General features: G+C 36.8%; 2 long non-coding RNA genes across 2 annotated transcripts; both read left to right on the top strand.

Annotated features, from left to right (window-relative positions):
• Positions 1–29,695: 29,695 nt before the first annotated feature.
• Positions 29,696–34,017, top strand: LOC134804935 (uncharacterized). The gene is made up of 3 exons (XR_010146193.1): positions 29,696–29,809; positions 30,633–30,895; positions 33,594–34,017. It is a non-coding gene; the product is annotated as an uncharacterized LOC134804935 (long non-coding RNA).
• A 1,266-nt stretch (positions 34,018–35,283) lies between these two features.
• Positions 35,284–54,721, top strand: LOC134805071 (uncharacterized). Its single transcript, XR_010146243.1, has 3 exons — positions 35,284–35,341; positions 53,389–53,639; positions 54,261–54,721. It is a non-coding gene; the product is annotated as an uncharacterized LOC134805071 (long non-coding RNA).
• The last annotated feature ends 16,598 nt before the right edge of the window (positions 54,722–71,319 follow it).

Here is a 71,319-nt window from a genome sequence, read left to right as displayed (position 1 = left end):
ATGTGGCGAGCCTGGGGGCCCAAGATTACCATGTCAAAAAAATTTTTTGGAAAAATCCAAAATGGCGGCGGACACGGGCAAAGTCAAATTTCCAAGTAGGTTAAGCGAGCCCGAAGGGCGAACTTCAGGCCGGGAGGCCGAAGGCCGACCCCGACGGAGGGCCGAAGGCCCGGAGCCTCCACCCCGACTCCCAAAACGCGAGGCCGAAGCCGAGTAAACGAAGGCCGAGCTCCGCGTAGGGCCGAAGGCCCGAAGCGTCACACGAAAGGGGGAAGTTGGAGCTTAAACACGACCCAACACTTTTCCTATTGGGAGTCGCGTTTTGGGATTCGGGGTGGAGGCTCCGGGCCTTCGGCCCTCCGCCGGGGTCAGTCTTCGGCCTCCCGGCCTGAAACTCGCCCTTCGGGCTCGCTTAACCTACTTGGAAATTTGACTTTGCCCGTGTCCGCCGCCATTTTGGATTTTTCCAAAAATTTTTTTGACATGGTAATCTTGGGCCCCAGGCTCACCGCATGCCAAATCTCAACGCGCTCGGAACAACTTGAAAAAATTAAAAAAAAGTCGGCCATTTTGAATTTATTTTAATGTAGTTTGTTTTGTCTCGGGGCCCTCTATGATATTTGGTCGAGCACCCCCCACCTATCACGCATCGTTTAAAAGTTGCCATACAAACAAACAACAAGAATATTGACCAGGTTCGAATCCCGGTTATGTATGATAGATTTAAAAAAAAATTGAATGCCATTATTATTAAATCTAAAATCGAAGCCATGGTTCCTAAGAACAGATTTCGCATTCTCTTATAGTTTCTGACTTCTCCATACTGACCCATTTGGATTGATCACCCTGTGTATAAACAGTTTACTCAATTTCCCAAGAGATGTCGCTTTTTAGTTTGGAAACTAGCTAACGCTTGTATATCATGGAATTCATAAGGGATTTATTTTAATTTGTATTATGTGTGATTTGTGTGAGCCAGGCAAATATACGTCAGTTTATCATTAAACTCGGTATTTGTTCTTACTTCCCCTTCGAGACCTTGGTGCAGAGTGTACATGGTCCCTCGATCGGATAAGCGAGCGGCTTTTTGGAAGTTCAGTCCAGTGCGGACTCACTTCGTCCCGTGGTTAGACGGGTAGAGTTTCCAGCTACCTGGGATTACTAGCGCCATCTAGCGACGAGTAGCCGAAGCTAAACACGGAAGCGGATACGAGTGGCAGCAGTTTAGAGGTCAAGTGGCGCCATCTAGTACCAGCAACTGGAAAAGAAGTTCAGCGAAGTGTGACGTCATATCAGTTCAGTGAGTTGTGTCAAGTGCGAACCGTGAGTACTTTAAAAGTTATTTCTCAAGAGATTTTCAACCTTGTGAACAATAGTTTATTTTGTGTTATCACTGTTATCAGTTTATTTTGCTATGGAATTTTGAACTTTATTTACAAGAAGAAATTTACTTTGAAGAATTCGATTGTTTATATTTTTATATTAATATTAATATTAATTAATTAATTAATTAATATTAATAAACATGTTTACATGGACATAGAAAATATTTGGCTGTAGTTTATATGGAATATTAACTTAGAATAATTTAGTAGAGTAGACACTTAGAATAATTCAGAAAATCCTGTTGGAACGGGGAATCCACGCCCGATTTTGCTCAGTGTATCAAAATTCAAAGCCTTGTAAAATTTTAAAAATATGATTATTTATAAATTTTATATTTTTTAGTATTTTTATTATATAAACTTTAGATTGTCATTCAATTCAAACTGTTTGGTCGGAAAGTCGTAACATTATGGAGACATTACTAAATTATCAAAATGACTTATCCAGTCGTATTTTCAAGGCGCGCGTTAATTTTAAAAAATCTCCTAAGTCTCGTATAAGTGAGCATTATATAGAGAGTAGGCTGGAAACACTAGAACAGTTTTGGTCGGAATTGAGACTAGGTCACAAGGAGTTAATGCGTACCTACGATTCAGAACTTTTGAAAACAAAAGGTTATATTGTCAATGACATTTACGACCAAACAGAAGATGAATATACTGATTATCGATGTGAACTTAAAGATGGTTTAGCTGAATTTGTAAGCTTTCATTCATGCCAATCAAAGGCCACCAACGAAGATAGTGTGTCGGCTAAGATAAATTCAATAAAGCTTCCTAAATTAAGCATTCCCAAGTTTTCGGGCAAGTATGAAGAGTGGATGACATTTAAAGATTTATTTATGTCTATGATTCACAACAATACTGCATTAGATAGCGTACAAAAATTGCAGTATCTTAAGAGTTATCTCACGGGAGAGGCAGAACAGTTGCTTCGCAATATTCCGGTTTCAGATTCCAATTATGCTCGGTGTTGGAGTCAATTGGAACAGCGGTATGATAATAAAAAATACCTTTCGCACTGCATTTTAAAACGTTTACTAAGCCAAAGGAATGCAACTTCTGAATCTCCCGCCTTTTTAAAGGATTTGTTAGACACGTCAACAGATTGTTTAAGTGCACTGTCTAACTTAGGCATTGACGTCTCCACATGGGACATAATAGTGATACATTTATTGACGCTAAAATTAGATCCAGAATCGCGCAAGCAATGGGAGCTTAATGTAGCGACCAACTCAGCTTCAGATGCTCTGCCAACTTTTGAGCAATTCAAAGATTTTTTGACGAGTCGATACAGAGCATTAGAATTCATCGAGCCGAGAAACGTCAATAGGAATCCCAATGCTTATGCAAAACCTGGCAATAATAGTTCAAACAAGCCGAATACACTTCATGTTGCCAACGCATCGGCTTTAGCTTGTGAATTTTGTAGCGAAGCTCACAAACTTTGTTTTTGTAAAAAATTTGCAAATGAAGATTTTGACAAAAGGCATGAATTTGTAACCAACAATCGCCTGTGCTACAATTGTTTAGGCGGTAACCACGGTGTGAAGTTTTGTCAAAAGGCCACTAGTTGTAGAGTTTGTGGAAGGAAGCATCATTCCTTGCTTCACCAAAAGGATTTCTCATCTTCAACTGTCAATCCAAAGAAAGTAGTTTAGGCAGCTGAAGATGTCTCGAAGGAAGCCACACATATCGCGACAGAGAACACACAAAATGAGTCCACACCGATAGTCAACTGTTTTGCGACAGAGATAGTGAAAGAAGAAGTATTATTAGCCACAGCCCTCATAAAGGCTGAGTCCAAAACAGGCGAATATCAGGTGCTTCGTGCATTCATAGACCCAGGTTCACAGTCTTCATTTGTTTCTGAAGCTGTGGTACAAGCCTTAGGGCTAAAGAAAGTGCCCATCAGAAGTTCAATTACGGGATTAGGCGGCGAGCCAACTTCTGCTGTGCCGAAATACATAGTAGAATTAAAAATTCAATCGCTCGTTGACCCAACATTTAATACGGTAGTAAAGACATATGTTTTAAACAAGGTCACCAATCACCTTCCTGGTAAACAAGTAACATTTCCAGGATGGTTAAAACAGAAACAGCTTACGTTAGCCGACCCGACTTATAACATCTCCAGAAAAATCGATGTGCTGTTAGGAGGCGAAGTTTACTGCAAGATAATTACAGATGGAACACTCAAAGGTCCAAATGGATTTCCTCTGCTACAGTGCACCACCCTCGGATGGATTATATCTGGCCCAGACGGTTCAACCAGTGCAAATAACAACTTGACAGTTTTACATACGCAGGTGAATGAAGATGATATGTTGAAAAGATTTTGGGAGATGGAAATAGAACCGAAGGTACACTCCAGAATGTTTACAACAGAAGAACAAAGGTGCGAAGATTTTTTTGCATCTACGACAGTGAGAGACCAAGAGGGCAGATACGTCGTGAAATTGCCGTTTCGCGATGATCCTACCTGTAAGGGAAATTCAAGAGAGATCGCAGTTAAAAGATTACACAGTTTGGAGAGGAAGTTTGAAACAGATAAAACACTTAAAGCTAGATATACAGAAGTAATAAAGGAGTACGAGCAACTAGGCCATATGATACCTGTGACAGAACCTGACCACAAACTTAAAGATGCTATATACTTACCTCATCATGCTGTCATTCGTGAAAATCGAACCACAACAAAAGTAAGAGTCGTGTTTGACGCATCCTGCAAAGACGACAAAGAGATATCGCTGAACGACTTACTTATGAATTATGATAGGGCCGGGCCCACTTTGCAGCCAGATTTGCGTCATCTAGTTATGTGTTGGAGACAGTACCCAGTCTGTTTAGTTGCGGACATTGTCAAAATGTACCGCATAGTGCGGGTGGCAGAAGAAGATACCGACTTCCAACGCATAGTGTGGAGAGAGGACTCTGAAAAGAAAATCACAGATTACAAGTTACTGACAGTAACATTTGGAACGGCTTCAGCTCCATATTTAGCGGTGAAAGCGTTGAATCAAATAGCTTGTGATCATATAGACAAATATCCAATGGCTGCACCTAGAGTTCACCAAGAGTTTTACATGGACGATTTGATGACTGGTAGTGAAACAATAGAAGAAGGATTACAGCTATACAAAGAAATGAAAGCCTTAATGAACGAAGGAGGGTTTTTGTTACAGAAATGGGCTAGTAATAGGCAAGAGCTGTTAGATCAGATAAATAAAAAAGAAAACGAACATATAGCAAATGAAGAAGAAAAGAACAACCTGGAATTAAAAACAGACAGTGTAACAAAAATCTTAGGACTTACCTGGAATAGAGATGAAGATGTATTTCAGTACTCAGTAAATCTGCCGCCGCTTTCACCACCTGCAACAAAAATAAAAATCATTTCGGATGTTTCGCGTCTATTTGATCCGTTAGGATGGTTAGCTCCGTGTGTCATAGTAGCCAAGATTTTTATACAGCGATTGTGGCTAGCAGGAATCGGATGGGACGAGGCGCCACCAACTGATATATTAAAAGATTGGATAACTTACCGTGAACAGTTAACTTACCTTGAAGATTTCCGGATCACAAGATGGCTGAACATGAATGTTAATGACACATTAGTGGAGTTACATGGCTTTAGTGATGCCGCTACTGCTGCATATGCAGCTGTTGTATATCTGCAGGTAGTAAAAGCTTCAGGTGAAGTTCAAGTTGCTTTGGTAGCGGCTAAAACAAGAGTATCTCCTGTCAAACAGGTCAGTATACCAAGACTGGAACTCTGCGGCGCTGTACTCGTAGCTAAACTGCTGAAAGAAGTTGCTACAGTTATGAACATACCCAAACCCAATGTAAGAGCATGGACAGATTCTACAGTAGTTCTTGCTTGGTTAAACAAACATCCAAGTAATTGGAAAACCTTCGTGGCCAATAGAGTCTCGGAAATACTTACCACTATGGATTCATCTCAATGGTCACATGTCTCAACAAAAGAAAATCCCGCAGATTGTGCGTCTCGTGGGATCCGACCAGCAGAGCTAATTGAACATGACTTGTGGAAATCTGGCCCTAAGTTTTTATACGACGAGGTCATTAGTTATTCCAAACCCAAAGACAACGAAACGAATCTGGAAAAAACAGCGAAGGTTCATTTAGGAGTTGTAGAAGAACTTATTTGGGATAAATATTCATCGTTAAACAAGCTTATTCGTATAGTCGCGTATTGTAGACGTTTTCTTATTCATCACGACTTATGCGGAAATCGAGAACACACCAAACATCTACGGGAATTAGACGAAGCTTTCATAAACTGTGTGAAAATGTGTCAAAACGCAGAATTTAAAAATGAGATAGCAGAGATCGATAAAAATGGTTATGTATCCTCAAAGACCTCTAAAATTCGTTCTTTGTCACCCTTTCTCGAAAACGGTGTTACGAGTTGGCGGTCGATTAGAGAAAACGTTAGATTCCGAAGGAATAAAGCATCCGATGATCTTACCATATGAGTCACATTTGACAAAATTGATCGTGGCGGACGCACATTTACGCACCCTTCATGGAGATCAAAGAATTATGTTAAACTATTTGAGGTCAGCTTATTGGATAATAAGAGCAAAAGATTTGGTAAAACAACACATTCGTAAATGTATTCGCTGCATTCGTTATAAAGCCAAAATGCAAACACAGATGATGGGAAACTTACCTACAGCAAGAGTCACTCCAGACAGAGCATTTATTCGCAGCGGTGTAGACTACGCAGGACCCATCAATCTGAGGACTTCGAAGGGCCGAGGTCATCGTTCATATAAAGGATACATTTGCTTATTTATATGTATGGTCACGAAAGCGATACATCTAGAAGTCGTAAGTGAGTTGACATCGCGTGGGTTTCTGGAAGCTTTCAAGCGTTTTATATCCAGACGCGGTCGCTGTTTAGAACTTCATAGTGACAACGGGACAAACTTTGTCGGAGCCGCGAAAGAATTAAAAGAATTATTCAATGTTGAGAAATCGACTATGATTCAGGAAATAGCAGAAAATTTAGCTTCAGACGGTACTACATGGCACTTTATACCACCTAAAAGTCCAAACTTTGGCGGATTATGGGAAGCTGGAATTAAGTCAACTAAGTACCATATCACTTCTGCGGAAATGGCGCTGGATAGGACATGTTTTACGAAGGCCAAACAATCACCTATCCAAGCAAGGGCTGACCTGGAAAATTCCCGGAAAAAGAGGACAAGGTCGCCCACGTACCACCTGGAGGCGCACAGTGGAAAAAGAGGCGGCATCAGTTGGCCTCGGCTGGGCGGAGCTGGAAGAGGCCGCGCTGGGCGCGCTGGACCGCGAAGAATGGAAATCCCTTCTGAGAGCCCTATGTCCCTGATGAGGGATAACAGGTAGCGATTGCAAATCCGTGAACATTTTTCAAATCCGGATTTTCGGATTTTGGTTTGACCGAAATCCGAAGTTCGGATTCAATCCGGATTTTAAGAAAGGAATATGTGGCATAAAGGCAAAGTGAAACAAACAATCAAATTAAGTTGTTTTTATTAAAAATAAAAAAAACAGAATGCGTACACTGCTACGCCAATAACAAAATCTTTAAAAAATAATAAAAACAAAATACATACGTACACTCCCAAGTAACAAAAGGTTCTATAACTAAGGCATTTTATCACCAAACAGTGATATAGTAGGCCTATAATGGTAACCATTGTGACTGCTTGTACTATAAAGGTGTTTAACAAAGCGTTTTGTTTCTATAAGATTAAAGACCTTTTAAGTAAATTTTCTCTTAGAACGCTTATAGGATCATACAAAAGAATCTTTAAAGTGCTGCACTGTAATCGATATGCAAAAAGCGATTATGGTACTATTTAATACTATAGACGACTTTACTGATGCTTTTATGTACCTATTTTGCACTAATAATGCGTCAAAGTAACTTTTATAGTACTAGTATTGTAGCAGTATCGTAAACACTATTAGAGGATCAATCTGCACTATAAAAGGACTTTGCACGACCATTACGTAACGTTTTAGCTTTTTAAAAGCTCTCTTAACATCGCTATAAGGCTAGAAGAGTTCTCTAAAAGTCATGAAAGTTTTTCTATAGTGCTATATAGTACCATAAAAGTTACCTGGTACGTTGCTAAATAACTTAAATCGTAACTTAAAAAATGGCTGCTGTTTTCTGCCATAATAGCACATTAGCGGCACGGCTGGAGCTTATGTGTACTATAGCAGCCACAGTTGGAACAAGTCCTTATTTTATTAATTTTAATTTAATTAAAACATGAAAATTATGAGAGCGCATTGTCAAATTTGAAATCAGCATAATGATTCTATCGATACAATTATTTTCGCATGTACAATGTACCGGCATAGTAACGGTCCACAAATGCTTTTTAGTACATCCTTTATACAAATACAAATGTCACTTCAAGAAACAATGGCGAATGAACTTATTTAATATTTTAGGCACCCACGACGCAAGTATGATAAAAAAGATCACTCGAATCGTTTACGGTGCAAAATAGCACTATAAACATGTTTCATTGGTTACTTTTATAATCCCAAATTGCGACATAAACGTTGCAGACAGCACTATTTTAGTACTAAAGAGCGTTTCTCGTCACTTTTACATTTCAACCATAGAGCTGATTTATCACCGTGAGTGCCTTTATGTAATGTTTATAGAATAAATCAGTGATAAAACTAGGGCCTATCTGGGGTTTTGTAAACGTTTACAACACCATTAGAGTGCTAATCATGAACACTAATTAGCACGCTCCAAAACGTTCTCAGAACTTTTATAGTACCAAATTTTGTTACTTGGGCTGCTATGCCAATAAAAAAAGCGGACGCGGGGCAAGCATACAGGTGCGAGCGAGTGCGCGACGCGTAATGCCCGGCTGGCAATAACTCTCCAGCGTTACCGCTTCATGTGCACCGCTTTTTATTTCACATTAGCATTAATTTTGAGCAAATTAGTACTGGTGGGAAAAAATCCGAAAAACCGGTTTTTTCTTTTCAAAATCCGAATTTTAAAACGGATTTTCAAACGCTCCGAAATCCGGATTTTTGAACTTCGAATAATCCGGATTGCAATCACTAATAACAGGATATCATCATCATCATCATCAAGTACCATATCAAACGAGTGATTGGTGATTCGACACTCACATACGAAGAAATTTCAACGCTGCTTAGCCAAATTGAAGCCTGCTTAAATTCGCGTCCTATTTCAGTTATGAATACTGATCCAAATGAACCAAACCCTTTGACTCCTGGTCACTTTTTAATAGGAGAGCCTTTAGTAATAGTACCGGAAAGGAACTTTGAAGGTTCAAACACTGTCAATTTAAAGCGATGGCAATTGACGCAGCATATGTTGCAAAACTTTTGGCGTCGGTGGTCCAACGAATATTTGACCCATTATTTACATCGCTATAAGTGGTCACATCAGGTGCCCGAACCTGCCATTGGGGATGTCGTTTTGGTGAAGGAAGACGATCTTCCTCCTTCTAAGTGGCTTTTTGGTAGAATTATACAAAAACATCCCGGCACAGATTCATTAACCAGAGTTGTAACTATAAAATGTAAAAATACATTGATAAAACGGCCGACTTCAAAAGTCATTATACTACCTGTAACTGAATAGACAAGTGTTTCATTTTGTCAATATGTGTTTGTTTATATTTAAAGAGTTATAATTATGTTTTGTTGAGAAGTTTAATTGTTTTATGTTATGTTTCAAATTAATTGTACTTGGTAAAACCGCATCCACGAAATTTGTTTGTATTCAGTTCAATTTTGTTATCTTAGTTACTTCAAGGTGGGCGGTCATGAGGAAGGACATGTCGTCCTTGGTGGGCGGTATGTATAAACAGTTTACTCAATTTCCCAAGAGATGTCGCTTTTTAGTTTGGAAACTAGCTAACGCTTGTATATCATGGAATTCATAAGGGATTTATTTTAATTTGTATTATGTGTGATTTGTGTGAGCCAGGCAAATATACGTCAGTTTATCATTAAACTCGGTATTTGTTCTTACTTCCCCTTCGAGACCTTGGTGCAGAGTGTACACCCTGTATAATGTCTACCTTATAAATGTAGAATAAATGTAAAAGAAGATATAACTATTTCTTTCACACTAGAGGATGGTTAGTTTTTAAATAACATTTTGACTGAAGTAGGCAAAATTTAGGTCACTTAGAACTTAGAACATACAAATGTTTTTTTTTATGATCCAATAATGTAAATCGTGCAACTTAGTGTCTGTAATTGCATGTTAGTCGTGTTAAAACAAAGTATTTAAACAAGCAACATATATTAAGTTTTAAGCGACCATAGGCTACGGTACTAGCTCACTATCGTGATGGCCTTATGTTTTTTGATGATATTATATTAATTGATGTATATAATTACAGCAATTAATAATTATACCATTGGGTAGTCACCGGACCCAATACCTAACATTTTGTAACTTATGACATGCATTACAAGTAGGGGTCTTGCAACTTATAAAACACTGATTATATATTTATGTTTAGCTATTAAACAACATATATATGGATTTAAATCATTATAGCTATTTTTAAAGTTAATTTATAAAACAACAAAAATACAAACTTATGCCATAAATCAAATTATCAAAAAAAAAGTAATATATCATAAAAATTAAGCTCATTGGTAAGCCAGGAATTTTATAATATGATATAAATACCAAGTTATGCAGTAGATAAAAGAAGTTTAAAAGAAGAGTTAGAAGTTAAAAGAAGATTAAAGAAGGGTTTAAACTGATAATAAGAGTACAATATTGTTTATATGATTTAACATTGAAAAACCCCAAAAAAATAAATGAATACATAAATTGCCTATTTCGGAATATAAATTATTTAAAATTATACAATAAAAATACTTGTTATATATTTATTTATATGAATAAAATGTATTTTTTATAATTTTCTAAAAATAATTTATGTAGCTAGTCTTATGTTCAAAAACATGTTATTTGTAATGTTTATTAACCCTTATCTTGGCATTGTAACACCCGTGATACATGGAACTTTAAAAAATCCAGCTGGTTCACTTTATTACCTAACAAAATAATTCTGCCATCAATATGTCGAGCTACCCTCCTTTCTTATAGAAAAAAATAATGAACACAAGTGTCATAGTAAATTAATTAGTAATAATCAACATGGCGCCACGGAAACAACAAATTTCGGTTCGCATTGGAAGTTTTGCATTTATTTCTTAGATTAGTATATATTTTTCCATAATCTACAATTTGATGCATTTACTATCTGTTAATGCATAAATATTTACAATGCGTTCGAATTTAAAAACATTTAATACACAGAACCTTACATGAAACTGTTATGTATTATATTTGATACATTGCCAAGAACTCAGAAATGTACATATCGAAAGGATTGTATTACATTTAATACATTGCCAAGTTGTCGTCAAAATAGTTTTACATGTTTTTTTTATATTTGTGGGGTTACCAAACATGTTTCAAGTATTTAATATTAGTTGTCGTATTATTTAGTTATTGAACTTTGATGTTTTTAAAGTACTAGATGTTATTTAACTGTATATTCGTACGCTGTAGCATTATTGCTACGCCGTAGCCCGTAGCACGGCAAAATATGAGTATGGCAAAAAATGACCCCAATGTAAAAAAAAAAAATATTTTTTACTTTTAATTATTTGTTTATATTTCATATGTTACTCAACTTTTTGCTGACGACTTTTTTGAAACTTTACGGGATCAAATTTTCCGCCCATGTGATCAGGTTTTCATAGATATCATTTATTTTTACAGGTGTAATAGTCATCTCATGCTTTAGATTGCGTTTAATTAGCAATAAATGATAATTTCTGTTGCATTACATGTTTTATTTTAATTAAAATCCACATTGTTCTTCTAAAAAGTAGGTAACTATTTTGTCGAGGGATTGGAATTGTATCAAATATGATACATATGATTTTTCGAAACTGGAAAATCCTGGATTTTTTCCCTTATTTTTTAATAGTCTAGTATGCTCAATAGTTGCCGAAAAATTATAAAAATGTTTATATTTAGGATATTTTGAGCCTTGCCAAGATAAGGGTTAAAGTTCTAAAGCCTTACAATTAAAAAAAGTTTTTGTTTTTTTAATGCGTTTTTAATACATATATAAATTAGTTCCCAAATCGTCATTACCGTACATGCAGTGTCATTACCGTCTCTAGCTCCGGTACTCACAAAACTATTTAATAGAATTATGAATAGCCAATGTATACCCACACACTGGGAAACATCACACATCATCTTATTGCATAAGAAAGGCCCAAAAGAAGACATAGGTAACTACAGGCCCATAAGTCTGATGTCTAACTTATATAAAATCTTCTCGAAGGTTATACTGGATCGAATAAGTAAAAGACTTGATGAAAACCAACCAATGGAACAAGCTGGCTTCAGGAAACATTTTTCAACATTAGACCACATCCACACAGTAAAACAGGTAGTGGAGAAATATAATGAGCACTTACAACAAAAATCTATACATGGCATTCATAGACTACAATAAGGCATTCGATAGCATAAGCCACGAAGCCATGTGGGAAAGTTTGTCAAGTCAAGGTATTCCGGAGATATATATTAACGTCATCAAAACCATATACAAAAACAGCAAAGCAAGAGTTCAACTAGAAAAAATTGGCCCAAAATTCAGAGTAAAAAGAGGTGTGAGACAGGGAGACCCAATGTCCCCCAAGTTATTTTCTGCAGTCTCCGGTAGACCTCACTAGCAAAGAAATAAATACAAGAATATCCAATGGATGGAAAAAATATTGGTCCATGAAAGAAGTTATGAAGTCCACTAATCTCAGCATTACCATAAAAAGAAAAGTCTTCAACACATGTATCTTACCCTGCATTAGGTACATACGGATGTGAGACATGGGCACTCAACAAAGAACACCGAGACAGGCTTAAGTACTGCCAGAGGTCTATAGAACGTAGTATGACGGGAACACGAAGACTGGACAAAGTGAGAAACGAAGACCTAAGACAAAAAACAAAAGTGACCGACATACTCACCAAAATAGACCAGCAGAAGTGGAGATGGGCTGGCCACATGCTGAGAGACAGGCGGGATAAATGGAGTAAGATTGTAACGGATTGGTACCCAAGAGGCTGTACACGGAGCCAGAGGAGACCTCGAACAAGATGGGAGGTTGAACTCAAACTCACAGCGGGCCCGAACTGGAGAAGAGTGGCCCACGACAGACCTCAATGGAAAGAGCTAGAGGAGGCCTTTGCCAAGCGGCACACTGAGCTTAGAGATATACTCTAACTCAGAACAAAGGGGCTAGATAGATAGATAGATTTAACATTGAAAAAACCCAAAAAAATAAATGAATACATAAATTGCCTATTTCGGAATATAAATTATTTAAAATTATACAATAAAAATACTCGTTATATATTTATTTATATGAATAAAATGTTTTTTATAATTTTCTAAAAATGATTTATGTAGCTAGTCTTATATTCAAAACATGTTATTTGTAATGTTTATTAAAGTTCTAAAGCCTTACAATTAAAAAAAGTTTTTGTTTTTTTAATACGTTTTTAATACATATATAAATTAGTTCCCTAATCGTCATTACCGTACATGCAGTGTCATTACCGTCTATAAAAGAGTCATTACCATACCATGGTTGTCATCACCATCTCGCGTTTTTATTTTCCGAAAGCGATAACTTCAAATATAAGCCACAAATGATTGTATAAATACCATAAATATCCTCAATATACAGCCCCCTATTACTTTACCCAGCTAGAATCGTGTTAAATTAAACATTTAAAAAAAAATTTTTTTGTATGGTGAAATTTTTTGTGATTAAATCCACCCCCCAACGTTGTCTGTTCTCTTTGACCGCGCAGCAACTAGTATCATTTCTCTCTCCTCGCTCTTTTAAAAATGCCGTTTGTCAAAAAAGGACAACCATACTGTTGACAAGATGGACTTCAAATCAAGGTGTAACCGTTTTAGGTGGAAGCAAGTTGTGTATGTGTGCGTAAAAATGTATATGTGTGCTCTTTTAGGGATGTGAAAATTTTAATCATGTTTGTATATCCATAAACGCTACACAGGGGAACGAAATAGCGATTAATTGAAGCTTCAATATCTTCGTTAAACACTAGCAAAAAGCAGAGCTTTATAAGGGCTCGCGGAGTTTTTCTACCTAAACGTACCGGACCGCGACTTTGATCCAATCCGAGGCTTATTTCATGTTCGATCGAATGCGTAATAAGTCCGTTAAGAACGCAGCTATAAGTGAGAGCAAGAAAGAAATATACTAACCGGACCCCAGTTGCTGTCCGGTACGCCTGTCTGTTATAGTTTTTACTTTGTCCTTTAAAAACGTGTCCAGACGACAAAATTAAACTTTCCTACATAATGTTGGGTCAGCGAGCCAATATCCTTGAATTTATTTTTGCGTCCACACCACAAAATTGAGCGAATAACTATCCCGTCTGGACACCTACTGGCGGTAATCACGCTGCTCCGCACATAAACACACACACCCAGTTCCACTAGGTACAGCCCGGGTTCAGCATCAGCTCTATCTTGGGTACTGCTATTATAAGTGCTCATTAAGACGTGTCAGATGACCAAAACAGCGTGTGCCTATGTTGCACCAAACCTGAGTTCCAATAAGTACAGCCAGGGTTCAGCATCAGCTTTATCTTGGGTACTACTCTCCTAAGTGCTCATGAAGAAGAGTTGGATGATTAAAACAGCATGTGCCTATGTTGTATAAAACGCGAGCTCCACTAGGTACTGTCAGGGTTCAGCATCAGCTATCTTGGGTACTGGTCTACTCAGTGATCACATGACGAGTCGGATATCCAAAACAGCGCGTGTTTATATGTTGCTCCAAATCCGAGCTCCACTAGGCACTGCCAGGTTTCAGCATCAGCTCTATCTTGGGTACTACTCTCTTAAGTGCACATCAAGATGAGTCGGACGACCAAAACATAATGTGCCTTTGTTGTACCAAACCTGAGTTCCACTAGGTACTGTCAGGGTTCTGGGTCATTTTTTTGAACTGCACGCCGACGTTGCAATTGGCGTGCAGTCGGCGTGTAGTTCCCATACAAGTTGCAGTCATGTATCGGCCCTAAGTCACTGAAGTTATCTTTATTTATAATTTTAGCAGTTCCAAGCAATAGTAACACTAAAGGCGCCATTCATTAATTACGTAAGACAATTTATGCCAGTTTTTGACCCCCTCCAACCCCTATGTAAGAAATAATAAGAATAGGCTGACCCCCTCCCCCTATATTACCATATACTCGTATTACATAAAAATCTAAAGGAAAAAATGAGTACACGTTTGATTTGTTTTAGTGTTTTATTTTCAAAAAAATATTTTTATGAATGTTTATTTTATTTATACCTGTACAAAGGTACTTGAGCTCATTTAAGATAACTCTGCACCGTGTTTGATAGCCTAGAGTGTGGAAGTATTATTATTATTTTAAACGTCATAATTTCATAGAAATGAAAATTAAATTGCATGTTTGTGATCTTACGTAAGAACTATGAAAACCCCCTCCCACCCCTTGTAAGAAAAAATAAGATAATGTTCGACCCCCCTCCACCCCAAATCGTCTTACTTAATAAATTAATGGCGCCAAAACTGTTTCTCGAGCTGAAAATACTATTTCTATTCTATTTCTAACACAACATGACTGATCAGTTCATCAGCGTCACGAAACATACGAGTAAATTGACCTCCGCAGTGAATATACAGCAAGATTGATTTTCTGATTCAAGTTCTAGTAGGTATTCACAGAAACTTAATTGCTAAATTGGGAATCAAACCAAGCGAAACGAGGTGGGTCTGAATCCAAAATTTAACCCACTTTTGTATTCATCGTTGTTAATGGCGTAAGTGCCATTATGGACATTATTGAAACTGAAAACACCACATAGACCAGGTATCGTTGTCTGAGTACCCACAAACACAAGCCTTCTTGAGCTTACTGTGGGGCTTAGTCAGTTTATATAAGAAAGTCCAATATTTATTTATTTATTTACTACTACAGCCATCTGTTGAGAAATAAATAATTAACATTAGCACGAATGTTAATTCATTATTTTGCCAACAGATGGCGCTAGTAGTAATACAAAGTGTTATTACTTTATTTTATTGTTTTAGGTTTATAAAATGATATTTTTATGTTTGATAACACATCTAGACATGAATTTAAATTACTATGTTAAATCTCAAACCTAACAGTGCAGTAGTTTTTCCGTAAAGTGTACCACAAGAATGCATAGTTTGTCGAATAGTGATAGGGCTCGCTTCGCTCGCCCAAACATTATTGAAATGCTAATGGATAATAAATATATTATAATATAATAAAATAATTCAATGATTGCGGAACACATATTTTAGTAGGTATTTATGTATCTTAATTAAATATCTGAACTTTCCCTTGGTTCCCTGCTGGGGCGTGACGATAACATTGTGATCTGATAACCACAATAAAGAATAAAAGCGTTTTTGTTCATTTTAGGTATCGTTAAACCTTTAAAGTAAAATTAAAATTGCTAGAAATGTCGATAGTTTATCGATATGACTTTATCGACATGGCTACAGCAAGGTGGTTCCCCATTTATGACCATAACACACTATCGCACCGCACCAAGGTCATTGTGCGACGCACCGATAAGTAAGAGCAAGAAAGAGATATCGCTTTCTCGCTCTTACTTATGGGTGCGTCGCACAATGACCTTGGTGCGGTGCGATAGTGTGTTACCACTATTACACTAAACATAAGTGGTTACAGTGACAGCTCGCTTAGACGTAATCTTTAAGTATATTATATCTATGGGGAGAAGTGACCGAACAGGATAGTCTTAAAGTGGTAACACACTATCGCACCGCACCAAGGTCATTGTGCGACGCACCGATAAGTAAGAGCGAGAAAGAGATATCGCTTTCTCGCTCTTACTTATGGGTGCGTCGCACAATGACCTTGGTGCGGTGCGATAGTGTGTTAGCACTATTATGTATGTATCTTTCAGTAGGAGTAGAGTCTGGCTACTGAAATATTACCCAAAGTTTTGGCGGGAAATTCAAAAAATCTTGGGCTGGTCTCACTGTGTGTAGTAGGAATTATAGTTTTGATACTAGAAAATATTTTTTATATTCTGTGCACACGTAAGGTACCTAATAAGGAAATAAGTTAAATATACGTTGACTGCACTCAAAGTCAGCTCACATTAATTTCTACCACTATGTAAAGTATAGTCAACGACAAACACATATTATTACGTTCCAATGTTTTGATTTTATTGATAAAGATCAAATAAAGATCTGAATCTGAATCTGAATATTTTCCAGAACTTCTAGTTTATCCGTTTCTTTTACACACTTGTCCTGTTTATGAGATTCAGGTATTAATAAATTCACATACTTAATCAAAGTTATAGGGAAATGTTAGAAATTTAGAACTAGTACTTAAAGTATCAAAATATTAATAGAGCACCAACCTACGCGAATTGTTTCCGACTTGTAAACATTGCAGTTTTTCGTTATAAAACGCTTCACGTCGACTTCGCACATTGTCGTAATTATTTACGAGCTTAAATAATAGGTTGCGGACGTCACTCGGTATAGTCATTATTAATATTATTTAAGTATTATTTAAAATAAACGCCTTATAAACCGCGAACAATTTGAATGAATGACATAAATTGACAACAGACTTTTAACTTTTTTTAAAAGCATAGACAATTGGTGATGCAACAAGGAAATATCTGTCAACAAAATTTGGCTAGCCAGACTCTAACAGCGAAAGAGCTATTATTGTTTGTACTTTTCACAGTCTCACATTTTATCTGTTCCTCACCGTTTTTTAGTATGGATTATGGTGGGCAACAAATGAATTCGACCAAAGAATATAATACTCACTAGGAGAAGAACGGTAATTCCATACAAAAAAATGTCCCCAACCGTTTATACGTTTATACTAGTGGCGCCGTCGTTGTGTACCAATGAAACTAAATTTGACAGCCGGTTTAGCCTGGCGGGTATTGGTAGGTAGTAATTCTGTTGATAAACATATTTGTTATCTTCATATCAAAAGATGCAAATATTACCCCTTGTTTGTGGTATTATCAATTGATTTAAATAAAAGGCATATTTATGTTTAATAACATTGTATTATTTATTAAAATATGTTTTACATATAGAAATATACCTACACTGAAAATTAAACCCTGCCAACTTAATAAAAAAATAGACATTAATAAAGCGCATTCACAAAGTTTTCAGTATAATACAAATAACTTTAGGCATGCCTACCTAATAAGCCCCCTCCAGACTATGCGCGTGAATCGCGGGCGAAGCCGCAACCGCAAGTGTGGCGTCGATTTCGCAGATTGTTCACGCCTTCGCGCCTTGTTCTCCGTTTTTTGTCGGTATTTCGGCCCGCGTCAAAGGAGACGCGAAGCGCGAACCTGCAAGACTCCACATTACACACTATTTTGGCTCTTCTGTGGCAAGATAAATATTAATGATATTATGATTATATTATATTAAGCAGCTATATTTTACGGTTTCACAAGAAAACTAAATGAAAAAACAGCTAAATCACGTATGATGCCATAGATAACTAACAGTTAAACTCGATCAGCTGATGCTTTTCTGCCATCTTGCCGCAAACCAAACTGCGAAATCACCGTAAAGTGTGCGAGTGTGGAGTCATACGTCAACTTCGCGGAATGTTCGCTTCGCGACGTCGCGCCGCGATTCACGCACATAGTCTGGAGGGGGCTTTACACTTTACACACACAGATACACTAAACTTTACACACGGCATTTTACACAGATTTCCAACTTGTATTCATACATTTCTTCACGGTTAATTATTACGCTTTCCAGATGCGTTATGACGCGGTTCCTTCTGAACCCACTAAAGCTGTGAATTTCACTCAAATATGTATCTTCAAAAGCCGTTGCTCCGCATTTAGCACATTTTCTATGTGCATTGCTGTAATCCATGTAGGTACAGACTTACAGAGTCTTAAGTGGTAGTACCGCTACGTTGTATTGTATTTATTATTTAAAGATTTAATAAATACAATTTTCGTTATGAACTTTAACCACAGCAGTTCGAAAGAGTCATTGACAAACATATTGTTTTATTATGATGGGTAGACGTACTTCCACCCTCCATATATTTTATGAACATTGATAAAGACAGTTGGAAGGAAATATTCATTATAAAACTTAATCGCGTGTAATTACGTTTTAAGTGTTTTAAGTCTCGTTTTATGATTAATAATGTATAAAATTCGTGAAAATTTAAATCAGAGTTGGGAGCAATGTTGCTGTAGAAAAATGTTTTTATTTTTATTACTGGCAACTTTTTCTAGGAGGCCAAAGCACACATAGAAGCTTCAGGTGCACACATGCGCAATTATAAGGGGACATAACTTTCTTAGGAAGCAAACAGGCCTTGAATTCGACCAATCACAGTGTCGCATTTGAGTATGTTTTGTCCCTCACGGAGGCACGCGTATACCACTTCTATACGATCCTACCTTCTATGACTATATAGGATGTCGTATGCAAAAGAGAGTAGAAATTTAAATAAAATGGAACGAAAAAAATCCATACTAAATAGTTGCCATGTTTAAGCATTTTACGTCAAAAATTAGACAGTTTCCTAGGAAGTGGCGCCATGATTAATTTTCTACAAAAATTTCTTGTTGCACTATACAGGTGACTTTAAATTTCTAGCCTATTCATTTATATACATTATTATCATTCTATCATTATCATATTCATCATAATTATATTCATACTCATAGGTGTGTCATGTCGTGTCATGGCACAGAAACTTTCCGTCCATTATAACGCCATCTGGTTTAAAATGGAGGCGTTATAAAATTCTGGCCTAATGATTCCGACAAGCGGAATGTTAATGGTGCCGTTAATAGATGTCACTTGGATCGACTTGGTTTCTGTGGGCCGGAAGGTATGTACACTCAACTCCAAAAATGCATGGCCACTTACGACCCGTAGGTTCGTGTTCTTCTCTCACTCTTACCACAGTATAATAAATAGTACTAACGTACTCTTGCTGAGCGTAAGCGTGAGCAAGATGGATGTGCGTGCTTTATTAACAAAAAAAAAAAGGAATCGATAAGTTCCCTAAAAATAAATATGCGCATTTTAGAATCTAATTTAATATTTTTAGTTTTGTGCATAAATTGTAACAATTTTATTAAGTGCGTTTTATCTAGGCTCATTTTATAACGAGCGAAATTAAAAAAAATGGATTTAATCGATGAAGCCACTAGCGAAACTCCTTAATGCTAATAGGGGGTATTAAGGTGGGATCAGACGGTTCACTCGAATGAATGTTCACTTGAGTGAATGGTTCATTTTTCTTTCATTGCATGTTCACACGGTGCTGGTGCTAAGATTATTCACTTTTTATTTTCTTTCACTATGGCGTCGAATGAAGTTGTACGTCTTGGATTAATTTTTATTTGTGATCATTTAATAAAGATGTTAACAAGCAAAAAGCAAAAAAACCGTCGACGGTGGTGGGTACGAGCTCCGAATACATTGGGGAAACTAGCCATTGAATATCCTGAATTGTATTGCAATCATTTGCGGATTTGTTTTAAATATATTTGGGGATGAATTTTAAGTAATTTTGAAGAACTTCTACTATTAGTTGCATCAGCGGTGGCAGCATGGATCCATTTCTATTGCCTGTCAGCCTGTAACCATGCCCGTCACTTTCGCACTTAGCACCCACTTGTTAGAACGTGACAGGCATGGTAACAGGCGACAATAATGCGACCGTACTACCACCGCAGTATACGTACCTAAGTATATAGCTGAATAAATCATTAAATTTTACTGCGATACCATTTAAGAACTTAGTTAAACAATGGCTCATACAGAAATGTTATTCCAGTATAAACGAATTTCTAAATGACAACTATACGAGCCCCGATGCACATGTTTTCGTCTAGTCAGACCATTTTTTGAGGTTCTCGCGTTTGTTCAAAAATAATGCTTTAGTTTAGCAATTACTAATATTTAATGCTTATACTAATGTAATTTAATTTTATATGATAATACTCTGCAATAAATAAATCCAATTACAAGAAATACCGTTTGTACTGAAAGAAAAAAAATAACGGTTTTTATTTTTTTATTGACGGGTAGGATTATAACAGATGTGAAAAGGGCTATTACTAGGGAAAGCAACAGGGCTCTGCCAATGTACTGACAATTTGGTTTCGAGCCCATGCATGCAGCAGTGCTGTAGAAGAGGACAATACGACTTGGACAACGTTTTTGAAAAGTACGTTTTTGCGGCAATTAAAGTCTCATGCAATTCATCATGTTCTATTATACGTTTTATTATACGATTAAAACAAACTACATTAAACATTACTATTATGGTTCCCATTACTGGGTCATTTTATGTTCATGTGTAAAATTTATTAACAAAATTGTTGCGTGTAACTAGACGAAATAATTTGCATCGGGGCTCGTAAGACATGTTAATTTAATTTTGATTTAATTTTATTTATTTAAGTTAGTTATAATTATTTTATATTGATATTATATAATGTGATTGCATGTGTCGTCCTGAAATGTATTGTACGCCTGGAAAGGTAGAGTCTGATGAGACTACTACAGTAGCAATTAATTTAAGCTTATGTAACCCATTCTCAACATACATTGATACATTTCATTTCATTTCATACCTTGCTAGTGCCGATTATTTTGTAACTCTGGAATATTTTTACAGAGTACTTACAAATACCATATCCTGCTTTTTCCAAGAAGTCTAGGTACTCCTACCCACAGGATTCGAGAAAAATACGCAAAATCGGAATGAACATTCACTCTGTGTTCACACTGTTAATTTTTTGTTCATTCGGAGTGCGAGTGAAAGATGCCGAATGAAAATATCCAACACTGTTGGATTATTTCACTAATGAATTAATTTTTCACTCTTGGTTCATTTTGTGTTCACACGTGTCACTTTGAGTGAAAGATGAATAATGAAACACGAAAATGAACACAAAACGAACCGTCTGATCCCACCTTTACTGCAATGTTCTGCCGCCAGAGTGTAGCACTAGCACATATTGTAAACCATAGAGTAGGTTATTATATACATACTGATAACGAAATTTCGATTTTTGTGTTTCGCGGTAGAATCTGTAGCCCCCTCCAGACTATGCGCGTGAATCGCGGGCGAGGCCGCGAACGCGAGTGTGGAGTCGATTTCGCTGTCTGCGAAAATCGACTCCACACTTGCGTTCGCGGCTTCGCCCGCGATTCACGCGCATAGTCTGGAGGGGGCTTGTGAATGCCTACCGCGAACTGCAGGCATCTTTCTCTTTTACTCCAATTAAGGCGTAATTAGAGTAATAGAGAAAGATGCCCGAAATTTGCTAACTTCGAGGTTCGCGGTAGGCCCTCTGTTTATGCTAGTGGCTAGTGACGAGTGCGTTATTCCCTATTAAATTTTTGGCAACATCATCAATCAATTATAAAATGGCATTTCAATCAATGATCAAAATCTGTGATATGGCCACGACACTAGTGCGTTTCGCTCGCAACGCACCAGTCATCGTGAGCTATCGTCAAGGTCGTATGTGTTTAATCTGAGAGATTGAAAGACAAGCTAAACTATACAGATTTTTACAGAGGGGAGCGTATTGACAATGCCATAAACATTAAATTTGTTGCCTAACATTAGCAATTTCATTTTCGTATTAGTGATCGCTAGCAGTTTGGACTCCCCCATAGCGAGACACTGGAATAGCCTTCATATAGTGATTTGACTGAATTTTAGCCTTTATACTATGTTATATTATAATTAATATCTTAATTTAATTTAATCTGACTAATATTGTTATTTTATTTTTATTTGATTGTTTGATTTTTTTTTTAAATGTAAGTACCTATCTATTTATTATTATCTTAACTGTGTTCGTGATTTTAATGTAATATGGATCATTTGTTATCTGTAATAAAGATGAGTTGATTGATTGATTGATTGATTTTTAGGGTTCCGTACCCGAAGGGTAAAAACGGGACCCTATTACTAAGACTCCTCTGTCCGTATCTCTGTCCGTATGTCACTAGGCTGTATCTCATGAACCGTGATAGATATATATATATATAGACCTAGATACTTGAAATTTTTACAGATGATGTATTTCTGTTGCCGCTATAACAACAAATACTAAAAACAGAATAAAATAAATATTGAAGTGGAGCTCCAACAACAAACGTGATTTTATTCGCCGTTTTTAGGGTTCCGTACCCAAAGGGTAAAAACGGGACCCTATTACTAAGACTCCGCTGTCCGTCCGTCCGTCCGTCCGTCTGTCACCAGGCTGTATCTCACGAACCGTGATAGCTAGACAGTTGAAATTTTCACAGATGATGTATTTCTGTTGCCGCTATAACAACAAATACTAAAAACAGAATAAAATAAAGATTTAAGTGGGGCTCCCATACAACAAACGAGATTTTCGACCGAAGTTATTAGCAACGTCGGGCGGGGTCAGTACTTGGATGGGTGACCGTTTTTTTTTTGCCGTTTTTTGCATTATAGTACGGAACCCTTCGTGCGCGAGTCCGACTCGCACTTGCCAGGTTTTTACGTAATGGTACGGAACCCTTCGTGCGCGAGTCCGACTTGCCCTTGGCCGGTTTTTTACGATAGCAAGAGAACTATAGGTAGAGTACCGACCTACTCCTTTAAATGTACCCGATTCTAGAACAAAAAAAATTACAACAGGACTACACTGGCCCATCGGACTTTCATTTGGGAAGTCTCCCAAAAATCCCGTTGAAGGGCCAAATTAATGATGTGTGACATTCGAAGCGCTACCGTCTGCCCCGCTCCGGCGGCAGCGTGTCTTATCGCCATAAATTAAGTCTCTGCCAAATTATTCCTTGCGTCGGAGGCGCTCTTATATAATTAAAAATAAAGTTCAATTTCTACATTCTACCTAGTATTAAATGATGTTTGTTTAAAGATGACAATATTACTAGCTCGCTTTGGAAGTTGAAAAAGCTTAATGTTTATGACTTTTTTCATGGATGCCAGCAGACAGCCTGTCGCCTGTCGCCTATACCGGATGTGAAATCTAAAATCGACTATCTATTGTAAATTATTACGCAGGAGGCAGGAAAATTGAAATTGGAACTTTAACGAACTGTCGTGTCGTACTTAGTGAGTAATCATCTCGCAGGTAGAGTCAGACCAAGAAAAGTCTGCAGCGGATTTGATAGCCCACGCAGTGCACGTGTTATTTTAAACGTCAAACTTCTATGCAATTATGACGTATAAATAACACTTACACTGCGTCAAATCATCAAATCCGCTGCAGACTTTTCTTGGTCCGACTCTATTAACTTTCAATAGTTATACGTATCGATATATTTATTATACCTATTAAGTATTTCAAAATATATTATTAGTAGCGTGTCGTGTCATGAAATGAATCCTCAAAACTTTAACCCTTTATAAGGCCCCATTTATACAGATATGCTACGTGAAAGTTAAATACACTACCATGTTTCTAATGCACTGGGGAACACATCTACGCCAAAAAAAAAACGAAATCATTAAGAAAAACATGTGGTCAATATATGCACTCAGCCTGTTAGTGCACTTGAGTTTTCAGATGATCTGTTTCCAATACCCCTATTCATTGACATTGTCATAATAAACATAAGGTGCTCTGTACAGACTGGCGTTTAATTGACTACATACGGTAAATCGAACATTATTGTGTATCTTGTAGTGGGTAGGATTAATATACGAATATCACTGAAAAAATTATAAGCTCTTGCAATTCACGATGGAGAGTGGATTTATCAAAATTAGACCTTGTCATCATACCAATAAGAGTCTCGCCACTCGCTATCGTGAATTGCAAGAGCTATAATTCAAATTATTAGATACAGCGACGTGTATATTTTTAATAGTATAATGGAAACAATGACGATAGCTTGCTTCCCTTGACAGGCATAGTGCATAAATTGACCACATACTATAGATTAATTAATTACACAAAAATTAAATACTGACCGAAAAAGTATGAACGAGGAAAGAAAGCCTGATATATTCGCTATATAATACCATTATAGTTAAATAATAAAGAGGATGTTCTTCTCCGTAAATGTTTATTAACTAAGTGGTTTCCAAATCGTCTCTGCCTTATAAAGGGTTAATTTGCTTCTTAACGTGAAAAAAAGATACGGCCATTTATGCCGCAAAAAACGTAGGGTATTTCCCCTTGACCTAGAAATATGAAATTTGGCAAGTAATATCGTCTTACACTACAAGTACAGGGAAAAATCGGAAAACTATAAATTTATAAAAATACGTTAAATTTGTAGGGAACCCTCGGTGGGCGAGTCCGACTCGCACTTGTCCAGTTTTTCCGGTTCGGTCCGACACTTGGATTTTTTTATACAGAACGGAAATCCCGCCCACCTCACCCCGAATGAAATTACCTACTTTATTAGAGCTTAATTTCGTCAGCTGCATTTAGTTCCTTGACAGCCTTTGAACTTTGGGTACTTTTTAGTAATACGCTTAGATTTGACTGCCATATATGCAACAAGTAGATTTATTTTGGTAACACATGTAGGTACAGTAGCAATCTACAGTCCAATTCACACAATCTATATATCAAAATTAAAATAAAATAACCTCAAAACATGAATTTCATTATCCACCCCCTTGGTCATCTTAAGATACCTACATTTTAATAACGTTTATTTATTCGTAACAATATAATTATCTAGGTATGGCATGGACCTATCTTCATATTAAATGTTATGGAAAAACGTAAATTGTTCTAAAACCATAATTATTAGGACAAAATAATCAAGTCTCAGGATAAAACAAATGATTAGTTAGACTATCGATTTTAATTGTAACTTTTTAAAGTTATATTAAGTTTTTGGATTATCACTCTTTTTCGAAAATAAGGCATCCATCAGGGTTTTACCCTTTGTCTGAAATCCTTGTAAGAATTCTTATGGTAAAACAATATGTAAGTATGTAGTGAAAGACAAACGCGTCTAAAGTAATTTTGATATGATTGATGGATCCTTTATAAACATTATGAAAATCGGCTACTATAAATAAACGGATCCAACATAACATCGACTGTATTAGTAGGTACGTATAGCCGACCTACCCATTTCAATTTTCTTTTGAAAACACTTTTATCTGTAGGTTGGTGGGAAAGCACGTCCGGAACACGGTTAATCCATTTGGAAATTATCCGGTGCAGCCCCTGCGGGTTCAATTTAAATGTAAATGGCGGACCGAGGCGGGCGGCCTTATCAAGGGAGCACAGAGCCCCAACCTAATACCCACCCGTACTCCGGTCAAGTATCTTGCCTAGCTTTCTCTATAGTCCATCTATCGATGGGTATAATGTTTTCAAACTCGAAGGGAAGGATGACACTTGTCATTTCAATACAATTTTGCTAGATTTGGTGTTTTTTAGGGTTTCGTAGTCAACTAGAAACCCCTTACAGTTTCGCCATGTCCTGTCTGTCTGTCTGTCTGAGGTCTGTTTATCCGAGGCTTTGCTACATAAATGATGCATTGCGACAGAACGGTAAAATAAAAACTATAAAAAACATTTTTTTGGCGTACCACCCATACAAAATGTTTTTATTTTGCTTTGGTCCAATAGTGTGGGGTATCGTTGGATAGGTCTTTCAAAACGAATATGGGTATTCAAAAACCATTTTTGAAATAATAGTTAATATTTTCGGAAATAATCGGTCTGAAAGAAAAAATATGTGTCCCGCCCCCCTCTAACTTCTGAGCCATGGGTCCATAAATAAAAAATCATGAATTAAAAGCTCAATTGATAAATACTTTCAATGAAAACTATAGCGAAAATGATCGGTCCACTTGTCTTGGTCTAACTCTATCCATTTTATATGAACTGCCATGTTTCATTGCTGAGAACGCCCTCTTCAAGACAAGAAAGAATTAGCATCTATAGGTATTCCTAAAGCTGATGAAACGGGTCAAACCAGCACAAGACACGTATTTTATTTAGTAATAAGAACTTCCATAAATGTTTACGGAAACATTGTAAGATTAGCACTATTTTTAATCCATCACCAGTGCCAGCATGCTCTAAGCCAGTGCCTATAAAATAAAATTACATGTGGCTGATGAGGCTCCAGATACGCTAAGAGAGTCTAAGTAATTAATTCACATTTCAAACGGCTTTATTTTTATATTAGAAATGTTCCGAATATAGAGGTTGCCGAATACATCTACGAATATTCGGCCGAATGTTCGGTTCACATCTTACCGAACCCAATATTCGGTTGAACTAATCGGTCCATCTGTATCATTCTAACAATCCAAAACCCTTCAACTACATGAGCAGCTAAATATGAGTGGCTTTCTAGGTAATTCCCTTGAAACAAACAGATCCAAAGGGAACTAATAATCAACACTCCTAGTTAATACATAATAGGGTATTATACTGTATTTGAAATAAATTATTTTACACCATGCATGAAATTAAGCACCAGATAATTATTAGAAAAACACAGATAGGAGTTATTTTAAAACACAAGTTCTATTTAATAAATCGGATAGAAATGTAATAAGTAGGTGAGTTGACCGTGACGTCACGATGTAATGTTTCATATAAATTCCATATTAGGAAATCGTTTTGACAGTTCTAAAAAAGTAACTGATTTGACTAGTAGGAAAATACCCTATTATGTGTTTTAGTGACAACGGGAAAAGTTAACCTGATGAAATAGAGTAGGTACTTGTAAATACTACATTTTATACAGTGTTGCAATAAGCCTATATTCGGCACTTTAACAGAATAATTTGACCGAATACGAAAATTGGATAACTTGTTGAATATACCGAATATCGAATAATTACCGAATATTCGGCCCATCTAGAAATCGCTAGACGATGAAAACTAAGTAATATACGAGTAGTACGTTGGAAAACTAGTGTAAGTTACATTGTTAGAGTTAGACCAAGAAAAGTGCAATGATTTTGATAGCCCAAATGTTATTTTAAACGCTAAACTTCTTTGAAATTATGACATATAAATAACACTAGCACTGCGTGGGCAGACTTTTCTTGGTCTAACTCTATAACGTGTTCCATTTAATTCAGATAAGGTTTTTTTTTAGCATTTGTGTGAGTCCATCGGTTGCTCTTTGTCGGATAGAAGCTATATGTGATGGACGTCTAGTATAGGTGCATATTACAGATTTGTTGGGGCAGACTTAAAATGTGATTTACTCTCTGTCTGTTTGTCCGTTTTGCTAAGATCAAGTACGCTTCTCTATGGCCATAATAAATTTATGGCGAAGTTGATCTTAGAAATCGGACACCCTAAACCTACCTGACAAGTTAAAAAATACCCACAGAAATGATACAAATCATTCGATTGACAATAATAATAGGTTTTGTATGATGCAATTTGTGTAGGTATTTTTTGGGAATTTGTCAGGTAAATCACATTTTAAGTTTTGCCCCTATTCACACCAGTTGACAGTAAGTATATGTTTTTACTTAAATGTAGTAGGCCCTAGGCACTCTATTAGGCAAGTGGGTACTCTATGTACAATATTAATAGACCTACAAGTCAAACCGTTTACCATGTTGTCTAAATCTTTATTTACTTACTTACTACTGCCAGCGGAGGCATCTCTGAGGTCCAATCAATATCTAAATGGCTAAACGTGTAACAGAGACAGCAAGATGCAAGGGGTGCGGTAGCTCCGCCCTATGCCTACCTCGCCCCAAGCCTGCCCTTATGCCGGCCAAAAGGGAGACGCAGTAAAATGGTTGAAGCTCATACATAGGTACTTATAACGTTTACTGCTTTCATACTGTTACTTACCGTGAATGAAAGAGCATAGCCGACACCTACGAGTAGGTACTAGGGAATGCGGTACCGGTACTGTTCCCAGAACCGGGACTGACATTTCCGGTACTGGGAAAGAACCGGGATTTCCCGGTACTACGGTACTTTTCGGTACTTACGTACAATAGCTACAATACTTATAGCAAGTATTTATCTGACTACTTTAGCCTGACTGTCAGGACTTTGGGTAGGTATCACAACCGATGTCGGGTCGCCAACGCCCCAATCGTAGCAAAATACCGAGCGGGACAAACCGCCGGGCAGCCGAGACTGCCGAGAGTACCATCGCCCACACTGTTAACTGACAGTTCGTATACCTTATTACAAAAGGCATAAGGTCCACTGATGGACAGTGAAGAGTGTTGCTGTTACACGGGTGATACGCGGAGATTACGCGCTAAATTTTAAACTGATTTAATGGGGTTTTCTATACTAACTTTCCAGTACCGAAAAGTACCGAAGAACCGGGATTTTCATTACCAGAACCGGTACCCGAAAAGTTGAAATTTCCCGGGATTCCCCGGTACTTTCGGTACCGGGAATTCCCGGGAGCATTCCCTAGTAGGTACCTGCATTTATGTAGGTACTAGGTATACCTAAACCATAATAAACAACTTTTGGACCCTTATTATTCTTCCGGTCACGCAGTAGGCAATATTATCTAGACTCGCTTGCGTTTAATTTATCTACCATTTTTACCTAATCCCACTATGGAACTTTCGAACAGTTGTCAACATTGTACTTATGGACGTTATAGAACTCATCTCAAACAGCGTGCATGGAGTAACAATTGTTGATATAAGCAGCAGTGCTGCTGGTTCTATGCCGCCATGACTTCTCCCTCAAACTGTACATTATGTATTCTGTCGTTTTTGAGAAATTAGTAGGTACTTAGTTTTCTAGTGAATTTCTAAATAACCGCGACTGCCCTGTTTATGAAATGTGAGGGGTAGGTACACCCCGTACACCGAGGGGATGCACGTGCAGCCCATGTTCGTGTCACGGGACCACACGGGACGCACGCAGAGGCAGGCTATTGGGTGAAAGCGATGGACTAAACACTTGGCTATGGGATATTGGATTGTCTATTCGGATAGTTCTGGAAACGACGGTTGTTTTGATGAGTTTTGACCACACTTCTCTCTTCATTAAAAATTTATTCAACATGCGTAAATCGACCATCAAATAACAAATCTCATTTTCATATAATTAACAATAAAATAACCACTAACACAAAAACTCGTTAAACTTTATTATGGACCTAAGGTTTAAATTATAAATGGTAGTAGGTATATCTACAAGCACATAGGCACTTACTAAATAAAAAATGTAATGCCTGGTGTAAAACATTTCTAATTATTCCAATCATGTTGTTCCCATCAGCTATTTTGTTATTGTGTAAGTACCTTCTTATGTTAGGAAATAGGCATGTATAGCCGGTCAAACAACTTTGTCAGTAGAAAAAGGCGCAAAATTCATATTATGGGACGGTTACCCTTCGCGCCTACATTTTTAAAACTTGTTGCTTATTTCTACTAACGGAAATAGCTTGACAGACTATAACTAATAGGGAAGGCGCTACTACCACAATCCATCACAATCCGAGGGAGACCGCGAAACAAGAAAATCGAAATTTCGTTATCTAACCTCTCTATCACTCTTGCATATTCGAGCGATAAAGACGCAGATAACCAAATCTCTGATTTCGCATTTCCCGGTAGGCCATTTGTAAACAAACCTTGATGCATCAATATCATATTTAGTGTCAAAAACAGGGCACAGTATGTATAAGTTAATCTATGGCCTGAGTTACACTTGTAAGTTTTACTTACGTAAGTAGGGACACGGCTATACTACAGAATGAGAGATGAATATCGTTATCTCATTCTAACAAATAGCTTTGTCCCTACTTACGTAAGTAAAACTTACAAGTGTAACTCAGGCCTATGGTTTACGATAGGTGCTAGTGCTGCACTCTGGCGGCAGTAGGTACATTGCAGTAAAGTAAAGTTAATTTAAAAATAAACGTTATAAAGTTAACATGTACCTTATACCTATAGTTCGACCACTGTACGCTTTCAAGCCAATTGCTACGTAAAGGGGTTGCTCCTGTGATTTGTTTAGCCAAGTTGGTGAAATGAAAACTTACCGTGCTCGGAATCTATGCATTTTAACCATGTACTTAAACCTTATTAAATACACTTTCTTACCGAACTTACAGTTTTGCTACATGGATGCCATTCGTGGTATGAAATAGAGATTGAAATAGAACGAATTAAACTGTTAATATCAAACATGACCACAGACCTAATCTCTGATCAAGTTAGAAAAGCAGAGCGCGTATGGATTTATAGGAACGTATTTAATGGATACGCAAGCTTCGCTGTAGCGGAGCGGGTCTACATCATACGGGCGAGGTTGGCATCCATGATGCGAGCATATTACCGTAATATGATGAAAAGTAATATATATAGGTTGGAGACGGTAAGCACTATATTTTTTTACTTTTTACATACATGAAGCAGTGGTGGCCGAGTGGATATGACGTCCAACTTTCATTCCGGAGGTCGCAGGTTCAAACCCTAGTTCTTACTAATTAGTTTTTCGGAAGTTATGTACGGAATATCATGTGATATTTATTTTATTTACCATTTGCTTTTCGGTGAAGGAAAAAATCGTGAGTAGAGATGGGTCGCGGGTATTTACCCAATTTACCCACCCAGGTAAATACCCATCTACCCGGTATTTACTCGTATCTACCCAAATGGACGGGTAGATTCATTTCTTGTTGCACATGTCGATTTGTGTTAAAGTGGAGATATAAACCGAGTTAATGGTTGTAATTATTGTGTGTCATTTAAAATGAAATGGTTTAGTGAAACCTGCAGTTGTAACTAAGGAATTATTAGTGCAATTTTGATAAATATAAAAAAAAGGCCGTCATATAAGAGTATTTATTTTAGATTTGAGTAAATTATCGTACTTATACGTTGACAATACACATTCCAACTTCGGTCGGCGGGGGGTATGGTTGGGGGGAGGGGGGTAAAAGAGAACTTTTTCATATTTCTTGGAATCTGTCATTAAATATCGAAAAGTGTTGTAGGTACAAACTAAAGTAGACATAATTTTCTACAAAAAAGGTTCTATACATTTTTGTCCTAAAACTAACTGTATTTGATTTATGAGCTTCCCAAGTTGTGATACTGCACAATTTTTTTTATTATCATTCATAAGTAGTCTTTATTTTCATCTTTCTAATGTATATTAAAAGCGTTTTAAAACAAGTCCCCAATCCGCGTGAGAGGAGGCCTGTGCCCAGCAGTGGGACGTAATTATAGGCTGAATTATTATAATATTTATTTTACATACATTGCCTCTTGTTCTTGTAATTTGAAGCAAATCTATCAGAGGGCTATCATTGTTTTGGTTATAATTTTTACCGTACCTCAAAAGCAAAAAAACGGAACCCTTATAGGAGTTATAGGATCACTCGTGCTTCTGTCTGTTTACTCTGTTTGTCTGTCCGTCTGTCATAGCCTATTTTCTCGGAAACTACTGGACCAATTAAGTTGAAATTTGGTACACATATGTAAATTAGTGACCCAAAGACGGACATGTAACGTAAATAAATGAATTTTAAACTTGGCGCCACTTTTGGGGGGTAAATGAGAATAATAAAAATAAAGTTTTTAAACTATATCGTGTTATATGTCAAATGAAAAAGCTAATTTTAAGAATTTCAAATTTTTTTTCTCAAATTATAATATATAGGTTAGAAGTTATTTAAGAAAATAGACAAAAATTACCATTTATTAGAAGAACCAGGGTCCTGGTCTCCAGCAGAATAAGTGGAACAGATAGTCAAGGCTAGTTTTGGGTAGAAACAATATATTTTCTATTCAAACATTGACAGTACATTAGACAGTAATAGGTTTACACTATATTGTGCCAGTCTGGTACATATGCAACCTCCAATACGCCCTCTTAAACTATTACGCACATACATAATTACTATTGTACTCGTCTGTACTCGGTACATAAAATAAAATTTATATTCTAAACTATCATGCCTGACTGTACCCAGACATAGAAATCCGCCAACAAATTAAATCGCATTAAAAGAAAAACTAGAAAAAATATTCTATTACCTAACACAAAACATTTAAAAACATTAACACATTATAGTATCAAACACCTAAGTACTACTCTTGACTATCTGTTCCACTTATTCTGCTGGAGACCAGGACCCTGGTTCTTCTAATAGGTTATGGGCCCAGATAGTCAAGGCTAGTTTTGGGTAGAAACAATATATTTTCTATTCAAACATTGACAGTACATTAGACAGTAATAGGTTTACACTATATTGTGCCAGTCTGGTACATATGCAACCTCCAATACCATTCCCCCCCTTTATCTCCGAAACCACTAGATCAAAATTTTGAAAAAAATACACAAAATAGTTCTTTACTTATAGATGACAGGAAAACCTATTGGAAATGTGCAGTCAAGCGTGAGTCGGACTTAATGTACGGAACCCTTGGAACGCGAGTCCGACTCGCACTTGGCCGGTTTTTGTTGGTTGGTGTATTATTAGGTGTAGAGGGATGAAAGCTTTCGACTAATAAATAATACTGGATTGAAGCGCAATGTTTAGAAAGGCGGTTATTAGACATTAGAGTCCGTGCGGAAAGAGAAGAGTCGTGAAATGTATGGGGCACAACCTACATTCCACGACTCTTCTCTTTCCGAACAGACTATCACACAAGATAGGCGGATATAAACATTAGATGACGCTTAATGTTTTAAAATCATTTATTTACATACACAATGGTAAACGAAATTAATAAATAGCTTAAATCTAAAATAGGCCCTTGAGGCATTGTACCAAGGATGCTGGCGGCATTTCCTCGCTGTATCGCAATGCTGATACGTTGTGCGAGGGTAGCCGTCAGGTCTTCGGTCACCAGTTACGTCAACCAGACGCTTCGCGATTTCTGCGTTACATTAGATTCGATTCTATTTTGTGTTTCCGTTTATTTTTATGATATTATTGACTTATTGGATACTTAATAGTTATGTATTCTGTAGAACTAGTTTTTAAGACTGTTAGCTTAACCGCCTCCTGATGTCAAACATAGTTTATATAAACACACACATAATATCATTTTAACTATTTTAGGTGTTACGAAATGCATTGCTTATACAACGTCGCACTGAGAGCATATATATTTTGAAGGACGAGTTGGTAGATCTTGATATAAAGCTAACTTATGAAGCCAATGCGCGAAACTGGACGAGGTTCGAAAAGAATAACTGCCACGTAGCGGGGCCGCCGTGCAATATTGTGCCCACAAAAGACGGCTACTTTAGACGGAGCGCTATGGACCAAGATCTTCAAATCATCGAGACAAGAAGAAAATTCATCCGAGAAAAATACCAATCGAAGAAGAATAAACCCCCGATCGATATTAATGCAGAATTTAACCGATCACTCAATTTTAAATACACGACTTCATCTGGATATCGGCACACGAGTACGGATTTCGTTAACCTCGCGCCCGAATTATGATATGATATGAATGATATGATCGCCCAATTTTAATGATTAAACAATAAAAATTATTTGTCTTTTAGTTTCTCGCTATGAACGTAATCCTTACTTTTACACCCTCGTCACCTATTAAATACGTCTTCATTTACATACCTACATATTAGATAGCGAGGTTTAAATGATGTTTACTTGTTTCCCTCTCTTCGAGGTAAGATAATCATTAAATATAAATTATTAGTTTGTACCAAGTAGGATTACTTTTATCTTCTAATTTAGGTAGGTACTTTTTATTTATCAGAAATCGTCCTAGTTCATTTTAGTACAGTCTCCAGCAATAATATGTTACACAACGAAGGCAGCAATAATATCTGTATCTTATTTGTAGCGCACTTTTTGTGGCTTTTGTTGTGTAGGTACGTATGTATCGGTACCGTAAAATGGGGTGAGTAAGTGCAAAACTGTCATTCAAACCTCGATAACATTATATTTTTACATTATGCAAACTGAATGGTGTAATAAGTGTTCCGGACGTTTGTATTTTAGTTTTTATTTTATTTTGGGTAGTTCCATTTCATAACTTTGACGATAAACAGGAAATCCCACCTCACCCCCCTTTCATTCCTTCTCTCCCCAATCTCCCCATTCATAACCCAACTCTCCCCGCGAACCCTACTCACACCATTTTACGGTAGGTACTGTACAGTAATGTACTACTGTTTGCAGTAGCAATAGTGACATTCGGTATCTAAATAGTCACCTGCAATAATATGTTACTCTTCGCAGGCCGCAAAATATGTGACACACACTCTTATGGCTCTACAAATAAGATCGTGTCAGATATTTTTGCGGCCTTCGTTGTGTAACATATTATTGCAGGTGACTGAACCTATCTCGTGCGCGTGCCTCGTCATATGGTGGTCACCCCGTGATGGAGATTTGATCCACTTTGAAAAGTAGTGTAGAATAAGTAACACATACATACTTACTACATAGGTAGTACAAAGTAATGTTATTTTTTCAACAACGAGGATCCCAATACCTACTCCCAGTCATGGTAAATTAAATTACCTATCTTATGAAATTATAAACTACAAAAACTAAACTAAACAAGTACTTGTCTATTTAGGTATGTATGTTGATCGTAAGTAGGTACATTCTTACTTGCCAATACATATATACTGTTAGTTTCTTATCAATTATTAGTAATAGGCGTTCACAACATAGGTTATTATTGTTTTATATTGCAACAGCATAAATAGGTACCTAATTAAAAATAATAACGAACCTCCGCTTGATAAAAAATCTTCGTTATTTTTTCATGTGAGTCATGTTGTCTAGTGACGCGCGAGTAGTCTGTTCGGCTTTTCTTTTATTATGTACGTATTTAAATTAGTAATTAGGTACCTTAACCACTTTCACACTTACATTCATCGCACGCTCATCCACACCGAGTTTATCAATTCGAAAAAAATGATTTCATTCAAAAAAAAGGAGGAGTTTATCAATTCGACCGTATTTTTGACATTAGAAATGTCTTTTCGTTCGCTCCAGTATACGGTCCGATTTCACGAAAAAGTGCGATCCCCTTATATCTCGGAAAGTTGTGAAGATATGATATTAAAAAATAGGCTCAAAAGACGCATAATCACGAGAGCTGTAAGGTGCAAAAATAATTATTCGAGAAAGTCAAAAACAAAAAAAGTTATGGTCGAAATAGTGAAAATAAAATTCAATTTTTTCCGAATTTTTGATTTTGGTGCTCGATAATTTGGAAACGAAGAATGATATCAAAAATTTGAGAAAAACGGCTCTGGACAATTTAGTCAGCTACAATTTGAGCCTAAAACAAAGACGATCGGGTTAAGGGTTTGCCCTGTAGCCTAACCTTAAAATAGTCAAAAAGTCAGAACGACATTTTTCACAGGATATTTATGACTTCATGTTTCGCAGAGTTCGTTATCGGTGTTTGTTGTGAATTATCGGGATTATGACGGCAGAATAACACTTGCACTGCGTGGGCTTTCAAAATCGCTGCAGATTTTTCTTGGTCTAACTCTATCTATCCTGTTTGAGACGGGCGTAGATAACGCACTATTCGACAATCTATGCATTCTTGTGGTGGTGGAAATAGAAATAGAGGGAGAGGGAGAGGGAGAGGGAGAGGGAGAGGGAGAGGGAGAGGGAGAGGGAGAGGGAGAGGGAGAGGGAGAGGGAGAGGGAGAGGGAGAGGGAGAGGGAGAGGGAGAGGGAGAGGGAGAGGGAGAGGGAGAGGGAGAGGGAGAGGGAGAGGGAGAGGGAGAGGGAGAGGGAGAGGGAGAGGGAGAGGGAGAGGGAGAGGGAGAGGGAGAGGGAGAGGGAGAGGGAGAGGGAGAGGGAGAGGGAGAGGGAGAGGGAGAGGGAGAGGGAGAGGGAGAGGGAGAGGGAGAGGGAGAGGGAGAGGGAGAGGGAGAGGGAGAGGGAGAGGGAGAGGGAGAGGGAGAGGGAGAGGGAGAGGGAGAGGGAGAGGGAGAGGGAGAGGGAGAGGGAGAGGGAGAGGGAGAGGGAGAGGGAGAGGGAGAGGGAGAGGGAGAGGGAGAGGGAGAGGGAGAGGGAGAGGGAGAGGGAGAGGGAGAGGGAGAGGGAGAGGGAGAGGGAGAGGGAGAGGGAGAGGGAGAGGGAGAGGGAGAGGGAGAGGGAGAGGGAGAGGGAGAGGGAGAGGGAGAGGGAGAGGGAGAGGGAGAGGGAGAGGGAGAGGGAGAGGGAGAGGGAGAGGGAGAGGGAGAGGGAGAGGGAGAGGGAGAGGGAGAGGGAGAGGGAGAGGGAGAGGGAGAGGGAGAGGGAGAGGGAGAGGGAGAGGGAGAGGGAGAGGGAGAGGGAGAGGGAGAGGGAGAGGGAGAGGGAGAGGGAGAGGGAGAGGGAGAGGGGAGAGGGAGAGGGAGAGGGAGAGGGAGAGGGAGAGGGAGAGGGAGAGGGAGAGGGAGAGGGAGAGGGAGAGGGAGAGGGAGAGGGGAGAGGGAGAGGGAGAGGGAGAGGGAGAGGGAGAGGGAGAGGGAGAGGGAGAGGGAGAGGGAGAGGGAGAGGGAGAGGGAGAGGGAGAGGGAGAGGAGGAAGGGAGAGGGAGAGGGAGAGGGAGAGGGAGAGGGAGAGGGAGAGGGAGAGGGAGAGGGAGAGGGAGAGGGAGAGGGAGAGGGAGAGGGAGAGGGAGAGGGAGAGGGAGAGGGAGAGGGAGAGGGAGAGGGAGAGGGAGAGGGAGAGGGAGAGGGAGAGGGAGAGGGAGAGGGAGAGGGAGAGGGAGAGGGAGAGGGAGAGGGAGAGGGAGAGGGAGAGGGAGAGGGAGAGGGAGAGGGAGAGGGAGAGGGGAGAGGGAGAGGGAGAGGGAGAGGGAGAGGGAGAGGGAGAGGGAGAGGGAGAGGGAGAGGGAGAGGGAGAGGGAGAGGGAGAGGGAGAGGGAGAGGGAGAGGGAGAGGGAGAGGGAGAGGGAGAAACACAAAATAAAAACTTATACAGAGAAACATAAAAAAGAAAAAGTGCCACGAAATGGTCGCACCTCAGCATGTTGCTGGCGACTGCTAGCAGATAGCTGATGCTGAACCCAGTGGAGCTCGGGTTTAATACAACATAAACACACGCTGTTTTGGTCATCGGACTCGTCTCGATGAGCACTTAGGAGAGTAGTACCCAAGATAGAGCTGATGCTGAACCCTGGCTGTACCTAAAGGAACTCAGGTTTGTTGCAACATAGGCACACACTGTTTTGGTCATCCGACTCGTCTTGATGAGCACTTAGGAGAGTAGTACCCAAGATAGAGCTGATGCTGAACCCTGGTTGTACCTAGCGGAACTCAGGTTTGGTGCAACATAGGCACACGCTGTTTTGGACACCCGATTCGTCATGATGAGCATTACCCAAGATAGCTGATGCTGAACCCTGGTAGTACCTATTGGAACTCAGGTTTGGTGCAACATAGACAAACGCTGTTATGGTCATCTCTCGTCGCGTCAAACTGCTGTCAAGAAAATTTCATATCTTGCAGCAAATGGGCCGCTGGCGCCGCTGCCGATCACCACTTCTCGAGTTGACTACGGATTTGCCGTGTAATAATTTTCTTGTACTTTGAACATTAATATATCCTGCTTATTAATCGAAAAATGAAATATGTACCTATACTTATGCGACACGGCGACAATTATTCAAACTTCGATACGCGTGTGGAAATTTTGCAATTTGTTTGTTCACATGCGTTATGTCCAGGATACTTGTGTTAGTCTAAGAATAAAATAATTATCATTCAACGTTGTAGTTTTATTTTGGAACTTTTTCCTTATCCAGACTTTCTCGTCGCTCAGCGACAATATTTTTTCGAATTCCGTAGATTCATTTCCAATGTGCTCGATAGTCGTGTGAGGCACGAAATCTGTGAATTTTTTTTGTATGTATGTTACCTCATAACTCCGTCATTGGTGAACCGATTTGTAAAATATTTTTTTTGTTTGAAGGTATATAGTTCCAAGTTGGTCCCGTTTTTATCAAATCCCAGTTCTGATGATGGGAATGATGGGGTCCATGAGGAATCCAGGGAACTCCTCGAATCTTATAGGCATAAATATAGCGATTTTTGTGTTTTCATCAATAAAGCAAGTATTTACGTTCAGAAAAAGTGACATTTAATTAAATGGAACTGCTGATGATGATCAAAACGAAACTCTTTAACGATGCATATTTCACTGTGGAGATTTGTCCTCTTCGTTAAGTTTACTAGACCAGTAAGATTTATTAGTATGTATTTGTTGTTATATCGGCAACAGAAATACATCATGTGTGAAAGTTTCAACTGTCTAGCTATCACTGTTCGTGAGATACAGACGGACAGACGGACAGTGGAGTCTTAGTAATAGAATAGGGTCCCGTTTTTAACCTTTTTGGTACGGAACCTTAAAAACGTTTAAAAAAAGTAAAACCGACTTCAAAAAGGATAAAATAATATATTATTCCGTTTTATATGCCCTAAGCAACTGAAACGTTTGAAGTCGAAGGTGTTAAAGAAGCGCTGGTGGCCTTAGCGGTAAGAGCGTGCGACTTTCAATCCGGAGGTCGTGGGTTCAAACCCCGGCTCGTACCAATGAGTTTTTCGGAACTTATGTATGGAATATCAGTTGATATTTACCAGTCGCTTTTCGGTGAAAGAACCAGCGAAATGCTATACATGGAAGTATTCTGTCCGCTCAATTGTGACCCAACGCAAACTACCCCGCGATAGGCGGTACTTACAAACTGCTCGATTGGCAATCTCAGTACCACCGAGATGACAGTCAGTGACAAATGGCTAAATTGATTTATAAAAACAACGTTTTTTTGTAATTAAAAATATATTCATGTGTCGTGAAGTGGTGCAGAAGTTATTTTAGTTCATACCAAGGACAGTGGAATCACTTTTCACTTGTAGTAAACAGATAACTTCAGTAGAATTTTGAAAAAACATGACGATTTGTTTTCAATACTACCGTGCTAAGCTAAAACGTAACAACTGCATACGACTTTCATAACAACATACGACTTTTTAAATTGCGAGGATAATAGGGATGGTGTTATGCTAAATGAAGTAGACTATTTTATTAACTTGTGTTTGGTTTAGGTATTTTCTATATAATTATAAATGTAGTAATAAATTCCTTCTTACAGATTTGTATTTTCCTTTTTTATTTCATGAGATGGAGCTATAAAAAAACTACCTAGTTACTTCAAATTAATAATCAAATTTGGTATTGTCATTTTACATTACTTTCCATTCAGATTCCCACAAGATGCTATTCGCAGAGAACTATGGAAAAAAGCTGTCCAATTAGAGAGACATGAAATTGAGTGGATGCCTGGCAAGATATCTAGAATATGTTCTATTCATGAGATATAACCCGTGAGATAATCATACCCGGTCTCCTATATGTAGATAATTTTTTCCTATCATGCTTTCACTGAATTAATTTAACAAATACACACATTATCTGAAAATGTTGATCATTTGAATCCACCCTCTACTGTCACATATATGTAGGTTCTCTCTCAAGCCATTTCCGTCAGTAGAAAAGAGCGGCAAACATATTAACTCACATTATAGACGGGTCTAACGCGAATTATATTCAATTACCTTGATTTACCGACGTAAATCAGTTTCGTTTCGTATAATGTGAGTTAATATGTGTTCAAAACACGAAAGTTTAAAATATTATAAGAGCGGCAAATTTAGAAAATGTAAGCGCGCGAACGGCTGTGGTCCTATACAAAATTTTAATTTTGCATCTTTTTCTACTGACAAACTTGCTTGACCGGCTATATACATATAAAATATTCTGAACTGAAAGTGAGGATTTATTGTGACTCCCGCCTGTTCAAATATTTTTGACCCGATTCGTGTACCCATGTAAATTTTGCAGACTGTATAGCCAGTACGATTTCTAAGATCAAGTTCGCCATACATTTACTATGGCGTACTTGATCTTAGAAATCGGACAGACTATACCTGAACGTGACTTCGCACTGCCATGCAGATTGATAATAAAATATACAAAATACTTATTATAGCGGAATACATTTATACAACAATGATATATTTACTTATGTTGAGTTAGTCTGTCATGTCATAACAACATTTTAACTAGTTATCTTTTAATCTGCATTAAATTATTATACGTGAATTATTTGACTGGTTCTTCACTGTATGGCATAAACCTATCCCTGTCCAAGTCATATTCTAATCAAATATGAACCGCGAACTCTCAGCGGCCAGTACGTACAGCAAGAAGGTTATTAGCGGATTAATGTCGCTGATTGGTAGTTATTGACATTATATGCATTTCATCTACACTTAGCTATGTACCATTAGTGTAATAAAGATGACTCTTATTTTGTTTACCAGCTTTGATTACAGGCTCTGTAAACGCGTCGTCTTATTTGAATGTAGGCGTAATTGTGTATGTGTGCTAATTTGGCCCGAGAATTTGAACGGTAATGTTCCTAAAGGCGGTATCCATGGGAAAAAGAACACATCGAGAAGAAACCAGGATAATTCCAATAAGGCCTAGTTTCCCCTCTGGGTTGGAAGGTCAGATGTCAGTCGCTTCCGTAAAAACTAGTGCCTACGTCAATTCTTGGGATTAGTTGTCAAGCGGACCCCAGGCTCCCATGAGCCGCGGCAAAATGCCGGGATAACGCGAGGAAGAAGAAGAAGGTATCACTATCTGATGAATGATATATGATAGTGATGACATTCAATATCGGTACTTATTACCTAGTTTAGTATTCTAATTTTAGGGTGACCATGCATGTCTTGAATAAATTAATAACTCTTTTTTCAACACGACTAGAAAATTAACGTTAACCTCACTAATACTGATACGAAACAGTTGCTTATAATTTACGAAATGCGCAGTGTTAGTCCTGCTCAAATCTCCTGAATCACCCTGTATATTTGCAATCCACTCACCAGGCCCTTACATTTAATACCCCACATGGTATCTTTATTAAAACAAAAGAAAAAATCTTTTACCGCCGACTTTATGACGTCATAGCGTACCTAGTTTGTAAATGTATAGATGGTCAAGCAAATCTTGTCAGTTTTTAAGAAAAAAAAAACCGACTTCTATGGGGCCCGGTGAAAGATTATGGTAGATGGTGCACTATGTAGAAAAGGAGGTAAAACCACCCAATTTTGTAGCATTTTGTTTCTGTAAGGGTCGTAGTTCTAGCCTAACCTAACCCACTTCTCTGATAGCAGTTCGGTTCTGTGAGGATTGCAGTTCGAACCTAATAAAAACCCACTTTTCTAGTAGCATTTCGTTTCTGTAAGGCTCGCAGTTCTAACCTAACCTAACCCACTTTTGTTCGGTTCTGTAAGGATCGTAGTTCAAACCTAACCTAACCCATTTAACGGCGCATGCGGTGCGGTGTACGGGGGTTTGAGCGGGAGGGGTTTATACTTTATACCTACATTTTATGATAGGTAATCATAGTGGTTTATTTAGTTTAGGTATCATAGTGGTTTTCCGGGTCAAGGTCCGGGTCTGAGTCCGAGTCCGGGTCCGAGTCCGAGTCCAGGTCCGTGTCCGAACCGGATCCGGGTACGAGTCCGGGTCTGGGTCCGAGTCCGGGTCACAGTCCAAGTCAAAATCGAAATTCGAAATCACCATAGGGCTTGTAGACAAATCACGCGAGGTTCGATAAGGGGATCCCCCCTCACGTAAAAATTACGATAGATCACGTTGGGGGAGGGGGGTATAAGGAAACCTTTCTACAGTGAACTAAACTAAGAAAAAAAACCTACCACATCAATAGATACTTTTTCTCGGTTTCGTTAAACATAAATCTTCACTCGTCACTTCAAAATAGCGAGTCTATTTAACGAAAATAGAAAAATAAACAAGATTTTTCTATATACAGTACTATTTATCTTAAAATTAGGTTGGATGATTGGAATGAAAAAAGTTCAAAGAAATACACCCAAAAACCTCACCAAATATCACCAAGGGGGAGGGGGGGTCAAAAAGTAGCCGAAAACACCTCGCGTGATATGTGCACAACCCCATAGGTGTACTATGCGTCATTGAAGTGTTCTGTTCTGATCATCATCAGCAGTTCCACTTCATCAAATGCGACAGTTTTTAATGTAAATGCTTGATTTTATGATGAAAATACAAAACATTCTATACGTATACCTTTAAGATTTGAGGAGTTCCCAGTATTCCTCATGGATCCCATGTTCAAAACTTGAGCTTGACATAAATATGGCTTAAAAACCTAACTTGCTTAACAAACATAACGAAGAGGAAAAATCGCCAAACTCGCATGCGTCGTTAAAGTGTTTCGTTCTGGTCGTCATCAGCAGTTTCACTTCTTCAAATGTCACTTTTTGAATGTATATGTTTGATTTGTTAATAAAAACACAAAAATCACTATACAAGGTGTCCCATAAGTGACACGTCACAGTGACACTGGAGGTAGACCAGGCCAAGAGGAACCAAACCAACTTAACATGACCCCAGTAAAAGTGGCACGGTTTTCGAGTTATTGCCAAATTAAGGTTTTTCATGAATTTTGACCGTTTTTAACATTGTTAGTGCCAGTGTGCACTCGGAAAGGTCTCCAAGTTATTTTTTTTTTATGTATACTGCATCATGAATAGTTAATTAAGATAACGGAATAGGTATTTTATCAATAAACAATGTAAAATGCAAAAGAGTACTGGTTTAATCTTGAATTAAATTCACGGCGTAACAATAATTTCGACTTTGACCACCTGTCGTGAAAAAAAATACTAGAAAAATAATGAGCAAATACTGTCAAGCTATTAAGCATGTTATGCAGATTCAAAAATGGTATAACACATGTACCTACCTGCAATAAAATAGAAATTATTATCATCTTTCGAAAGCCTCATAAAAAATGGCTACAAATATAATGACCACCAAAAAATACTTTGGTACCCTAAATAAAAATATCATGCTTACCAAAAAAAATTACTGAACACCAAAAAAATAAGGCCTAAAAATACAAAAGTACCACCATTTTAATTACGACTGCACTTCAAATTGTATTCAAATACCAAATATATTGAATGATCACCAAAAATCATTAATGATCACCAAATCTTGAAGACCAAATTAATGCGATATTTTCACCTAAATAAACCACTATGATTACCAAAAAATTTATACATATTACCAAATAAAGTAAACTGATGCCAAAATTACTAGCCCCTCCCGCTCAACCCCCCGTACCCCGCACCGCATACCTACCTTACCTAATCTACTTTTCTAGTAGCATTTCGTTATGCTACTAGAAAGGTAAGTCAAACGGCTATGAGATAAGAAATGGTACTAGAAAAGTAGGTTAGGTTAGGTTTGAACTGCGACCTTTACAGAAACGAAATGCTACTATAAAAGTGGATTAGGTTAGGTTAGAACTGCGATCCTCACAGAACCGAAATGCTACTAAAAAGTGGGCTAGGTTAAGTTTCAACTGCTACCCATACAGATACGAAATGCTACTAGAAAAGTGGGTTAGGTTAGGTTTGAACTGCGACCCTTACAGAAACCAAATGCTACTAGAAAAATGGGTTAGGTTAGGTTTGAACTGCGACCCTTACAGAAAAGAAATGCTACTAGAAAAGTGGGTTAGGTTAGGTTTGAACTGCGACCCTTACAGAAAAGAAATGCTATTAGAAAAGTGGGAGAGGTTAGGTTTGAACTGCGACCCTTACAGAAAAGAAATGCTACTAGAAAAGTGGGTTAGGTTAGGTTTGAACTGCGACCCTTGCAGAAAAGAAATGCTACTAGAAAAGTGGGTTAGGTTAGGTTTGAACTGCGACCCTTACAAAAAAGAAATGCTACTAGAAAAGTGGGTTAGGTTAGGTTTGAACTGCGACCCTTACAGAAAAAAAATGCTACTAGAGAAGTGGGTTAGGTTAGGTTTGAACTGCGACCCATACAGAAACGAAATGCTACTAGAATAGTGGGTTAGGTTAGGTTTGAACTGCGAACCTTGCAGAAAAGAAATGCTACTAGAAAAGTGGGTTAGGTTAGGTTTGAACTGCGACCCTTGCAGAAAAGAAATGCTACTAGAAAAGTGGGATAGGTTAGGTTTGAACTGCGACCCTTACAGAAAAGAAATGCTACTAGAAAAGTGGGTTAGGCTAGGTTTGAACTGCGACCCTTGCAGAAAAGAAATGCTACTAGAAAAGTGGGTTAGGTTAGGTTTGAACTGCGACCCTTACAGAAACGAAATGCTACTAGAAAAGTGGGTTAGGTTAGGTTAGAACTGCGACTGTTACAGAAATAAAATGCTACTAGAAAAAGGTGACGAAGTGGATTAATTAATTTAATAGGATAACGGTCAATTATATTAAATATTTGCACATTTTTAATTAAAATGTGGTTACAATTTTGGTGGTCATTTACAATTTTTGGGTTTACAATGATTATTTTGGAGTCATTTGCTTTAATATGATATCAAGATTTAAACATTTGGTTATCATTTCACATTAAAATGGGGTTTGAAATTTGGTAATCATTTAGTATTTTTGGGTTAATAATGATTAGTTTGGTGTCATTTCCTTTAAAAGTTTAAGGTTAAGTGTAAAGTGTAATAAAATTGGTAATCATTTCACATTAAAATGGTGTTATAATTTTGGTGATCATTCATTATTTTAGGGTGGTAAAATAGATTTTTTTGGTATTAAATTTTACTAAATCTGGTGATCAGTTAAATAGGTTCAGGCGGAGTATGTCACTTTCTTAGGACGTCACATTCTGAGGACGTCACATTCTGAGTTCGTCACTTTCTGAGTACGTCACTTTCTGAGAACGCCACTTTCTGAGGACGTCACTTTCTGAGTTCGTCACTTTCTGAGTACGTCACTTTCTGAGAACGCCACTTTCTGAGTACGTCACTTTCTGAGGACGTCACTTTCTGAGTTCGTCACTTTCTGAGTACGTCACTTTCTGAGAACGCCACTTTCTGAGTACGTCACTTTCTGAGGACGTCACTTTCTGAGAAAGCCACTTTCTGAGGACGTCACTTTCTGAGTACGTCACGTTTTTTAGCATAGGTACGATTTAACAGTATAATATACCTGCACGAAAAATGTATACTGCCAGCAACCAGATAAGCTGTTCGACATACGGTCGCTTTTATATCCTACATACCAATACCAATCTCTGTTTGCCTTACGCCTGACTGGTAAAGAATTCCATTTGACAAAACGTCCTATGTTTCGTGCAATAAAGTGAAAATAAAGAAATAAATAAAAAAAAAACAATCTAATTATGTTTAAATCAGATTATTTAATTCAGAATACTTAGAAACTACAACCACCAAAACATGTTAGCCACAGATTGGAGTTAGGCCGGCAACAGCTTCGATTCAATACACATACATGTTTCGCACAGTAGGAACCATGATTTTATCATTCGTCGCTGTGATTAGCTGGTGAAGGTATCACGGCAAGCTCGCTGACATCAGTAGAAGGACATTCCCACATATTTACATTTAAACGGACTGCCGCTCCTTTCGTGACAACATATTCTTCGGCATACCGCGTCTTCTGTCATGTCTCCATAAACTCAAACGTCTTTTTTTCTGACGTTAGTGTAAATTTTGGATATCTGCGTATAAAATCAGCTCTTGCAGTTTTGTTTCAGACAATATTTCTTCTCGTGTCACCTGTGGAGAATAGGCGTCAAAGGATTTTTTCTTCATAGCGTTGCCGAGAATTTTAGAATATGTTCAGCCATCAATCACTTCTGCGTATGGAGTAATCCATACTCTCATAGTTCTCATGTTCTGCATATATTTAATGTAATTTATTTGTTTCTTTTTTCCTATATAGGTTACACGATGAATTTTTAAATTAATATTACATTGTACTTTTAGCCTGACAATAAAAATCTATCATGTCACCGATTTGACATCGCCGATTTTTTTTCTATTTCAAATGCGAAACTACAAAAAGGTTATATAGTTTGTCAAAGGACTGTCTCATTTCAAACATAGACAGAGATAAACATACTATCCTTGTCTTACACTAGTACTAGCACCCAAAAGAAAAAGATGAGTGTAGTTTTTATTGTTCTTATTTAATGACAAATTGGTTTGACCAAGTATACTTACAGTCCGTTAACCAAAGAGTAAAGTAAGTAATATAGGTTAACACTCAGAATGAACTTCGTTTTTCGGGTAAAATCGGACGTAATCGCGTAATAGAAAATGACAGTGTCGTACTGATTTAGTTGCAATCCAACACTCAAACTAAACAGGGTGGTCTAAACCACGATGTCCAAAAATTTTTTTAGATTCCTCAATAGGGAATATTAGGCAAAGCTCTGAGTAGGTGGCACAACTAGCACATACAGTAAACAAACATCAATGACACATCATGCGTCACTACGTCAATCACATGACCTACCGTGAAACACGACAATCGAAAGTTCGGTTTCTGCCTCTCTATCACTCTTGCATATTTGAGCGATAAAGAGGCAGATAACTAAATTTCGATATTCGCGTTTACCGGTAGGCCCTTGTTAACAAACCGCCTTGATGCATCAATGTCATATTTTATTGTCTGTGAAAACTTGTCAAAAAACAGTTTAAGGCACAGAGTATGTATAAGTTAGTCTATGAATTTACTAGAGTACTGCACTCTGGCGGCAGAACATTGCAGTAATATCCCCTATTCTGCTCCCCTATCCGTGGGCTATTAGCTGGCTATTAGAATATACCCTATGTATGTTAGCCGATTTTTCGTAGTTTTCGAGTTAAAAATTTTTTAACTTTTAACGTTTGTTAAGAAATTCCGGGGTGAACCGATTAATTTATTTAAAGAAACTATTGAACTTTTTTGAATGTTTTTTTTTTGTAACATTGTAATCCTTTACAAACGACGCAGTTGCTAAAAAAAATCAGCATCCTCACTTGGCTGCGAGTTGGAAAAAAAAGACATAAAAAAAAACATAGCCACAACCGAATACAGAACCTCCTCCTTCTATGAAATTGAAGTCGGTTAAAAAATCAAAGTTTTACGTTCAAGCAGGTCAAGTTTAGATTTTACCTAATAAAAAAAAAGCGAGTTCAAGGACTTTTGGTTATTTTAGAAACTGCTAGTCCCTAAGTTTTTTTAAAGGTAAAAAAAGTGACAATAGTCATAATTTGACAGAGTCGCCGGTCAAAGGAATCGAGGTGGAAAGTTCCCAAATAAGTAATCTGATAGCCCAAGTAGTGAAGAAACTAAAAAGAAATTTTGGACATCGAGGTTTGTACCACCCTGTATAGAGTAGTTAACACCACCATAACTAGTAGGTAAATATTTAAATTCATATTAAAATATGTGACATTCAAGTACCGTAAAACGGGGTGAAAAGACACGATTTTCAACTTCAAGACAAAGACGCCAATAATCCAAATGATAAAAGTAAAAATTTTGATATCATTTTTTGAGTCTTGGTTAGTTGTTCAATTTTGCATTCGTAAAATAAATTTTTACCTACCCAATTCAGAGAAAATCAAAGAAAACTACCAGTTTTCTCCATATCCTTAAAACGGGGTCGATAGACACAAGAAAGGGGTGAATAGAAATATTAAGTTTTAGTTGTCATAGGCATCGAATTTGGTCATTATTATGTTGATACTCTATTGGCAAATGGTATATATATCTGTTAAACAGCTATTTGACACAAAATTATTTTTTCGTGTCTTTTAACCCCCAAGGTTTGTTGTATCTAGTCACCCCCTATGGCGTAACTATTCACCCCATATGCGTATCCACTGACCCCGTTATCACGTAAAATTGCTTGTTATTCGTTTTTTGCAAAAAAATGCTTAATTATAGAGAAAATTTGTGATACTCGTATTATTTATTATTTAGGTACTACAAATACTATATTACCAGGTTAGCTAACTTTTACTTAGTTAATGTCAAAACATTTACCGCTAGAACAAAGTTCAGACAGGCTTCATTTCTTACCTCGGCGAGACCTTATATACGCATTCCAGAAAAATCTAATTTTAGAGATGCACGTTTTTAAATATAACAACTTGAAAGAAAAAGTTCAAAATTTCTCTATTCACCCCGCGATTTCTGTTGACCCCGTTTTACGGTACTGTATATTTACAAATTAAATTTAAAATTATTGTTTTAATTTATTTTTTTATTATAAAGTAAATTTTAATTAAAACTAGAAATAAAATAAAAATCACTAACTATAAATACAGGGTGTTTGGTACATCGTTTGGCAAATTAAAACGGCAGATAGGTTGAGTCATTTGTTATCTACTCATGCCTAGAAAAAAAATTGGCCATGGTTTTTTTTACTACTGCGCAAGTAAAAATTTGTAATATACGAAAAACTGGCATAATGCTGAAAAAAAAAAAACGTGCGCAAAATTAAAAATTTCTAGGCCTGGGAAGATAGCAAATGACTCAGCCTATCTGCCATTTTAATTGGCACGTATTTAACCGGTCAACTAATTAATCGAATTTGGGTAGTTTCAAAAAATAGAAATGGGTACTAAAATTAATAGTTTGGCAACAAAAACGGAGCCTTTAAATAAATCAATATACTTTAAATAAATTAAATTTAACTGCTTTCTTGTTAAAGTACTACTTCGCTGAAACGACATGCTCAGTTATGACTATAGTTGATTACTTAGGTGTGAACAACTAGATGACAACTAAATTTTATGATCGCTTTACAATATTAGTTGCCAATTTATTATTTTAGTCGCCAACCTATCACTTTAAGTTCCCTATATTTTTTTTGGGTGGCTTGATTTTGCTGCTAGTTTTTTTAATAATATGATGCTTATATTTATTTTTTATTTATTGATTTATATTTGAGGCTAATATATTTTTTTTGGCGCTAAAATATTAATGCACAGCCAAATTAATAATAAATAATAAATATTATAGGGACATTCTTACACAAATTGACTAAGCCCCACGGTAAGCTCAAGAAGGCTTGTGTTGTGTGTACTCAGACAACGATATATATAATATATAAATACTTAAATAAATACATAGAGAAAACAACCATGACTCAGGAACAAATATCTGTATCATCATACAAATAAATGCCCTTACCAGGATTCGAACCCGGGACCATCGGCTTCATAGGCAGGGTCACTACCCACTAGGCCAGACCGGTCGTCAAAATTATATTATTATATGCCCAATGAAAGTTCCTGTTTAATATTTTAGTTGCCCGGTTAATAATAAGCCGTTTTAATTTAGCAAACGATGTACCAAATACCCTGTATACAATATAATATACTTACCTACAAAAAAATATGTGTCTGTTATTACCACTCTATATAATTTCGGCCAGAAGTAGTAAATGACATTGTAAATGACGGTGTTATGACGGTGTGACGTTCTGCTTTCAAATTCTGATTCTATTTTATGTAGATTATGACAAAAAGTCAAATCGCAATATAGTCATCAACCAAATATTAACCTATATAGGAAGAAAACAAACAAATAAATTACATTATTATATGCAGAACATGAGAACTATGAAATTCGACAACGCTATGAAGAAAAAATCCTTTGACGCCTATTCTCCACAGGTGACACGAGAAGAAATATTGTCTGAAACAAACTGCAAGAGCTGATTTTATACGCAGATATCCAAATTTTACACTATCATCAGAAAAAAAGACGTTTGAGTTTATGGAGACATGACAGAAGACGCGGTATGCTGAAGAATATGTTGTCACGAAAGGAGCGGCAGTCCGTTTAAACGTAAATATGTGGGAATGTCCTTCTACTGGTGTCAGCGAGCTTGCCGTGATACCTTCACCAGCTAATCACAGCGGCGAATGATAAAATCATGGTTCCTACTGTGAGAAACATTTATGTGTATTGAATCAAAGCCGTTGCCGGCCTAACCTCCAATCTGTGGCTAAATGTTTTGGTGCTTGTAGTTTCTAAGTATTCTGAATTAAATAATCTGATTTAAACATAATTAGATTGTTTTTTTATTATTTATTTCTCTATTTTCACTTTATTACACGAAACATATGACGTTCTGCTCTGCCCAATGGAATTCTCTACCAGTCAGGCGTAAGGCAAACAGAGATTGGTATTGGTATGTAGGATATAAAAGCGACCGTATTGTCGAACAGCTTATCTTTCGTGCAGGTATATTATACTGTTACATCGTACCTATGCTAAAAAACGTGACGTACTCAGAAAGTGACGTCCTCAGAAAGTGGCTTTCTCAGAAAGTGACGTCCTCAGAAAGTGACGTACTCAGAAAGTGGCGTTCTCAGAAAGTGACGTACTCAGAAAGTGACGAACTCAGAAAGTGACGTCCTCAGAAAGTGGCGTTCTCAGAAAGTGACATACTCAGAAAGTGACGAACTCAGAAAGTGACGTCCTCAGAAAGTGGCGTTCTCATAAAGTGACGTACTCAGAAAGTGACGAACTCAGAATGTGACGTCCTCAGAATGTGACGTCCTAAGAAAGTGACATACTCCGCCTGAACCGTTAAATAGCAGCCATAAAAAATAAGGGGAAACTAGAAAATCTGCAATCCGTTGCTACTTTTAGTAAAAATAACGATTTATGTTGAGAAATCTAATTCTGGATTCAGAAATAAAAAAAAACGCCTATTCAGTATTTACCGAATGCTTAAAAGAAAGAGATGGAAAATGGTTATGTCCCTTTTAAGGATATCATTGAGTTGATAAAGGTTCAAAGAAAATAAAATACTGCAGGTTGAAGTTTAATCAATTTTTTAAACAAATTTTATTTTAGAATAGGTGCTCGACTTGTTTTCCCCGGCTCGTATGCACGCTTGGCACCGTCTAGTAAAACTTCAAATTAATTTCGGATATATTTAATTACCTACACAAACGGGTCTACCGCGGTATACCCGCGGGATTATATCGCGGTAGACCCGTTTGTGTAATTAAATATGTGTACAAAACGCGAGAGTTAAAGTGTTAATTTCGGATATGTTTCGTGCTGCTTCGAACATGCGCCGCCTTAGTTCCTCTTGGGACCTTATTGGCACGGAGTAAACTGTATCTTTTAAGCATTTTAAGCATCCCCAATGAATAAAATCGAATGGATTTAATCCGGGGAACCCGGCGGCCATGCCACTACTGGTCCCAATCGGCTGATCCATCTGGGAATTTCGGGCATCCATCTTGCTGTGGTTCCATCTCCAGAAGAGGGATCGGCCGACTGGTACCAGTGGCATGGCCTACCTTCCCCGAACCTAAATCCATTAGATTTTTTTTATTAGGGATACTTAAAAGATAAATTTTATTCCAACCCAATAAGGTACCAAGAGGAACTACGACGGCATGTTCGAGGCAGCACGAAACATATCCGAAATTAATTTAAGAAAATTAACTTGAAGTTTTACATGACGGTGTCAAGCATGCATACGAGCCAGAGAAAAGCAATTCGAGCACCTATTGTAAAATTATTACAACCTACCCTTTCAAACTTCAACCTGTATTATTTTCTTTGAACCTTTATCAACTCAATGATATCCTTAAAAAGGGAGATAAGCATTTTCCATCTCTTTCTTTTAGGCATTCGGCAAATACTGAATAGGCGTTTTTTTATTTCTGTACCCAGAATGAAATATCTTAACATAAATCGTTATTTTTACTAAGTAGCAACGGATTGCAGATTTCCAAGGTTTAACTTATTTTTTATGAGGCTTTCGAAAGATGATAATAATTCATAATTTATTGCAGAAAGGTACATGTGTTATACCATTTTTGAATCTGCATAACATGATCAATATTTTGACGTTATTTGCTCATTACTTTTCTAGCAATTTTTTTTCACGACATGTGGTCGAAATTGAAATTAATGTTTCGCTGTTAAATTAATTCAAGTTTAAACCGGTACTTTTCTGCATTTTACATTGTTTATAGATAAAGTACCTATTCTGTTATCTTAATTAACTATTCACGATGCCGTACACATAAAAAAAACTAACTTTGAGACCTTTCCGAGTACACACTGGCACTAACAATGTTAAAAACGGTCAAAATTCATGAAAAACCTTAATTTGGCCATAACTCGAAAACCGTGCCACTTTTACCGGGGTCATGTTAAGTTGGTTTGGATCTTCTTGGACTGGTTTACCTCCAGTGTCACTGTGTGGTGTCACTTATGGGACACCCTGTATATATGCCTTTAAGATTTGAGGAGTTCCCTCGATTCCTTATGGATCCCATCATCAGAACTCGAGCTTGACAGAAATGTGGCTTAAAAACTAAACCTGCTTAACAAGCATAACGAAGAGGACAAATTGCCAAACGTGAACTATGCGTCGTTGAAGAGTTCTGTTCTGAGAACTGGGTTTTGACAAAAACGGGACCAATCTGTATGCATATACAATACATTAAAAAAAAAATCAAAATCGGTTCAGTAATGACGGAGATATGGAGTAACAAACATAAAAAATAAAAATAATAGAATTAAAAAAAAACATACAACCGAATTGATAACCTCCTCCTTTGGGATTTGGAAGTCGGTTAAAAAGGAGCGAAATCAAATTTTCTATGAGACGATAGGTATCCCTTTGCGCCTATATGTTTCAAATTTGCTGCCTTTTTCTACTGACAAGATCTGCTTGACCAACTTATATTTAATTTTTTAATTTTTTTATCAATTTTTTGTATATGTAATATGGGTTTTTTAAGACCTGAAATAAATGATTTTTATTTTTATTTTATTTATAGATACCCCCCCCCCCCCCATTTTCGCGCTTGTCTTCTCATATTATTTGTGTTCAGGACATCATACTGAATGCATTGAATACAAAATATACCCATATCCGAGATGACTTGAGCGAAAATCGATTTCTGGAAGAGTTTTAGGCAAAATAACGACTGACTATATACACTAGGTACCTACTCATTATTTGCTTCCAGTGTTGCTGAAAGGCCACGAAACATGGTCGGGTAGCCATAAGGATACGTCTCTTCTCACAGAGATGGGTCGAACATTAGTCTCTGAACTCGTGCGTAAAGCAGACACAGTATGGGGTTTAAAAGACGACTTCGGGAAGTACAAAGCTTTTAGCATTGGAGAAAAAGTATATCTTATGCGCACGAAAATGGCACAAATTGTTCGAATTTCTTTTCGAAATCAACGTACGGATCCTAATTGGACAACCGCTCAGGTAACGACGCCTTTGACCATATGACTATATGTTAGAAATTTAATCTCGACGTGATAAAAGCGATAAGAAGAATAAATTAACAAAAATGTGCGATGCATGTTTTTCAAACGGCTAGCGTTTTTGAGTTGTCTAAAAGTCTTCCCTTCTTATTTCATTTAAAAGACTCGCAAATATTTATGACCGGTTTTTCGTCACTTTTTCGCAGGCAACACTTACTGCTGTATTCGAATTAAAATTGCCATAATTTTGATGTTTCTCAAGTGGTAAGGAGATGTACGCAATTATCCATATCAACTTACCCGTTTGTACCTATTTGCTATACGGCTACCGGATAATATGAACATATTTTTTTGGGCAACCTTTATTATTATTATTCGTAACATATAGAGGGAAAAAACTTTATTAAATTACATGAAACTTGGCATTAACAATCACCTTATAAAATACAATAACTAAAACTAAACCTAACAAAAAAAATCCCTAAAACCTACCTTCTAAGCCTAGGCCCCTCCTCGACAACATATTATATTAAATATCTATTAATTCGGTCATCAGATCAGTGAAGGTCTGATGATGTTTCTCTTACCCCTCATGACCTTAAACAATTTTCAACAATTCTAGCTGATACAGAATTTGACAAATATTCAAAGAATGTGCCAGGAACTCTATCTTTTCATGGAGGAGTTGATAAAATATGATAATGAAATGATGTCTCAAGATAAAATAAGCAATGTTTCGAGAATTGCAATTGGCGAAAATTGCCAGCTGGCCGGGTCGATGGCGATACCACCATCAGTGCTGGACCAATATCGCCGCCAACTGGTCGACGCCAGAAGACAACACATTATAAAGACTTATCTGCAGAGGTCACAAAAACCTCCGATCGACGTTGGGAAGCAAAAAAGGGAATCTCTTATCACAAAACTCACTAGAGCACCCAATATTCAAGACCAAGATGCCGATTTTATGGATCTCGCGCCAGATTTTATGTAAATCAGGTACTTATTAAGTACTCGTAATATCACTGGTAAATAAAATAATAATTACATTTATAACTTCCTACTCACTTAACTCATTCGATGCGGCAGCGCCAAATCCAAACGTACTGCCAATGCATAACGAGTCATATTCAATAAAATTCTTCCTGCGAAATTGCCAGGACCACGTTATAAAAAATCTTAAAAAAATAATACTTTGGTTATAATTATAATATTATTTTTCAATTTCACCTTGATTTTTCTTTTATAACCGCCTTCAAATAAAAGGAGGTTCTCAGTTTGACCCGTATGTATGTATGTATGTATGTATGTATGTATGTATGTATGTAAGTATGTATGTATGTATGTTTGTTAGCGATTATCTCGCGTTTGGCTGAACCGATTTTGATGCGGTTTTCAGAAAAGTGTTTGTTACATTCTGGATAAAGTTTTAGTATACATAGATCTGAGCTGATGCTGAACCCTGGCTGTACCTAGTGGAACTCAGGTTTGATGCAACATAGGCACACGCTGTTTTGGTCATCCGACACGCCTTGATGAGCCTTGGGAGAGTAGTACCCAAGATGGAGCTGATGCTGAACTCTAGATGTACCTAGTGGAACTCAGGATGTACCTAGTGGAACTCAGCTTTGGTGCAACATAGGCCCACGCTATTTTAGTCATCTTTATTTATCATTTATCATTTATTTATTTATTGACAACTTACATTAACAGGTATACCAAACATGTAAGTTATAAACATAACAAATTATTGTATTACTATATAATATATACATGACTAATACCTAATACTAAACTATGACGGTATAGTCGTAGGTGCATCTGTCACATCTTGATGAGCACTTGGGAGAGCAATACCCAAGATAGAGCTGATGCTGAACCCTGGCTGTACCTAGTGGAACTCAGGTTTGGTGCAACATAGGCCCACGCTATTTTGGTCATCTGTCACATCTTAATGAGCACTTGGGAGAGCAGTACCCAAGATAGAGCTGATGCTGAAACCTGGCTGTACCTAGTGGAACTCAGGTTTGGTGCAGCATAGGCCCTCGCTATTTTGGTCATCCGTCATATCTTGATGAGCACTTGGGAGAGTAGTACCCAAGATAGAGCTGATGCTGAACCCTGGCTGTACCTAGTGGAACTCAGGTTTGGTGCAACATAGGCCCACGCTATTTTGGTCATCCGTCACATCTTGATGAGCACTTGGGAGAGCAGTACCCAAGATAGAGCTGATGCTGCACCCTGGCTGTACCTAGTGGAACTCAGGTTTGGTGCAACATAGGCCCACGCTATTTTGGTCATCCGTCACATCTTGATGAGCACTTGGGAGAGCAGTACCCAAGATAGAGCTGATGCTGCACCCTGGCTGTACCTAGTGGAACTCAGGTTTGGTGCAACATAGGCCCACGCTATTTTGGTCATCCGTCACATCTTGATGAGCACTTGGGAGAGCAGTACCCAAGATAGAGCTGATGCTGCACCCTGGCTGTACCTAGTGGAACTCAGGTTTGGTGCAACATAGGCCCACGCTATTTTGGTCATCCGTCACATCTTGATGAGCACTTGGGAGAGCAGTACCCAAGATAGAGCTGATGCTGCACCCTGGCTGTACCTAGTGGAACTCAGATTTGGTGCAACATAGGCCCACGCTATTTTGGTCATCCGTCACATCTTGATGAGCACTTGGGAGAGCAGTACCCAAGATAGAGCTGATGCTGCACCCTGGCTGTACCTAGTGGAACTCAGGTTTGGTGCAACATAGTCACACTTTGTTTTGGTTAACCGACTTGTCGTCGTGTACCTATGTTGCAGAGTTCCACCAGGTGGGTCAATCAACTTTTTTCTAACCGCCTTTAAAAAAAGGAGGTTCTTAGTTTGATCCGTTTGTTTGTATGTATGTATGTTTGTGATTATCTCGCGTTTGGCTGAACCGATTTCGATGCGGTTATCAGAAAAGTGTTACATTCTGGAGATGGTTTTGGTGTACAGTACATGGATGGTTTGAAAAATTTTTTGTTGGTTTAGCACCGACTTCAAAAACTTTTCAGTAATTACCCGGATGATTATTAATTTTCTTATTATTAGGTATTAATTACTTTTTGGCAGAAATTTGCTTTACGACGGGATAGGGACTGGACACGTATAGGGGTGCCATATAAAATTTATTTTGTGCTTTTCAGTGGGTTGGTTTTTTGAAGGCGGTTCCCTTTTTTTTTTAAAGATATTATATTAAGTTATTTTATTATGGTTTTCGTTTTGTTTATTTTTATTTTTTTTATTCTATTGTTAATTTTTTTCTGTTATTCTAAGACTTCTTTTAAGCAAAGTATTAACTTTATTAAAACTTTTATAATGTGATCTTAGTAAACATGTATATGAGAAGCGCTCCAATAAGCGAAAAAACTTTAAGATAGTTATTTAATTTTTTTTTAGTTTTCAATAAAGGAGGAAGTTCCAGAAAATCTTGTTAATTAACAATTGCCTAACTTTAAGAAAAAACATCTTTAAGATAAATTTCTACAAGTAGTACATTTTCAATTTTTTCCATAAATATTTAATACCTTTAAATAGTAGATTGTTAACCAAGGGTTGAAAGGTACACATTTCTGTCGAGGTAGTTTGGCGCTCGAACGCAGTGAGAGCACCAATAGTCCGAGACGGAAATGGTGCTTTATACCCGAGTTAAACACTCTACTTTTCATATCGAATGCAAGACTTTACATGTGTGAAGATAAATAATTTTTAAGAAAAAAAAACCGACTTCTATGGGGCCCGGTGAAAGATTATGGTAGATGGTGCACTATGTAGAAAAGGAGGTAAAACCACCCACTTTTCTAGCATTTTGTTTCTGTAAGGGTCGTAGTTCTAGCCTAACCTAACCCACTTCTCTGATAGCAGTTCGGTTCTGTGAGGATTGCAGTTCGAACCTAATCAAACCCTTTTTTCTAGTAGCATTTTGTTTCTGTAAGGCTCGCAGTTCTAACCTAACCTAACCCACTTTTGTTCGGTTCTGTGAGGATCGCAGTTCAAACCTAACCTAACCCACTTAACGGCGCATGCGGTGCGGTGTACGGGAGTTTGAGCGGGAGGGGTTTATACTTTATACCTACATTTTATGATAGGTAATCATAGTGGTTTATTTAGTTTAGGTATCATAGTGGTTTTCCGGGTCAAGGTCCGGGTCTGAGTCCGAGTCCGGGTCCGAGTCCGAGTCCAGGTCCGTGTCCGAACCGGATCCGGGTACGCGTCCGGGTCTGGGTCCGAGTCCGGGTCCCAGTCCAAGTCAAAATCGAAATTCGAAATCACCATAGGGCTTGTAGACAAATCACGCGAGGTTCGATAAGGGGAGGGGGGTCACGTAAAAATCACGATAGATCACGTTGGGGGAGGGGGGTATAAGAAAACCTTTCTACAGTGAACTAAACTAAGAAAAAAAACCTACCACATCAATAGATACTTTTTCTCGGTTTCGTTAAACATAAATCTTCACACGTCACTTCAAAATAGCGAGTCTATTTAACGAAAATAGAAAAATAAACAAGATTTTCTATATACAGTACTATTTATCTTAAAATTAGGTTGGATGATTGGAATGAAAAAAGTTCAAAGAAATACACCCAAAAACCTCCCAAATATCACCAAGGGGGAGGGGGGGTCAAAAAGTAGCCGAAAACACCTCGCGTGATTTGTGCACAACCCCATAGGTGTACTATGCGTCGTTGAAGAGTTCTGTTCTGATCATCATCAGCAGTTCCACTTCTTCAAATGCGACAGTTTTTAATGTCAAATGCTTGATTTTATGATGAAAATACGAAACATTCTATACGTATGCCTTTAAGATTTGAGGAGTTCCCAGTATTCCTCATGGATCCCATGTCCAAAACTTGAGCTTGACATAAATATGGCTTAAAAACCTAACTTGCTTAACAAACATAACGAAGAGGAAAAATCGCCAAACGCGCATGCGTCGTTAAAGTGTTTCGTTCTGGTCATCATCAGCAGTTTCACTTCTTCAAATGTCACTTTTTTGAATGTATATGTTTGATTTGTTAATAAAAACACAAAAATCACTATACAGGGTGTCCCATAAGTGACACGTCACAGTGACACTGGAGGTAGACCAGGCCAAGAGGAACCAAACCAACTTAACATGACCCCAGTAAAAGTGGCACGGTTTTCGAGTTATTGCCAAATTAAGTTTTTTCATGAATTTTGACCGTTTTTAGCCAGTGTTTTGCCAGTGTGCACTCGGAAAGGTCTCCAAGTTTTTTTTTTATGTATACGGCATCATGAATAGTTATTTAAGATAACGAAATAGGTATTTTATCAATAAACAATGTAAAATGCAAAAGAGTACTGGTTTAATCTTGAATTAAATTCACGGCGAAACAATAATTTCGACTTTGACCACCTGTCGTGAAAAAAAATTACTAGAAAAATAATGAGCAAATACCGTCAAGCTATTAAGCATCTTATGCAGATAGGGTTGCCAGATGGTCGGGATTTGGCGGGATTCTCCCGATTTTTAGCATGTGTTCCCGATTCCCGACAAAGTGAAAATTGTCCCGAAAAACAGCTTCACGTTATAATAGCTGCTTTGTTACTGCACACCGTTGTATGGGGACCTTGCACTTTGAGACTATGCGCTGAAACTTGGCACAGTTGATTCTTAGCTGGTCTTGAGCAGATACAGACCGGGAGCCGTCGAGAGCCACCTCTCATTTAGTGAGGGGTGAGGGGGAAAGTTCGACGCTGCCGCGCTTCACTTGGAGAAACATTTCTCTAAAACTATACCTATTAGGGAATGTAATATATCATTTTCGGATAAATTAAGGATGAGGAATCTAGTTTTGGAACAAAAACAATGCACTTTCTAACAAAAAAAAACATAAAGTAGAAAAGACTAAAAAACGTATTTTTGATTTTTTCATAATTACCAATTTTTTTTTAAAGTGTACCAGGAATCTGAAAACAAAAAATACAGTCGTAAAGCTACACTTATTACGTTTAAGAAAATATATAGTTTAATATACAAAACTGTTGATAAATGGGAGATAAAAAATAATATTAAGCGTGGGTCAGAGTGATCTCAATACAAAATATTATGAATGTGGGAAAGTTACTTATAATTTGTTCTACAATCGTTTATTTTTCTTGTTTTTCGTAAATAACTCGTAAACGGTAGCCCACAGCAAAAAAATATCTTTTACGTAAATAATCTGTTTCAGATTTCTTATAAAATAAGTATTACTGTTTTTCGGTACCATCAATATTAAAAAAAATATTGAAGGGAGAAAATAAATACTTAGGTCCCCTTTTTTAGTCATTCGTAAATAACTCGTAAACGAAGGCCAATAGCAAAAAAATTTTTAGTACATGAATAATTTACATAAAATTTTGAATAACCTTTTTTGTAGGAAATTTTATGCTAATTATTCTTGTGTTAAAATATTTTTTGCTATTGGACATCCTTTACGAGTTATTTACGAATGACTAAAAAAGAGGACTTAGTATTTATGTTCTCCCTTCAACATTTTTTTTAATATTGACCTTAGCGAAAAAAAGGAGCACTTATTTTATAAGAAATCTGAAACAGATTATTTACGTAAAAGATATTTTTTTGCTGTGGGCTACCGTTCACGAGTTATTTACGAAAAACTAAAAAATAAACGATTGTAGAACAAATTATAAGTAACTTTCCCACATTCATAATATTTTGTATTGAGATCACTCTGGCCCACGCTTAATATTATTTTTTATCTCCCATTTATCAACAGTTTTGTATAATAAACTATATATTTTCTTAAACGTAATCAGTGTAGCTTTACAACTATATTTTTTGTTTTCAGATTCCTACTACACTTAAAAAAAAATGGTAATTATGAAAAAATCCAAGTTACGTTTTTTTGCCTTTTCTACTTTATGTTTTTTTTTTGTTAGAAAGTGCATTGTTTTGGTTCCAAAAAAAAATTCCTCATCCTTAATTTAACCGAAAATGATATATCACATGCCCTAATAGGTACAGTTTTAGAGAAATGCTGCTCCAAGTGAAGCGCGGCGGCGTCGAACTTCCCCCCTTCCCCCCCACTAAATGAGACGTGGCTCTCGAGGTCTCCCGGTCTGTATCTGCTCATGACCAGCTAAGAATCAACTGTGCCAAGTTTCAGCGCATAGTCACAAAGTGCAAGGTGTCGTGCACTAACAAACTAGCTATAAAACAATAATTTCAAGTTCCGAACTGTCGTCGAGCGAGCGAGCTGACGTGGTGCCAATAATGTAAAATATCGTTGTTTTTAATAGAATTACTTTTATTTGAATGTATTTTTTTCCCGACTTAAGTCCCAAAATCCCGAAAAATGTATATTGTTTCCCGATAATAGCGCCTTTCGATCCGGCAACCCTATATGCAGATTCAAAAATGGTATAACACATGTACCTTCCTGCAATAAAGTAGAAATTATTATCATCTTTCGAAAGCCTCATAAAAAATAAGTGGAACCTAGAAAATCTGCAATCCGTTGCTACTTTTAGTAAAAATAACGATTTATGTTGAGAAATCTAATTCTGGATACAGACATGAAAAAAACGCCTATTCAGTATTTACCGAATGCTTAAAAAGAAAGAGATGGAAAATGGTTATGTCCCTTTTAAGGATATCATTGAGTTGATAAAGGTTCAAAGAAAATAAAATACTGCAGGTTCAAGTTTAATCAATTTTTTAAAGTAATTTTATTTTAGAATAGGTGCTCGACTTGTTTTCCCCGGCTCGTATGCACGCTTGGCACCGTCTAGTAAAACTTCAAGCTAATTTCCTTAAATTAATTTCGGATATATTTAATTACACAAACGGGTCTACCGCGGTATACCCGCGGGATTATATCGCGGTAGACCCGTTTGTGTAATTAAATATATGTACAAAACGCGAGAGTTAAAGTGTTAATTTCGGATATGTTTCGTGCTGCTTCGAACATGCGCCGCCTTAGTTCCTCTTGGGACCTTATTGGCACGGAGTAAACTTTATCTTTTAAGTATTTTAAGCATCCCCAATGAATAAAATGGAATGGATTTAGGTCCGGGGAACGCGGCGGCCATGCCACTACGGGTCCCGATCGGCTGATCTATCTGGGAATTTCGGGCAGCCATCTTGCTGTGGTTCCATCTCCAGAAGATGGATCGGCTGACTGGTACCAGTGGCATGGCCTACCTTCCCCGGACCTAAATCCATTAGATTTTTTTTATTGGGGATACTTAAAAGATAAATTTTATTCCAACCCAATAAGGTCCCAAGAGGAACTACGACGGCATGTTCGAGGCAGCACGAAACGTATCCGAATTTAATTTAAGAAAATTAACTTGAAGTTTTACATGACGGTGTCAAGCATGCATACGAGCCAGAGGAAAGAAATTTGAGCACCTATTGTAAAATTATTACAACCTACCCTTTCAAACTTCAACCTGTATTATTTTCTTTGAACCTTTATCAACTCAATGATATCCTTAAAAAGGGAGATAAGCATTTTCCATCTCTTTCTTTTAGGCATTCGGCAAATACTGAATAGGCGTTTTTTTATTTCTGTATCTAGAATGAAATATCTTTTTCTATCGTTAATTTTACTAAGTAGCAACGGATTGCAGATTTCCAAGGTTTAACTTATTTTTTATGAGGCTTTCGAAAGATGATAATAATTCATAATTTATTGCAGAAAGGTACATGTGTTATACCATTTTTGAATTTGCTCATTACTTTCCTAGCATTTTTTTTTCACGACAGGTGGTCAAAATTGAAATTAATGTTTCGCTGTGAATTTAATTCAAGATTAAACCGGTACTTTTTTGCATTTTACATTGTTTATCGATAAAATACTTATTCTGTTATCTTAATTAACTATTCATGATGCCGTACACATAAAAAAACTAACTTTGAGACCTTTCCGAGTACACACTGGCACTAACAATGTTAAAAACGGTCAAAATTCATGAAAAACCTTAATTTGGCAATAACTCGAAAACCGTGCCACTTTTACCGGGGTCATGTTAAGTTGGTTTGGATCCTCTTGGCCTGGTCTACCTCCAGTGTCACTGTGTGGTGTCACTTATGGGACACCCTGTATGTATGCCTTTAAGATTTGAGGAGTTCCCTCGATTCCTTATGGATCCCATCATCAGAACTCGAGCTTGACAGAAATGTGGCTTAAAAACTAAACCTGCTTAACAAACATAACGAAGAGGACAAATCGCCAAACGTGAACTATGCGTCGTTGAAGAGTTCCGTTCTGATTCGCAGTTCAAACCTAACCTACTTTTCTAGTACCATTTTGTTTCTGTAAGGGTCGCAGTGCTAACCTAACCTAACCCACTTAACTGACTGACAGCAGTTTAACCTACTTTTCTAGTAGCATAACGAAATGCTACTAGAAAAGTATGTTAGGTTAGGTAGGTATGCGGTGCGGGGTACGGGGTTTGAGCGGGAGGGGCTAGTAATTTTGGCATCATTTTACTTTAATTGATAATATGTATACATTTTTTGGTAATCATAGTGGTTTATTTAGGTGAAAATATCGCATTAATTTGGTCTTCAAGATTTGGTGCTCATTAATGATTTTTGGTAATCATTCAATATATTTGGTATTTGAATACAATTTGAAGTGCAGTCGTAATTAAAACGGTGGTACTTTTGTATTTTTAGGTATTATATTTTTGGTGTTCAGTATTTTTTTTTGGTAAGCATGATTTTTTTATTTAGGGTACCAAAGTATTTTTTGGTGGTCATTATATTTGTAGCCAAACATAACATGTTATATATTCGCGATTCATGTCAACATCCATATTGTATTTCTTTCATTAAGGTTTTACATTTTTATAAGAATTTACGTGAGTCATTAAATAAAACCGGCCAAGTGCGAGTCGGACTTCGCACACGAAGGGTGCCTGTGCCATTACGCAAAAACGGCAAAAAAATCACGTTTGTTGTACGGGAGCCCCACTTAAATATTTATTTTATTCTGTTTTTAGTATAGGTATACATCATCTGTGAAAATTTCAACTGACTAGCTATCACTTGTTTATCCATCAAATAAAGTACATACCATTCCATTATTACCATTAACCTTACTAGTGAGGGAAGTAGTGTCACCCAATGTATGGGACGTGCAAATTTTGGTACCGGATGAATTCACTTGGCACAGATGTAGTATACGTAAAGCTAAGCCAATCCAGCCCGGTAGCCATCCGCCACCCCCTGGTGGGTAGGCAGGGTGCATCCAAAGTTACACGCCTTCTATCGGCTTCTATTTAACCTACCACCTCGAGTTTGGTATCATTTCCAGATAAATCGGGCATGAGGAATTCATTTTTGAGACATTTAATGTACAGTTAAATAGAATAAAATAAAAATATTGATGCTCAAATCAAAATCGGTTTGCTATTTTTTTTTTATTCAACTATTACTATTATCAGCCGAAACTACAAATGCTAGAAAGTTGAAATTTGCACACCAGGTTACATTTATAATGTGTACAAGTGATAAGAAGCGATTTTGAAAAATTCGACCCCTAAGGGGGTTAAAAAGGGGATGAAAGTTTGTAGGGGGGTTCATGTTTTATTTTAAGCTAGGAATTTTAAACTTCGTTAAAAGATATATTATCGAAATACAAGAAAACTAAATTCAGCGTTTTTGAAAATTCATCCCCTAAGGTGGCGAAATAGGGGTTGAAAATTTGTATGGAGATAAAAAATTTTTTCGAGTGTGGGGCTTGAAACTTTTTATATGCGCATATTATTAGAATACAAAAAAAGTAATTTCAGCGTTTTTAAAAATTCATCCTCTAACGGGGTTAAATCCATTACAAATTACTTTGACTGCCCCCCCTGCCTACCTGCCAGGGGGTGGCGGATGTCTACCGGGCTTAATTAGCTTAGCTTTACGTATATTACATCTGTGCTAAGTGAATTCATCCGATACCAAAATTTGCACCTTATGACACTACTTCCCGTACTATACGCTATCACGGTACATGAGATACAGCCTGGTGACAGACAGACGGACAGAGGAGTCTTAGTAATCTTCGGGTACGGAACCCTAAAAAGCCAGTTTTCAATATATATTTTTTTTGTGCAATATTATTTAAGAAAGGGTTTGATATTTAAATAATTTTAAAACAATGTCAAGGAATGTAGAAGAGTTATACAAAAAGATCCAATATAATTGATCTGAAGTTATAGTTTTCACCTAATTTTCATTTTCTTATTGACTGCTATTATATTGCACACAACTGTAGATAGGTACCCTCCAAAAATACATAGGTATGTACATACTTTTTGTACTTTTTGCAGTTGAAATATGGTAGGTAGGTACCTAAATAACGTATCGATTGGGCGCTAAGTAGATTCCGCGGGGCGTGCCGACGTTGAACCGGCGTCGAGCCCTGGGGCTGACTCGTCTCCAAGTTTTCAAGGAATATTGATAATGCGATATTCATTAAACGTCCGGTGAACTTGTGATATTACCAGCTCTGTAAGGATTATACTCGGTAGCTCGAAATCGATTAACTCTGCGGGCATCCGTTCGGTCTCTAGACATGACCTCCTATAAAGATATTGAAGATAGGATTAAATAGACAGAAAGAAAAATGGTACTTTATCTTTATCAGTCTTTATTGAGCAATTTTTATATCACATGGCAATCAATCAGCAAATGCCGTTCAATAAGTAGGTAACATTTTAGAATTTACCTATTATTTTAGTGACATTCATCATATCATACTCGTAATTTGCAAGTAATACAAAATAGTATTTTGTGCAACAGGTACATGAGAGTTCTTAAAATTCAAGGGCCGAAGTTACAAAACGAAACGTAGTTGAGTTTTGTAAAGACAGGCCCGAGAATTTTAAGACCTACCTACCTATTTAAATACGTAGGTACCGTTGCACTGCACACAATATTTTTTCTAAGACAGCAGCAAACACCTAAAATTATAAATAAAATCAAAGTAAATAATTGATTGTTGATCTTTGCCTAGACGAAATCAGAATCTAAAAAAAAAACAAGAGTTGCTTAGTACCTATCGTATGAATATTCTTAGAACACTGATGTTAGGGTCATAAGAACACTGCGACGGGGCCCCGCGCGCCGCACTTCTTTAGGAATATTGATATTGATATCGATCTCGCTGGCAGTCATTTTTAGATGACCATTGTATTGATTATAATGTTGTTGCTTTATCAGAATCTAGATTTTACCAAAGCGTTAGCAAAGGTCTCCGTTTTGACTCTGGCAATCTGCTTTCGTATGTCCGGATTTTGTCCTCTACAGATCGCAATTCTCAACCGAAACTCGTAAAATTTTGTGGACAGGTTCAGTAGTTACATATTTAGAATTTTTCTGTCGTATTGTATTTTGGAAAATGTTCAAAATGGTAGAAATTGGCATAAAGGAATTATGTAAGTGCCATTAGGCTATGGCACTTGAGATTGAGACCATTGTGAGTAAGTACGCTGTGATAATGACTCAACTAAGTTTTTTTTTGTTTTTACATGTTTTAAGTTCATCAATCTTAGCGCGAGGTCTACAGCTCACAGAGCACAGAGCCACTAGTTTAGTAGGTATATATAATCGGCCACATAATTCGGCAGGTGATATCGCCGTCAAAGTAAGCAACGGCTGATGGAAATAATAATTGTAAGTAATATTTCTACCTATCACTCACATACAGCATGATCTCAGTATTGTAAATCATACATTATTTCCCATCGTTATTTATTAGAGCTGCAGATTGAAGAATTTGATAGTAGATAAGTGGGCTGGAGCCCACAAACAGGTCACAGATGCAAGCACCGAGCCGCGCATGTGTCCCATTGTTTAACAATCGTTGTATTCGTCGTAAGAGAAAAAACCCCGCCGCTTGCGCAGCCCCGACCCATATGGCATACAATAACAAATTCTTAACCAAAAGTAAATTAATGTAAATCCTCGCGTTCCGTTTTTAGTGCGGCGGGCGGACTGCGTGCAGTCTTTTTGTTTCACTTAGGGTTAAGGGGATTTTGCAGTTTACATTTAGGTACCAAAATCAATCAATCTAGAGATCTAGACACTACTTAATAAAATTCGCATGTCGCGGTGTACCTAAGTTTAATTGAATGTCACCTAAATTGAACAGTTATTATTCGATCGCCTATGTCAAGCTCATTAGAGTGAAAGTATTTCGTTCGAACATAAAAAAAAAATCACAGATTTCGTGCGTGCCTCACACGACTATCGAGCACATTGGAAATGAATCTACGGAATTCGAAAAAATATTGTCGCTGAGCGACGAGAAAGTCGGGATAAGGAAAAGGTTACAAAATAAAACTACAACGTTGAATAATAATTATTTTATTCTTAGATTAACACAAGTATCCTGGACATAACGCCTGTGAACAAACAAATTGCAGAATTTCCACACGCATATCGAAGTTTGAATAACCTCCTGCCGCCCAGAATTTTTTCGTCAAAGACAGGATACAAGCCCAGCGGCCTTTTTTTAGGTTCATATGGTTCCGGCCCAAGACTTCGACATATGATTACATTGTCATAGCATTGTATTATCGTCGGTGCGAATAAAAAAATTGCCATGTATTTTTAAGCTACTTTTCAGGAGACCAGGGACCGGAACCGGTTACCTTAACCGGGGTTTTTCATAGGGTTATTTTAGAAGTGGTTATAAAAACCCCTACCATAACGGTAACCGTCTGATAAGGTAACACTTTGATTCGGTAACCGTATCAGATCGAGTTAACCTCGGTTACCGGTAACCGAAATAAAAACCCAGTCGATTCAGTTACCTCATAATAAGGTTTTGAACCAGTTCAAACGATTGTAATCTTTACGCACACTTAAATTGAACTTATTATTGAATAACCGTGGTTGGCATGGGCGGTCTATTAAGTCTCCAGCACAAACATGTTTCTTTGTCGGTAGCTTCGCTTATTGTCAATTCAAACAATATTGTACTTTGACTCCTTAAGCTAAAATTGAAAACATTATTGGGCGATTACAGTATTATTTTGGAGCGACAGCCGCAGCGCGGCCATTCCTTTGTTTATCTTTATACTTTTATACCTGTGTGTTCCTATTGTTTTTGTTCATTTCGGAGCAATTCTAGTTTGGAATTTTTAGAAAAGGGCTTCCTGCAAGTAAACACCATCCTATCCTAGCAATATCTGTTATTGTTTAGTTATAGTTTTAATGCTACTTAGATATTATTTTTCTATTTTCGGGTTCAAACTTGGTATGTACCTACAGATTAAAGACTGATTTAAGGAAAAAATTTAACCTAACTAGTAATTTTACTGGTAGTTATAGTTTATCTTTAGATATTATGATTAGTTATTATGAGCTTATTTTATAATAAGCAATTACTTTTAAACGTTTTCAGATGCGGTAAGTTGTGTCAGCTAAAAGTCGTAATTTACCTTGTTTTGCTTAATGCAGCGAGCAGAAAATATATATATTATCTATAGCAGTGATAACCTTATTTTAATACTTCAAATCTTTCATTAATACCAGAATTCATTATATTTATTAAGTATCTGTAACATTGTAAAGGTGAAATAATTTTGATTAAATTAAATAGATACATACTTAGTAAGCAGTGTTGGGCATTCAAGAATAAAATCATTATTTGAATAAGAATTCCTAAGAATAAAATCATGTTGATTTATTCCCGTCAAAATTATTCAAATAAAAAATTTAATAAGAATAATCTCATTCTTAATCAAGTAAATGTAATCATGATTTTATATTCTTAATAATATTCCTGGATTAAAATGTAGTCTGGGTGCCGTATAGATAGAAGTAAATAATAATAGTTGTCTAATTTATACCTAATTTTATTCAATAAAATCTTAAGAATTTAATTTACTGCCGCATAGTCTTTGTATTGGTCGATACCCGTATTGCTTTTAATCTGATAACTAAATCATCAGGTACAATTCAGCTGATCTGCTCGGATGGTAGATAGCGAAACACTTCAATGGCTCACTGTGCCTAATTTAATGTAAAAAAATAAAATACCGGCCAAGTGAGAGTCGGACTCGCGCAGGAAGGGTTCTGTACCATTACGCAAAAAACAGCAAATAAATCATGTTTGTTGTATGGGAGCCCAACTTATATATTTATAATATTCTGTTTTTAGTATTTGTTGTAATAGGGGCAACAGCAATACATAATCTGTGAAAATGTCAACTGCCTAGCTATCACGCTTCATGAGATACAGCTTAGTGACAGGCAGACGGACAGCCGAGTCTTAGTAATAGGATCCCGTTTTTACCCTTTGGGTACGGAACCCTAAAAAATATGTTTTTAAAGGTATGATAAGGAATAGCTCGATATGGTGTATTCCTATTTCTCTCCGCCGGGCACAGATGGGAATAGGCACTTCATTTAAATCATTCCCATATGTCCCCACCTCATGTATCGCGGCAGTCACGTTGGGCAGGAACAAATGGGGAAAGTATTCATGATTTTTTGTTTTCGAATTATGTTTAGTATGTAGTTTCAGTGTCCGAGTTACTACCGAGACTCATTGTGTTTTTAAAAGTTCAGCTGATATTTAAAATTTGTACTCATTATTAGACGGAAATGAATAGGTATTAATATCGTTTGACACACCGCCTACCGCACGTGTTTAGCAAATGCTGACAAAAAATTCACCACGCCACGACTTAATCTTATTGTTATTGCCAATGAGTAATAAATGACGGTCTCAAGTGGAAACACAGCAAATAATACAATACAATTCATGCTGCGATCTGCGACAATCTGCAAATCTAGTGATAAGCGTAGGACTATTTTCTTACCTGCTGTAATTTGTTATCTCATTCACTTTCCGTAGGTGTAAAAGAGATAGCATACGTAAGACCTCAAGGCTGATAAGAATAATAAACAAAATACATACTTAATTGGCAAAGAAATATACATTGAACCATCATAATTATAATTTCGCAGTTTACTTTATAGTTTCATTATCAAATTATCATCGCCGTTTCGAAGGCTCCAAAAAAATGTACATATCTATCACAATATAATCTTTAACGCTAAAAAAATTCAAATCAATCCGACCGTTGAAAAGAGGGGTGAAATTCATTTTACTAACTTTATACATTGTACTACAAAAGTTAAATTAATTGAGTAGATTCTAATTTAATAAGACGTTATTTAGAATAAGCCTACATTAGGAATAAATATTCCGTTTTTAATTTTTCATTTAAATAAAAGTGACATGATTTATTAACATTCATTTTATTCTAAAATAACGAGTGCAAGAATTATTCTAATTCAAATCTATTGGAGTAAGAATAAAATTTCTGTGTTTATTCTTCTTCATATTCAAGTAAATTTTAGCCCAACTTAGTATGCTTTCTACATTCCAACAAAACTTTCTTCTACAATTCACGGGATTTTTTTTAAACCCGAAAGAGTAAAAGGAAATAGGTAGTAGTAGGTAGTAATGTATGTAGTATTTTTTTAGACTCCGCTGTCCGTCTGTCTGTCACCAGGCTGTATCTCATGAACCGTGATAGCTAGGCAGTTGAAATTTTCATAGATTATGTATTTCTGTTGCTGCTGTTACAACAAATACTAAAAACAGAATATAATAAAAATATTAAATAAAAAAAAATACATAAAAAAAATAAACAAAATAAACAAAATAACAAAATAAACAAAATAAACAAACTAACAAAATAAACAAAATAAACAAAATAAACAAAATAACAAAATAAACAAAATAAACAAAATAAACAAAATAAACAAAATAAACAAAATAAACAAAATAAACAAAATAAACAAAATAAACAAAATAAACAAAATAAACAAAATAAACAAAATAAACAAAATAAACAAAATAAACAAAATAAACAAAATAAACAAAATAAACAAAATAAACAAAATAAACAAAATAAACAAAATAAACAAAATAAACAAAATAAACAAAATAAACAAAATAAACAAAATAAACAAAATAAACAAAATAAACAAAATAAACAAAATAAACAAAATAAACAAAATAAACAAAATAAACAAAATAAACAAAATAAACAAAATAAACAAAATAAACAAAATAAACAAAATAAACAAAATAAACAAAATAAACAAAATAAACAAAATAAACAAAATAAACAAAATAAACAAAATAAACAAAATAAACAAAATAAACAAAATAAACAAAATAAACAAAATAAACAAAATAAACAAAATAAACAAAATAAACAAAATAAACAAAATAAACAAAATAAACAAAATAAACAAAATAAACAAAATAAACAAAATAAACAAAATAAACAAAATAAACAAAATAAACAAAATGAACAATATAAACAAAATAAACAAAATAAACAAAATAAACAAAATAAACAAAATAAACAAAATAAACAAAATAAACAAAATAAACAAAATAAACAAAATAAACAAAATAAACAAAATAAACAAAATAAACAAAATAAACAAAATAAACAAAATAAACAAAATAAACAAAATAAACAAAATAAACAAAATAAACAAAATAAACAAAATAAACAAAATAAACAAAATAAACAAAATAAACAAAATAAACAAAATGAACAAAATGAACAAAATGAGCAAAATGAACAAAATGAACAATATAAACAAAATAAACAAAATAAACAAAATAAACAAAATAAACAAA

Source organism: Cydia splendana, chromosome Z, assembly GCF_910591565.1.
Source record: "Cydia splendana chromosome Z, ilCydSple1.2, whole genome shotgun sequence".
NCBI classification, from domain to species: domain Eukaryota; kingdom Metazoa; phylum Arthropoda; class Insecta; order Lepidoptera; family Tortricidae; genus Cydia; species Cydia splendana.
This window is presented reverse-complemented; position numbering and strand designations above follow the sequence as displayed.